General features: G+C 53.5%; 1 protein-coding gene and 1 pseudogene across 8 annotated transcripts; both read right to left on the minus strand.

Moving 5' to 3' along the window:
* Positions 1–17,578: 17,578 nt before the first annotated feature.
* Positions 17,579–41,772, minus strand: A4GALT (alpha 1,4-galactosyltransferase (P blood group)). Of its 8 annotated transcripts, none has more exons than XM_042993435.1 (5): positions 38,324–38,957; positions 37,224–37,461; positions 36,259–36,869; positions 21,157–21,298; positions 17,579–19,545 (listed from the first exon to the last, which is right to left on the minus strand). In XM_042993435.1, exon 5 carries the CDS (start codon positions 19,497–19,499, stop codon positions 18,438–18,440), a length of 1,062 nt encoding a protein of 353 aa, XP_042849369.1. In that variant the 5' UTR covers positions 19,500–19,545; positions 21,157–21,298; positions 36,259–36,869; positions 37,224–37,461; positions 38,324–38,957; the 3' UTR covers positions 17,579–18,437. The 8 variants fall into 8 exon arrangements, with proteins under 8 accessions (XP_042849369.1, XP_042849370.1, XP_042849375.1 ...); XM_042993436.1 differs by having other exon boundaries at positions 37,224–37,464; XM_042993441.1 differs by lacking the exons at positions 36,259–36,869; positions 37,224–37,461; positions 38,324–38,957 and adding an exon at positions 41,754–41,772.
* On the minus strand, positions 33,275–33,446 carry LOC122240596 (annotated as a pseudogene).
* Positions 41,773–70,262: the final 28,490 nt, after the last annotated feature.

Raw genomic sequence — 70,262 nt, forward strand, 5'->3', positions numbered from 1 at the left:
GCCGTCTTGGTCCCCCGCGCAGCCTCGAGGCGGTGGCACCCGGCCACCAGCCCTCGAGATGAAATTCCCCTCCATCCCACCCATCTCCTTCCCTGGCCATCCCCTCCTCGGCTTATTCCCCCGCCGTGCTCAGCACTTCTAGCCCTGCCCCTAGTTCTCCGGGGCCCCGGGGGCTCCCGGCATCGGCAGGATGAAACTCTAGAACTGGGGTCCGGATGGCATCCGCGGGGGCGCGCACGCAGGGCCCATCCCCTAGGCGTCCCCACCTGATGGGTTCAAGGAGGTCCAGCGGTCAGTGGTGAGGACAGAGCCTGGCGCAAAGAAGGTGCTTAATAAACGTTAGCGCTTGGTAATAGCTGTCTTCCCCCAAACCTCCCATAGGTGCCCATTAACTCCTCCAAATTTCACACTCTGGAACTTTCTTCTGTCCCTTTCCACCTACCTCCTTTCAAAACAGACTCTGCTGCCTTTTACTAAAAATCAGGAAAGACACCTTAGCCCCACCCTGGCTGTCTTCTACCCGATTGTTAAGACTTCCTAAAGTCTCCCCTCTGGGTAGCATTTCTATTTTATGAGAAAGTTCCGGCTACACAGCAACTTAAACCCAAAGGAAGGGATTATGATGGATTTTCAGGCACAGCGCCAGGCCCTCTAACCCAGCCAAGGGAGGATGGGGTCCTGGGGTGTTCTGGTCCAGACCCCGTCTCCTTCCACCCAGTGGGACACACGTGCTGAGCCCAGAGGGAGAGCCAATATTTCCCAGGGGACTTTCTGCCCAGCCCTGAGCAGGTGAGGCCTGAGCAGGGGAGCCTGGAGGAGGCAGGCTACTGTGGTACCTACACCACCTTGGGCCACCTGTCCTCTGGGGCCACCTGTGCCCTGTGTGAAATCCTGCAGAATTCAAAACGGGGGGTATTACTAAGGGCAGAGGTGAGGCCTAGGGCAGAGAGGTCTAGGCCTGGACCTGGCTTTGACATTGACTTTGACCCTAAGCCCATTACTCAGCTCCCTTGAGCCTCAGTTTTATAGTCTGTAAAATGAGAATAATTGCACCCATTCTGTCTCTGGCAAACGTTTTAATGCTCCGAGCTTCAATTTTCTCATCTGTAAAATGGGGCTAATTATAGCCTCTTCTGTCTACCTTATAGCGTTGTAATTAAATCCGTCCATCTGTTCATCGAATAATAATAAGGAAAGGAGGGTGCTTGTTGTATGCTATAAGGGACATTATAGACACACTGTAACACGTCCATTCCTCCCGACCGGTCTGGGCTGTCGGCTGTATTACCACCATTCCAGAGAAAACACGTCACTGACTCGCTTCCCAGCATCACGTAGCTGGGATCCAGGCAGTCTGGCCTGGCAGGTGCCTCTCTGGACACAGTCCCCAGGGACTGCTGTACGGCCAAGTCAAATAGTGGTGGGGTGAAGGGCACCGCCCAAGTGCCCTTCAGAGAGAGGAGCCAGCCCAGCTATTCTGACACGCTTTAGTCAGACTAGGATCTGGGGTCCACACTGCAGCCTGCACACGGACACAGATGAGCATTGCGGGGTTTTGCGCTGTAACAAGCAAGGATGGGATTTGTCATATATTTTTATCCCCATCTGAGATCTGGGTCCCCTGGGTAGTCACAGGGCAGGGGCTCTGAGCGAAAGCCTGGGACTGTCTGGTGTGGTTGACCGAGCATGAGTTCTGTCCTCTGAGAGACAGTGATTCAAGCCTGGACCTCTCTGAGGCCTCAAGAGCCCCATCTCTAAAATGGGAATCTTTAGGGGCACCTGGGTGGCTCAGTCAGTTGAGCATCTGACTCTTGATCTCAGCTCAGGTCTTGATCTCAGGGTCGTGAGTTCAAGCCCTGTATTGGGCTCCACACTGGATGTGGAGCCTACTTAAAATGAAATGGGAATCTTTATTACAACTTAGTAAGGTGGTTGTGTGAAATAAACAAGAAAGCTAGGCGAGAAATCCTGCAACGTGAAATGAAACAGACCATTTTCTCTGGGGAATAATGCTGTGGCTGTTGCGGCAGGACCCTCCCCCCCCCCCAAAAAAAAAATTAACTTTGCCTGGAAAATAACTTCTTCTCCTTCTTTTTTAATGTTTATTTATTTTGGAGAGAGTACAAGTGGGGGAGGGGCAGAGAGCGAGGAAGACAGAATCCGAAGCAGGCTCCAGGCTCTGAGCTGCGGGCACAGAGCTGGACGCGGGGCTCCAACTCACGAAGTGTGAGATCGTGACCTGAGCCGAAGTCGGACCCTAAACTGACTGAGCCGCCCCCCCCCAGGCGCCCCCCCTTAGACACCTTTCCTATGTTCTACAACAGCTGGGCTAAGTGCTGTGGTATAAAGACTAAAATTAAAGCCAGTATTGCGTACCGCCTTGACTTCTGGTGAAATCAGAAGGCCCTCAAATGGCCTAACGGCAAGTGCCCCTAACCTCAGCTCTGCTCCTGTGGTTGGATAAGGAACCCTAGCCAGACAACCCTCCTTATCACCTGCACCAGGTACAGTTCCCACTTACGTGTGCGTAGCGGGTTTCAGTTCCCTGGCAGCCCCAGGGAGCTACGCGAACAAGCCCATCACATCCTCCCGTGGGAGCCAGGGGCACCGCACCCTCTCGATAGTACAAAGCTTGCCTCCCACCGCCCCTGGTTGTCGCGCCGTGCCCGGGTCCAGCCCCCAAGTGGCCCTGCCTGGCCTGCGGTGACTCATACGCTGCTGTCTGTCCCACCTGTCCGGTGTGGGGTGTCGTGTTTTCAGCCATCCCGTAATCCCCCGTCTCACCCATGAGATGAACGGGAGGAGATTAAAACCAGTGTCTCTGCTTGTAGGCAACTTGGGTTACATCACCGGGGTCCCATTTTCCTCAGCAGCCACCTGCAAGCTCCTCACTGTGCTTGCACAAGACCCTTCGTATCGTCTGGTCCCCAAACAAATACCACACGTATAAAATGCTTATTTCAGGGAGAGGCACCTGGGTGGCTCCGTTGGTGAAGCATCTGACTTCGGCTCAGGTCATGATCTCGTGGTTCGTGAGTTCGAACCCCGTGTTAAAGCTGACAGCTCGGAGCCTGGAACCTGCTTTGGATTCTGTGTCTCCCTCGCCCTCTGCCCCTCCCCCGCTCACACTCTGTCCGTCTGTCTCTCTCTCTCTCCTCTCTCTCAGAGATAAATAAACATGTTTAAAAAATGTTTATTTCAACAGCATCCTACTTCTACATACGGGCTGTCTGCTGGTCACCCGTTGCTTCGTAACCCATCCCCTTCAAATTTAGTAGCTTGGAACAAAGATCCTTTATTTATTTGCGCACACCTTGCAATTCCGTGGGGTCGGCAGGATCACGTCTCAGCTCCACTGGGCATCAACTGGGATAGTTGACCGCCTGGAAGATCCATTTCCCTGATGGCTTATTCGCACGGCCGGGAGCCTCGTTCTTGCCTGTGGGCCTGTCCCTGCACCTGCTTGGGCTTCCTCACCGCCTGGCGTGCGGGTTCCGAGAGGGAGGGAGTGGGAGCTGCCTGTTCTCTTAAAGGTCAGGCCCAGAGTGGCACACTATCCCTTCTGCCGCCGCCCTCCGCCCAGCCCAGACTCAAGGGGTGACCAGTAAGCTCCCCATCCTGGTAGGACATGTGGTGTGTGTGCCTTGAGTGGGAGAGACTGTTTGGAGCCATCTTTGGAGACTAGCCATCACACCCGTGAGTTAAAAAAAATTTTTTTTAATGTTTTATTTTATTTTATTTTGAGAGAGAGAGAGAGAGACAGATTGCGAATAAGGGAGAGGCAGAGACACAGAATCCGAAGCCGGCTCCAGGCTCCGAGCTGTCAGCACAGAGCCCGATGAGGGGCTCGAACCTACCAACGAGAGATCACGACCTGAGCCGAAGTCGGACACTTAACCGGCTGAGCCACCCAGGCGCCCCGCACACCCATGATTTTATAGATGAGCAAAGTGAGACTGAGCAGTGGGACTGGAGGCTAAAGGGGCGGGGGGAGTAACAATGAAATAACAGTGTTTCCCGACCTTTTCCTACATGCCCAATACTGTGCCGGCCATGCACTCTCACAATCATACGAGGCAGGAACAATTACTATCCCCATTTTACAGATGAGAAAACGGAGTAACAAGCAGGTAAGGAAGTTGCCCGAGCCGTCTGGTTTACAGGAAGAAGGCCCAGAATCACACCTGAGTAGTTAAACCAGAGTCAAACTCCAGAACTCATCCTTGGAGCCAGTAGCAGAGTCCAAAAAACATTACATTTTTATCTTGGGACACGGTTTTGGCATTAACAACAAAGTGGGACTGTGCCCAAGATGCTAGCAAGTTCCAAAGAAAACAAACTTTGACATTCGTCATGCTTTAGCGTGGTGCATTCTGGAAAACTGTGCCATAAAACGATCTGTATTTTCCCACAGGAACCCTCTGCGGCAGAAATGGCCAGTTTCTCCCAAATGACTATTTCCCTGTTTAATGTATAACAATAGACTTTTTAGTTGGGCACCTGGCACCCCGTCTAACAACTGTTTTTCCCAGCTCCCCTTGCAACTAACGGGAGTAGGGTGTAGCCAATGGGAGAGAGCAGAAGTGATGGGAACAAGCTCTGGGTTGAGTCTGCTGGCTGAGTGTGGGTGCAATGGCAGGAGCTAGAGCAGCTGCTTTGGACCATGAGATGAAAGCTGGATATGGAGGGACAGAGCAGGGTGGCAGGAGCCTGGGTGTTTGGATGACTTTGAGAAGCAGCTAAATCCTTGAGCCCTGACTGTCGCCTTTGGCTTCTCACTTTTAGAAATAAAATGCTACTTTCTCTAAGCCATTGTCCATTTCAGTGTTTGTTTCTGCATTTGGAACCATATCAAAACTTACAGGCTATCTTCAAATGGAAGGGTGAGTGTTTGTCCAGGGATGTCACCCCTGGGCCTGTGGGTCTGTGGTCCCTCACAGTCCTGGAATTCTGTGGCTTTGTGATGGGAAAGGGCTGAGTTGGGTTGAGGACTTCCAGTAGTTTCTAGGCTCTGGACAAGATGCTGATCTTTTCCTCCTTTTCTTCATGTGAACTATTTTCCCGCAACCTTGCTTTGGCCTTCTGCGGTCGAACGGACACGTTGGACTACATTTAAAGCCCAGTGGAGGGGCGCCTGGGTGGCTCAGTCGGTTAAGCGTCCGACTTCGGCTCAGGTCATGATCTCACAGTCCGTGAGTTCGAGCCCCGCGTCGGGCTCTGTGCTGACAGCTCAGAGCCGGGAGCCTGCTTCGGATTCTGTGTCTCTCTCTCTCTCTGCCCCTGCCCCGTTCATGCTCTGCCTCTCTCTGTCTCAAAAATAAATAAACGTTAAAAAAAAAATTAAAAAAATAAATAAATAAAGCCCAGTGGAAAGTAAGAAGCTGTTTGAGATAAATTTTCCTTTCAGGCTCTTTGGGAGGTTGAGACAATTTATGATCATTTTGCAATGGCCAGAAATCTACTTGTAAAATGCTGTGTGTGTGTGTGTGTGTGTGTGTGTGTCTTTTTGCTCTATGAAAACATCATGGAGTCATTTGGGACTTTTTTTTTTTCCTTTTACTCTGATTAGGAAAAAAAAAAAAAAGCTTTGTTTCCCCACCATGGCTAGGATGTGGAGCTTTCTGGTGAAGAAATATTCAGTTGATTTGGCCTCTCTGGGCATGTGGGGACTTTCCTGGGACAGGGAACAGGACGAGGAGGCTCAGTAGTGGGGGGAGACAAAAGCGGCCCTGAGAAGGGGGAGGGGTTGCCAGGGGGTAAGGCCTGGAGCCCCAGCCACAGGGAGAGGCTCGGGCAGAAACACAGATGAAGGAGAGGGGAACAGGGCAGCGCTGGTGACGACAGAGGCCTGAGGGCAGGGAGCCAGGTAGCTGGTTCCAGGGGCATAGTCCCCCCATGTCTTGGGCCTCTCTTGGAAGACGTGCTTCTGTCCAAGGGGACGAGCCTCATGTGTCTCACCAGAGGAGTCAGGAGTCAGACTGGCCCAACATGGGAGATGTAGCAATTCGTGAAAGGCCAACCTCAGAATGACCTTGACCACAAATGGCTCATCTTAACCCAGAAGAGGCTTCGAGATCTTGTAAAGTGGGTCCATATGCCCCTTCTTCAAAGGGTGAGTGTGAGGGTAAGTGAGTTACACATGTAACAGCTGGCTGACAGCAAGGGCTGGAAAACTGTCAGTGGCCACCCCCACCACCATCACCATCATCATCATTTCCCCTCTTAAATAGATAGTCGCTGGAGTCCGCTGTGGCCTTTCATGACCAAGAAAGGCTTTGTCGTAACCAAGTTTCATGTTGCTATTAAAACAGTGGGTTGCTAAAGGCAAATAAGGAAGCCACTTCAATTTCCCCGAGATTTGAGGAATTTTAGGTTTGGGGTTTTTGTCTCGTAAGCACAGTCAGCACTGACACATGTCTGTTGGATGGGTTTCAAGTTCAAGGCTTTGCCGTAGTGCTTCCTGATCTCATTGCATACTTTCCTATTGATTTTTTTAAAAAACTGTTTATTTATTTATTTTGCAGGGAAGAGGGGGAGAGAGAGGGAGAGAGCGAATCCCAAGCAGGCTTTGCACGGTCAGAGTGGAGCCCAACTCTGGGCTCAGACTGATGAACCGTGAGATCATGACCTGAGCCACCCGGGGGGGGGGGGGGGGCATCCCTGTTGGGCATCTTTTTGTGTGCTTATTGGCCATTTGCATATCTTCTTTGGAGAAATGCCTTCATGATCCATTGCCCATTTTTTTAATTGGGTTGTCTTTTTATTTTTGAGTTGTAACAGTCCTTTATATATTCCAGATATGCAAATATTTTCTGCCATTCTGTGGGTCCTCTTTTCACTTTCCCAATTGGGTGTCCTTTGAAACATCAACATTCTAGGGATGCCCCCCTGGCTTAGGCGGTGGAGCATGTGACTCTTGGTCTCGGGGTTGTGAATTTGAGCCCCACGTTGGGTGTAGAGACCACTTAAAAGCTTTTTAAAAGGTGGGGAGGGCATCTGGGTGGCTCAGTCAGTTGAGTGTCCGACTCTGATCAGCTCAGATGGTGATCTCACAGTTTTGTGAGCTCAAGCCCTGACTGGGCGCTGACAGCACAGAGCCTGCTTGGGATTCTCTGTCTCCCTCTCTCCGCCCCTCCCCCACTCACACTCTCTCTGTCTCTGTCAAAGTAAATAAACTTACCAAAAAATAATTTAAAAAATTCTTTTTAAAAAATTAATTAATTAATTATTAATTATGTAAAATGTGCATCCAAGTTAGTTAGCGTATAGTGTGCAACAATGAGTTCAGGAGTAGATTCCTTAGTGCCCTTTCCCCATTTAGCCCATCCCCCCGTCCGACAAACCCTCCAGCAACCCTCTGTTTGTTCTCCATATTTAAGAATCTCTGATATTTTGTCCCCCTCCTTGTTTTTATATTATTTTTGCTTCCCTTCCCTTATGTTCATCTGTTTTGTCTCTTAAAGTCCTCATAGGAGTGAAGTCATATTTGTCTTTCTCTGACTGACTCATTTCACTTAGCATAATACCCTCCAGTTCCATCCACGTAGTTGCAAATGGCAAGATTTCATTCTTTTTGATCGCCGAGTAATACTCCATTGTGTATATATGCCACATTTTCTTTATCCATTCATCCATCGATGGACATTTGGGCTCTTTCCATACTTTGGCAATTGTCGATAGTGCTGCTGTAAACATGGGGGTGCATGTGTCCCTTTGAAACAGCACACCCGTGTCCCTTGGATAAATGCCTCGTAGTGCAATTGCTGGGTCGTAGGGTAGTTCTGTTTTTAGTTTTTTGGGGAACCTCCATACTGTTTTCCAGAGTGGCTGCACCAGTTTGCATTCCCACCAACAGTGCAAAAGAGATCCTCTTTCTCCACATCCTCCCCAACATCTGTTGTTGCCTGAGTTGTTGATGTTAGCCATTCTGACGGGTGTGAGGCGGTACCTCATTGTGGTTTTCATTTGTATTTCCCTGATGATGAGTGATGTGGAGCATTTTTTCATGTGTCAGCTGGCCATCTGGATGTCTTCTTTGGAGAAGTGTCTACTCATGTCTTTTGCCCATTTCTTCACTGAATTATTTGTGTTTTGGGTGTTGAGTTTGATAAGCTCTTTATAGATTTTGGATACTAACCCTTTATCTGACATGTCGTTTGCAAATACTTTCTCCCATTCTGTCGGTTGCCTTTTAGTTTTGCTGATTGTTTCCTTCGCTGTGCAGAAGCTTTTTATTTTGATGAGGTCCCAGTAGTTCATTTTGCCTAAAAAAAAATTCTTAAAAAAAATATATCAACATTAATTTATTTTTTTAAGTTTTTTTTTTAATGGTTATTTATTTTCAGAGAGAGAGACACAGCGTGAGCAGGGGAGGGGCAGAGAGAGAGGGAGACACAGAATCCGAAGCAGGCTCCAGGCTCTGAGCCGTCGGCACAGAGCCCGACGCGGGGCTCGAACTCACAGACCATGAGATCACGACCTGAGTGAGCCACCCAGGCGCCCCCCACTCAACGTCCTAATTTTGATGAAGTCCTATGTGACTGTTTTTTCTTTTGTCGTATGTGTTTGTAGTGTCATATTTAAGAAACGGTTGCCTAATCCCAAATCAGAAACATCAATACTTAATGTGTTCATCTAAGAGTTTTATAGTTTTAGCTCCTTGATCCATTGTGAACTGATTTTTGTATGCGGTGTGAGGAAGGGAATCCAACTTCATTCGCTTGCCTGTGGATATCTGGTTTCCCAGCACCATTTCCCCCCCCCCCCCCCCCCCACTGACTTGTCCTGGTACCGTTGCAAAAAAATAAATAATAATAATCATTGACCCAAACCGTAAGGGTTTATCTCTGGCCTCTTCAGGTAGCAGTGGTGCCGAGTCCAGTTTTAAGTTCTTCTCCATACTCTGAGGACGGGCGGGGTCCCACCTCCTCAGAGAGGCACCAGCTGACTGGGGTCCTGTCCTCAGAGGCCCGGGGCTGCTGGGTGGGACCCGTCCCCCAAGCTCCTGAGGCAGCAGTTGTAGGTGAGCAGTGTCTCCTTGAAGGTGGACTTCCAGTACCGGGGGCACCTCCTCCACGCCTCTAGGTACCAGCCGCTGCCCCACCCTTTCCACGTGTCCCCCAGCTCTAGAGGCGGTGGCCGCTTCCGGGGGCTGGCCCTGTTTACCTCCGGGCTCCCCTTATGGCCTCTCAATCCCTGTGAAGCCAATTCCCAATATAAATTATAAAAAAAAAAATTTAATGTTTATTTATTTTTGAGAGAGAGAGAGAGAGAGAGAGAGAGAGAGAGAACGAGTGGAGGCGGGGCAGAGAGAGAGGGAGACACAGAATCCGAAGCAGGCTCCAGGCTCCGAGCTGTCAGTGCAGAGCCCAAGGTGGGGCTCGAAACCATGAACTGGGAGATCATGACCTGAGCCGAAGTGGAGTGCTCAACCGACTGAGCCACCCAGGTGCCCCCCAATATAACATTTTTTATGGGTAAAATAACTGCTAAGATTTCCGTTTTCCTGACTTGACCCTCGCAGATACATGCTTCCGTTCATTCATTCTTCATTCATTCATTCATTCTCTCACTCAGTTCACACTTCTGTGATGGGGCCCAGGCAGGGCAAAGCTGGGGGCTCACGGATAAATCAGACGTGGTTTGGGGTGCCTGGGTGGCTTAGTTGGTTGAGCGTCTGACTTCGGCTTGGGTCATGATCTCTCATAGCTCATGGGTTCGAACCCTGCATCGGGCTCTGCGCTGACAGCTCAGAGCTTGAAACCTGCTTCGGATTCTGTGTCTCCCTCTCTCTCTCTCTCTGCCCCTCCCTGCTTGTTCTCTCTCTCTCTCTCAAAAATAAATAAACATTAAAAAAAATAAATCAGACATGGTTCTACCCTTGAGGAGCTCACAGGCCGACAGGAGAGGCATTCACGGACACAGAGCGAGTCCCGAGACCAGCTGCCAAGGAACACCAGGACCACAACTTGAAGACCCATGTAAGCCTTTCATGCTTCCTGCCTCCTCCTTGTCCAGTCCTGGGAGACTTCTGGGGGTGGGGGCTCTCACCCCTGGGAGCTGCTGGGGGAGTAGGGACAGATGTGAGTTGCATCAGCCCGGCTGGGGTCCCCCGGGGGCTGCTGAGGTTCAAGCCAGCCCACGGCAGGCTAATGGGACCCAGATGCCACAGCAGGTTCCGGCACATGCAGAGTCGGGCCTGAGGCCTCTCAGAGGAGCCGGGGTGGGGGGGTGAGCAGTGGCTGCCCACAGGGGAGGAAGCGCCTGGATTCCCCCATCAGAGATTCGGTCTCTTGGCACAGAAAGGCCTGAGCCTTACCTGATGGGATGGACCGGACAGTGGGCTGGGTCTGAGGGTGGTCCTGTGACCCTCTCTGCACGCCCCCCACCCCAATAATGAGTGGGTCCTTCTTGGGTTTCCCTAGAGGACGGCCGAGCGGCATATTCCTGGGCTTGGGATCAGACTGACCTTCATCACGTCTGGCTCTGCCTCCCACCAGCTGTGGACTTTGGGCCCGGGCTTCTCAAGGCATGGGTGTCTCCACAGTGAAGTAGGGCTCATACCTGCCTCACAGGAAGACGGGGCACTTTGTGAAACGTCAAATCCTGCACCCATGCAAAGGGTCGTGTGATGACCTTGTCCTTGAAGCTCTCAGAGCCTGCAGGTGAAATGAAAGTTCTGAGTGTGGGAACTGCCGGGAGGGACAGGGGGCAGAGAGGGGCCAGGGGGCCAGGCTGTGCTCCAGATGGACCTGTTCCGGGTGGCAGGAACCAGCTGGGAATCCCTGGCCCCCTGTGGTGCCCATCTCCGGGCAAAATGACGATCGTGATACCCGCCCAGAGAGTTGGGTGAGGTGACATAAGGCAGACACTTTCCTGCAATCTGGGGACACGTTGTCTCAGGCCTTCGTTGCCTCTGGGCTTTGAGGTGTGAGATCTCCGGGCGTGGATGCCCTATAATGGCTCTGCAGGCTGTATCCAGAAACTTCCTCCCAGGTGCTGCTACAGGTACTCCCAGGGCAGCTGGGTCAGAGCCCCCTGTCCCATCCAGGCCTCACAAAGGTCCTGTGGCCACATCCCAACTCTAGCCCCTGAGGCCCCCTTGAAGTTTTTCATCCATTTGGGGATTTTATTTATTTATTTATTTATTTATTTATTTTTGAGAGAGGGCACAGTGAGCGAGGGGCAGAGAGAGAGGGAGAGAGAATCCCACAAGGGGCATAGAGGGAGAGAGAAAGAGGGAGGAAGAGAGAGAAGCGGGGTTCACCTGAAGCGGGACTCAAGCTCACCCAAAGTGGGGCTCGAACTCACGAACCGTGAGAGCATGACCTGAGCTGAAGTCCAACGCTTAACCGACTGAGCCACCCGGGCGCCCCTGTTTGGGGATTTTAGAGCCAGAAACTGCTTAAGGGCTCCTTAGTACCTTGTCCCCACTTTGCAGATGAAGAAACTGAGGCCCAGAGAGGATGTGACTTTCTTCAGTCCCACGGGAGGTTTGTTGGCCCATGGAACACATTTCTTCCCACTACCCTGCAAGGCAGCCTTCCAAGGGGTCTTTATCAAGTATGCTTTGCACACCGCTGACTCTTTCGACTTCCTAAGGTAACATTTGGGCTGAATATCCCAAAGGCCCCGAATCCCAGGGCCCAGCCTAGCCCTCCCCCTCCTGGCTACGCTGGAGTCCTAGCCCAGCCCGGCTCTGTCCTCCATACCATGCGGCCCGGGCCGCTTCTGGCCCAGACTGCTTTGGCCCCCTGCTCATCCTCTGCTCCGAGAGCATGGGCTGGGCTGGCAAAGAGGGGCCAAGTCCCCGTCAGCCCTGCCAGTGCCTCCTCCGCCTGGGATCCCTGCAAGGCCTCCCTGATTACTGCCGACCCTCTTCCTAAATGCTCACTGCCCGTGCCTGGAGGGAGAGAGCCTGGAACTACTGGCCTGGGGGCTCAGAGGCCCCAGCTGTTAGCACCAGGGGCCTCTCTGAGCCCCAGAAGGACTGACCCCCCTTCCCCACCCCGGCTCACTTCCGGGACTCTGCTGGCTTCTGGCCTCGCTCCGCCTCCTCCAGCTGCTTCTCCAGGACTCACTCTCCGAGGGGTAGGCATCCCCCTCCAGCGGGTCTTTGGCCTCCAGGGGCCTTCTTTGACACTCTTGCCTGGGGCCAGCTCGTCCTTTCTAAGCCATCCCTGGCCAGGGCCTTGGGTGAGCTCAGTCTGGGCTGTCGTGGAGCCCGAGCCGCATCTCCAGGGGCCGCTCACGTTCAAGTCTCGTCTGAGTTTCTGGTCTGCTCACGCTCCCACCAGGCCAGCGGGCAGGCCGTACCCCAGGTCCCCGCGTCGTCCTGCGCTGCGGCATAACAGCCTCCCCAGCCCTCTCCCTCCGCCCTCAGAGCCTCCGTCCTGTTAGTCCAGCGAAGCACATAATCCGTAGATGTAAGACCAGCGGATTTTCACAACGGGACCCTTCTACGTAGCCGGCACCAGATCAAGAAATGGTAACCGGACACCATGGATTATCTTGCCTGTCTTTGAGCATCGCATGAGTAGAATCTCATAGTATTGGGGTGGGTGCTGTGATGAGCTGCCCAGGTTCCCCTCCTGGAATGGAGAACTTAACTTGCTTCTGGGAGGGCAGCTGGAACATGGTCGTCGGTTCTTGGCCCTTTGGGGGCTACAAAAGCTGCCTTGCCCAAGGTCATGTCTTCTAGGGACTGCCTACATCCAGTGACTCGTCAGCATGGGCTGTAAAGACCCAGCCCCTTGCCCTAACTCGGGACAATCCTGCAGGGTCGTCCAGCCCCATGGGTGCTGAGGCTGTAAAGGGAGGGCATCACGGTTCAACTCCTCCTTTGCAGCTAAGTTGTCCTATGACTTAAGTTCTGGCAAATGATGTGAGGTGTAACTATCACATGCCACTTTGGGGGACTCCCTCTAAGGGGCAGAGAGGGCCCTGCTTCAGTCCTTCCTTATTCCTTCTGGCTGGAATGCATACGTGATGCTGGCGCTTGAGCAGCCATCTTGGACTGAAAGGTGGAAGCCGTGTGCTGAGGGTGGTGCAACCCACAAGCCGATGGGAACCTGGCTCACTGACATTGTGGTGACCAGCCCTGGGCTGCCCTCCTTGGGCTTCTTCACAAGCGAAGAAAGTAACTTTTTTTGTTTTTTTTTTAAGTTTATTTATTTTGAGAGAGAGAGAAAATACAGAATCCCAAGCAGGCTCCGCACCATCAGCGCAGAGCCCGATGCGGGGCCCGAACTCACGACCCATGAGATCGTGACCCGAGCCAAAGTGGGATGCTCAACTGACTGAGCCACCCAGGCGCCCCGTAAGAAAGTGACTTCTAACCTGTTTAAGCCACTCTTACCTTGTTGTTGCTATTTACCATTGAGATGAATCCTGACAGATTCGTTTCATTCGTGATTAATGAACCCTCAAATGGTCTCAACACCAACAAGTCATGGACAAGTGAGAGGCCAAAAAGAGTAAAATTGTGCACTGCATCTAATGAAAACAGATACCTCCCCCAAAAAACGATTTTGCAAGGAGCCTTAGGGTACTATTAAAATGTGCCTTCAGTTTTGATGTAGAATAAAACCCATGTCTCTGCAAAAATACTCTGCCATTCCTTCTCTCTCTGCCCGTCCTCTACTTGGGCTCTATCTCTCTAAAATGAATAAATGTTAAAAAAAAAAAAATACTCCGCCATTTACATCAGCATGGAATATTGCTTAAGACCTGATTTTGCCGGTCATAGAACTAAGAGGTTTCCGTCACCGGACTTCTGCCGGGGCCTCCCACAGTGGGAAGGGCCTGGCTCTTGAGTTCGACAGACCTGGGCCTCTTCCAGGCGTTGACTGTGTGGCCCCAGGCAAGTCGCCTAACCTCTCTGAGTCTCCATTTCCTCACACGTGAAATGCAGCCGGTGTCGAGTGGGGCGAATGAAATCACGTGCAGCAAAGTGTCTATTGCCGGGCTTGGGGCAGAGCAGGTGGGCAGGAAATGCCAGTTCCCAGGGAAGCTCCTTACCCACACCCACACCGACCCTTCTTCTTTCTTGCTAAGGGAACCCTGATTGTGTTCAGCCCTCAGGTGGTCTAATGCTGAAAAGGAAGTGGGGCACCCTTCCCAGGCCCGGGGGGTGTAAATCTCAATTGGTCTAAGCCAGCCTTTGTCATTCTACTCCCTTTGCTAGTAATTGGGGTAGGGAAAGGGCTCTGCAGCGACAGTGGGGAGCCTACCTGGGATTCTCGCTCTCTCCCTCTCTCTCTGGAGACTTTTGGATGCCCCATCCAGGCCCACGGGCCTTGCAGTGCTCAACGTAGGGCCATGATGTGAAAGAGGAACAATTTCTTGCCTTGTTTAAGCAACCCTACTTTTGGAGTCTTTTCATGACAGCAGCTTCCTGAGTACCTTATGGAGACACCCTCAGTTGTTGAGTCTCTGATCTTGGTTCTCTCCTTGGAAGGTGGTGGGGATTGGGGCGGGGTTCTGATTCGTGTGGGTGGTGGACCATGGCTGTGACGAATGTCTTCCTGTTTGGGGACCTCCCCCCACACGGTTCAGTCTCACCCACCACCTTGGTTCCCCCCTGCTGTGGCCCTTGGCCAGGAAAGTGGGTTCCCCTCCGCCACAGCCCAGATCACCCCTGAGTCCACGGGCGTCCCAAGCCCCGACCTCACGGCGGAATTCCCAGCATGCCTTGCACCGGGCTGGGCCACGTCAGGACTAGCAGAGGTTGAGGGATAAGTGAACCATGAAACCAGACTTCCAGGAACACACTTCTTAGTTAACTTACTCATCCTCCGCCTCTGTTAGGCACTTGGATGGAGAACGTCCCAATTTAATATTTAAACAAGAAGTCGAATTTTGATACAGGGGCGAGGGGACTTGTTCCCCTAGCCCAGAGCTGCTGGAAAAGTTACTGTCCTGCTTGCCTGGGCTTGGCCAGCCAGGAAGGTTCATTAAATTACAGACAATACACCTGCCTCAGGCCCTGCTGGGCCCCTCTTGACCCCCGGTAAAGGGCTGGATCCTCATTTTCCTCAAGTCCCAAACAAAAGCATCTGCAAACAGCCAGAAACCAACCGCAGGGTTCCAAGGATCTGATTACTGTCCCCAGGGCAGCCTTCCATGGGAGCCCGCCCCTCCCTTCCCCTTTCCGAGAACTGGAGAACTCAGTTGCCCAGCAAATGTTCCAGCTCCTATTAAGAAGGGGGGGGTTAGCCCAAGGCTGTGAGCTTGGGACCGGGTTGAGCGAAGCACCAAGGGGCGGGGGAATCAGGTGGAGGCAGAGGAGCCCTCAGGGGGTGGGTGGGGAGGCGGGAGCTCTGCTCTGTGGGTGTTGCACTGGGAGGTCAGGAAGAGCCCTCTCCAAAAAAAAGGGAAGAGCCCGCTCCAGCGTCCCCAGCCTACCTCCTCCCTGCTTGGAGCTCAGGCCTCAGGCCAGCCCAGGGCTGGGTTCGAATCTCGGTATTGCTGCCCACGTGCTAAGCCTCAGTTTCCCCGGGGAGCATTTTGGGGGAGAGGTGTAACATAGAAACATACTCCGTGCCAGGCGCCACACTGGCCCATTTGATCGTCACAACCATGCAAGAACAGAGCACCAGGGAGGGTGGAGGAGGCTGGGGTCCTCCAGGCTGGGTGGCCAGGGTGGCATCTTCCGGCCTCACGGCCAGGGGATGAATCAGCCTTTTCCCCTTACCTCTGCCTGCCCACACCCATCCTCTTGGCCTCTTTTCTCCAGGCCACTGCTGTTATTTCTGGCCAGCTGGATCCCGACTGGTTTATATCTGCCGCATTAAGAGGCTGGGCGTGGGGCAGGCTCAGTGAGGTGCAGTCCCCCAACTGTCAGGCTGATGGATGGAGGGTCCTTTGAAGAATGCAGAAGAGGAAAAATCGCCTGTGTGCCCCCTCCGCCTTCCCCTGCCCACTTTCTCAGAGAAAGGACGCCAGGAGCATCTGAGAGTTCTCCCGTTCTTGGCCCCGCCTGGCATGATGTGAGGAGAGTCGAAGCCAAGGCTGCCTCCTGGGCCCCATTTCCAGAATGGGGTCCTCTTAGGAGGTCTCTGAACATTTGGCCAGGCTGTGCTCCTGCAGAACTGGCTTCAGCTGCTCTGGCCTGGCCTGGCGGATTAGAAGGTGGCAAGGGTGGCCGAGGCCCCGACGATCTTACTCCCCGGGGAGAGGGGATCCAGAGCTGGTCCCTCAGCTCTGCATGGACTTCTGGGAACCTCTTGAGGCACCCCCGTGCCCACCCCCGCCGAAAATTACATGGATGTGCCTCACTGGGAGCCTGAGCCCAAACCCAGCGATAGCCCTGAGAGGCTTGGACAAGCCGCTGCCCTTCAAGATCTTTGGGGACGGGCCAAGAATCCAATAGTAGTCAAAGATGCCTGGGAGCTGCGGGGCCGCAGGAAGGGCAGTCAGAGAAGGCTTCCCGGAGGGGACATCAACCTTGTGGGAAGGAACATGAGGAGTCTGTTGGTGAAGATGGATGGGAAGGGCAATACAGGCACAGAGTGGCCAATAGAGGGGGAGGGGAGTCAAGCATATGCAGTTTGGCTGGAGTGGAGGGCCACGGTGAAGGCTGCAGAGGGAGGCAGGACCAGCGATCAGTAATGCTGGGCCCGAGTTAGGCTTTGTTCCATAAACAGGGAACCACAGAGGCGTTGAGGGTGAGCAAGTGACATCGTCTGTTCACCTCTGCGTGCTGGTACCCAGTAGGCGTTCGCACACGACGGCTAAAAGGCTGATTAACCGATGCTTGATCCTAGGAGGGCACCTTACCTGCCTAAGTATATACAGTTATAGAATTTCCATTATTGAAGCAAAACCTGCTCGTTCTAAAAAAAAAAAAAAATTAAAAGATAGGTGAATGATGTTGTGGTTGGAGAAATTACTTACATAGAATCCATTGTTTTCACCAAAATATCTCCTGTTCTTGAGGACCCCTAGAGCCAGGGAGCTCACTTCCTAATAAGGCTGCCCGAGAGGGTCTGCAGGCAGAACCCAGGGGTCTCTAAACACCTGCCCCTTGGCTGCCAGGGTGCAGCCTGCCGAGCCCGAGTCCCTGGCAGCATTGTGGCCCTGCAGGGGGAGTGCTTCTCCAGGCCGACCGGAATGCCCAGCTCTCAGAGACGGCTTCCTCAACACCAACCAGCTGGGGCCTCACCTGGCAGAGAGCATTTTCCTCTGGCCCAGCCCTGGGGCTGCCAGCAGGGCACCTCTGGTCTCTCCCGGGATCTTGGCCAGGCATCCAAGGTGAGGCAGGAGGGACCCCACAGGCCGGGGGCAGCATGGCCCTACTCTGGTAATGGGCTCTTGGGGGCATCTCATTTGGCCTCATTTAGGTTATGCACGGGGGGGGGGGGTGAAGGGTAGGAACGCAGGCTTCCCATGCCAACCCCACCCCCGGGCTGTCAGCTTATTGGCTGCTGGGTCCCTAGACTCTGCTCTCTGGGCAGGCTGAGTGACCTCAAGCTTGTCACCAACCCCCTCCAGCCCCAGATGCTTCCCCATCTGCAGGATGGGGCTAATGTGGGCTGTGTGAGCGGGTTCGTTTCATCGACCCCCAAGCACTTGGTGTCAGAGCATCACTTTTATTATATTTATTATTATCATGTGTTGATCGTGGGGGGGGGTGTTTTCCTTAAAATGCTTTTCCTGAGCCAAAAGAACTCCACGCCCCCATGCCCTGGAGTGGCCAGCTGGCACATCTCACCCTTGCAACAACTCTGGAAACAAGAAAGAATGGGGTGGGCAGGCAGGCCTCCCCCAAAGGGCTCCCCAGGCCAGCTCTGCATGTCTCAGTGCTGCTGAGAAAGAAACCAAAGGCAGAAAAGAGCCAGGCACCTACCTGGGTTCACGAGGCTGGGTTTGCACCCCCGGCTCTCCTACAGGCTGCCTCCCCCTGCTCCTCAGGAGCTCCCTCTCCTTCCTATCCCCTTTTCTTGGGTTTTTCCACGCCCCCGTGGTGGGCACCTCAGCCCCCACCAGCCTGGCTTCCCTGTGATGCCCTGGAAGACGATTTGATGTTCACGACGGCTCTGGTGTGCCGTCCAGATGACCCAGATGTTCACCCGGCTCACTCCAGCTGATTCTGGCTGCCGCTACCCCTCCCCGCCCCCGGGGACCGGCTGCCTCCACCCTGAGATAGCACACTGGCCTGGGGGTGTCCCACCAGCCTCACACTGAAGGGAGTGTATCCAGGGGCCTACAGCATGGCCTCCAAGAACACCTCCTGGGCCAACAGTTCCCCGCCCTCCCCCCAGCCTGCCCCAAATCCTGGCCTGCAGCAACTCGGGCCTCCCTCTCCCAGGCCGCACCACCACCACCCCACCCCCCCCGCCCCGTCTCGCCTCCCCCGGGGAAAGGTGACCGGGTGCCCCTCTCCATCAGGACGCCCGGGTGGGGCGCAGGGTTGGGGGGGGGGCCCGGCAGGGCCCTCACAAGTACATCTTCATGGCCTCGTGTGTCGTGGGGCAGTAGCGGGCATGGAGCTGGGCCAGCAGTGCCCTGGACGTGGCCTTGAAGCGGGTGCCCTGGCTCTTCCTGTTCCACACGTGGACGGCGTAGGTGGCGTTGAGCAGCCGGCGCAGCTCCTGGGGGCTGATGTCCTCGAAGTACTTCTTCCAGTGCTGCCAGGGGATGGGGTAGAAGGCCTCACAGGGCAGGGCGGTGACCCCGCGGCAGGCGTGGCTGTCACCCAGGCTGCGGACGGAGCACCACTTCTTGAAGACCCGCGTGAGCAGCTGCGGGCCCTGGTGGCCCCAGATCCAGCCGTTGTAGTGGGCCACGAAGTCTCGCATGCACAGCGCCATGAACTCGTGGTGGCGCTCGAAGGCCAGGAAGGCCCCGTTGAGGACGTAGCGGGACTGAGTGCCCAGCGTGTTGGTCAGATTCCGCAGGCTCTTGAGGACGATGAAGTCCGTGTCCAGGTAGATGCCCCCGAACTTCCACATGAGCGCGATCCTGGAGGCGTCGGAGAGCACGGGCAGCAGGTAAGGCTCCCACCGGCGTCGCCTGGCCGCGTACCAGGCCGCCAGCGGCGTGTCCCGGAACAGCCCTTCCAGGTCCAGCGGGAGCACGTGGACGTTGGGGAAGCAGCCCAGAAGCGAGAGCCCCAGGTGCCGGGGCAGGGAGGCGTTCCCGCCGGGCAGCCCCTTCATCAGGACCACCACCCGGGACTCGGGGTGAGCCCTGGCCGCCGACTCCACGGAGCACATGAATAGGAAGTTGGGGCTGGTCCGGTCTGAGGTCTCCAGGAAGAAGATGTTGCCCGGAGGCGGGGTGCTGGAGATCGGCGTAGGGGGCACCAGCCGGGGGCAGGGGACGTCGGCAGGCAGGTTAGAGAACTCCCTCTGGCCGCCGGGCTCTCCCGCGATGTGCCAGTAGATCATGACGGAGACGAAAAACGTGAACTTGAAGCCGATGATAAACAGGGTGCAGACCCGCTGCCTCGGGGCTCCCCGGAGCAGCCGCAGCAGGCAGTCAGGGGGCCTGGACATGTTCTCCCCAGATGACACCAGGAGCCTCCAGCGGGAACTGGCTGGTCTGCAAGAGACGAGCGGCACATCAGGGCAGGCTGCCACCTCCCTAAGCCCGAGAAAGCGCTTCCCACAGACACCGGCCACGGCCGATGCTGGCTTCCGAAGCCCTGGGGGCCCGCTGGCCGCAGAGTCCCATCTCCTTCCTCACCTGGGAAAACTGGAAAAGCAGGCCACGGGGCCGAGGTCTGGGCAGAGTCCCTTTCGCTCTCTGTGACACACCTGCGAGCTTCCCAAGGACGCAGCCAGTGCTATCTACGACACGTGGCCATCGCGGGCCCAGGCCGGGGTTCCGGCAGCCACGAGGGTTGTCAGAGGTGATGCTCCTGCAAGCGGCACACAGGCCCCTTTGCCGGGTGAGGCCGGTCCCCCTCGGGCCGCTGGCAGCCTGTGATTCGAAGCCTAGCGCTTTACCCCTCAGCCCCATTCAGCTCCACAGACCGGCTGGAACTGCGCCGAGGAGGCAGACGGCCAAGCAGCCTCGGGGACTTTCTGCAGAGAAGCCTGGGGCTCAGGCGGCCTGGGCGCTGGCTGCTAAGGGGCTGGCTGGCAAGCTTGCGGGACGGGTGGGCTCCAGACACATGGGGATGCGTGCTGGGTCCTAAAGCCCTTGCCTCAGACGCAGTGGGGTCTCCTGGGCACCTGGCTTCCCCAGCCCCTGCCCTGGGCTGTGCAACTTACAGACGCAAGTCTGGAGGGACAGGGGCGGGGAGGTTGTGCCGTAGCCGGTAACCTTGCCCAGGACTATTGCCCTTGGACCCTCACCCTCTCCTGGTGATGTCCACTTGGCCAGCAGCTAAGAACATCCTGAGGGCCCAGCAGGTGGCTGGGGGAACAAAATAGGCTTGGGCTCTGTCCCCAAGGGTAGGACTATAGGAGCATCTGGGAGGCACGGGACCTGACGTGTACCTGAACCAGCTAAGACCTGGGGCAATGCGCTCAGCTCAGATTTGCCACCTTCAGGACGGGAACACTGGAACCCACTAAAGGGTTGGCCGTCACCACACACGTGCCAGGTGACCTGCTCAGCACTTCACACATAGTCAACTTCTTAAACCCTCACAACCACCCTTTGCAGAGGCGATCATCGCCCCCATCTTACAGGTGAAGAAACCGAGGCACTGAGAAGTCTGGTAAGCTCACATACAGTCCCACGGTAGGCAAGTGGCAGGGCAGGGGTTGGAAGCCAGGCCATCTGGCTCCAGAGTGCACTCTCTCACCCCTGCACCACCCGGCCCGGGAGAGAACCGGCAGAGGGGACGTGGGAGCGTGCCTGGCACTTTGAGGACTCCGTGCACATTCGCCGGGGCTGTTCTCGCTATTCGCAGGATCCTGGCCGCCGTGTACTCAGTGCCTTCTAAATTCTTGGTGCCCCACGCACACCCCCTCTGGCTCTCAGTAACCCCAGGGGTGGTTGTATCATTTCTCCTTCAGCGGCCAGGAAACTTGGACACAGAGGGGCGGGGGGACTGGGTGCGGCCCGCAGGCTAAGGGGAGCTGGAGTCACCCCTTCCCCAGGACAGACGGATCTCCTGGCCTGAGAGAGAGACCGAGCAACCGGCCGGCCCTCCTGGTGGAGGGCCGGGAACCGCGATGACGTCACTGGCTGGTAACTGACCAGCCTGGGCGGCCCATGGTGGCGAGGTGGGGATCTGGGCCGCCGGGCAGCCCTCCTGGAGACACGCCCTGGCTCAGCAGCCAACCTTCTCTGCCAACAGGAACACGGCCCTTCCACAAGCTCTCCGCGTCCACAAATCCATCTGTAAGACACAGCGAGACACAGAGTGAGGGGGGTGGCGGGCTCACGGAGTCAGCCCCCAGCCGCACAGGGGGGATGTTCATTGATTTGTTGACTGTCTCGGCCCCACAGGGAATGTACTTGGGAGAAAGGGAGAGCTGGGTGCGGCTCTGCCCTGGGGGAGCTCTCAGCGTGTGGGGGGACCATCTGGAAATGCACTAGTCACAGTTGAAATGGAGCAAAGGGCCCAGCGGGGCCAGGGAAGGTGGCTTCTGGAGAGGTCACACTGATGGAGGGGCCTTAGCCAGCTGGGCCTCCATACCGCCAAGGGTGCCTGCACACCTGCCCTCCCCAGAGCCCAGCTCAGTCCTTGGTGCATAGTAGGGACACACAACCTGATTCATCCTCTCGTGGACCCGCTCGCTCACTGACTCACTCCCCTGGCAGCCAGAGGGACACTTCAAAAACACAAGCCAGGTCACGTCATTCCTCTGTTCAGACCCTCAGTGATGTGGGAGGCCCCGGTCGCCCAGGTGCCCCCGTCCCTGACCTCACACCCCACTTGCCCTACCCCAGCCACGCCTGGCCTCCTCACTCCTTCTCAACCCCACCGCCCACCCCCGTGCTGCCATCTCAGGGCCTGCACACTTGCTGTTCCCTCGGCTTGGAATGCTCTTCCCATAGTGTTTACCTGGCTCGTTCCCTCACCTCCCTCTCGTCCTCAAAAATCATGCCTCCCCAGCCCTTCCATAGTCCCCTGCGGAGCTCGCGGCACCTAATCGAGCATCCTGGACATTTGGTACTCGTTTGTTTGGGTTACTTATTTGGAGCATAACCCCACGAGGACAGGTATTTTTTGCCTTTTGTTCAGCATCTAGAAGAGATGACTCTTGGAAGGTAGTGAACAAATACCAAGGGAGGGAGTGACTCAGCGGGTGGGTGAATGAAGGTGGGAGCGAGTGAGTGAAGGAGAAGATCAGTGAATGATCAGCGAGTGAATGAACGAATGAGCGAATGAATGAGTGAATAAGTCAGCGAGCCAGCAAATCAGCACGTGACCGAATAAAGCAGTTGAGCGCCTGTGTGAGGGACCTGGGGGTCGGCGGCTGGGTCAGGAGTGGCGGGGCCGATATACAAGAACCTTGTGTTCCCCCGCCCTGGTTTTCGCCTGCGAGGAGAGGCTATTTTGGTCTTGAGTATTTTTAACCCAGTGTGAACCACACCGAGCAGGGGACAGACGGTTGGATCGAGCAAGGTCCTGGCTGCTCGGGGGTCCCGAGGCGTTGGGGTGATCTGGGCCTTCTGTGGGGTGGGGTGGGGTCTGGGCCTGTTGGGGAGACGGGATTTGCCACCTGAGCCCGCGCCGACCTCAGGGGACACTACCGGCCCCGAGCAACACCGTATTTGGTGATAGAGCCCAAGACCCAGGAATAGAAACGACGCGCGGGGCCAAGTTGGCCACAGCCAAATACCCGTGTGACCTCAGGCCCGAAGCATGCTCCTGGCCCCCCTGCATGGGCCTCGCAGCTGTGGCTCAAGTCCTGACCCTTGTCAGTGGCACACTGCGCCTCCTCCTGCCTCCCTGCCTCCCGCTTTCGGCCCTGCACCGGGGAGAGACTCCCAGTTAGCTGGTCAACTGTGGTCCCTTCCCTGCCCTGAGCTCTTCTGTGGCTCCCCATCCTCAGGGACCCTCCCAGCCCCCCATGATCCATCTCAGGCAGGTCGTGAGGGCGAGAAGCACACAGCCGGCAGGCCAAAGGGCCAAAGGCCTGACCGCTCCCTGTGGGCTTGGCCCTTGCATTAGTTTTCGGGGCCCCACATCAGGAGCGTCAGCATCAGGGACCAGCCCAGGGCCTTGGAATGGCCCCACTACCTGAAGATTGTCATTCATTCACGGCCCACAGTAGGGGCATCTCCCTCTGCCCTTCCCTCGGCTCCCAGGTCCAGCCCAGCTCAGCCCAGTGCTGGCTGACCACGACCCAGACAGAACAGGGTCGCGGCGATGGTCAGACACAGTCCACACTTCCTGAACGACTTACTACCAGGAAAGGTGCTCACTGTCCCTGGGGTTCCAGAGCTAGGCCCTTGGAGAGTCTGATATCCCAAGGGGGACACAGAGGCCCAGAGACGGTAAGGGATTTGGCCAGGGTCTCGCAGCAGCAGAGAGTGGAACTGACACCCTTAGGGAGCTCTTCCTACCCCTCTGCAAGAAACGTCCCCTCCCCGAGCCTTCCTCGAGCTGCTGCAGGAGGCTGACAGCCCAGCAGAAGTCTCAAACCACAAAACCAAGGAGATGTGCGAGACTCTGATCAGCATCCTGTATCGGCTTCCTGTGGCTGCGGAAACTGATGACCACAGCTCTGAGGCTGAACGCAGACGCGGATCTTCTCACAGCTCTGCAGAGTGGAGGTCCAAATCCAAGGTGTCAGCGGGACCACGCCCCTTCTCGGGCTCCGGGGGAGAAGCTTCTCCCCGTTTCTGGTGGCTCCAGGCATTCCTGGGCTTGTGGCCGCTTCCTCCAATCTCTGCCTCTGTCTTCACGCGGTCTTCCCCTCTGTCTCTTGTAAGGACACTTGTCATTGTACTTATGGCCCACCTCACTAACACGGGATCATTTCCTTAACTCGAGATCCTTAACTTAGTAACGCCTGCAAAGACCCTTTTCCCAAAGGAGGTCACATTCACGTGTTGCAGGGTTAGGACGCGACAATCTTCTCTGAGGCCACGACACCTCCTTTCTGTGTCTCTCTGTCCTGGAGACTCAGAGCCCCTCTCAGGTCACACACTGCCTGGAACATCCCTGAAACAGCAGCTCCATGGAGAATGTGCCTGGGGGGGCCTCTCTGCGTGGCAGGACAGCACTGGGGAGTCCCAGTGGACATGGCGTGGCAGGCTTTGCCTGCCCAGCATCCGTCCCCCCTCTGCTGATAAAAGTATCCTGATTGCCTTTGAGGGACCACCTCTGCCCCACAGACCCCACTCTCTAGCTCTTGGGGGCGGCACACGTTCAGATCTGCCTAATGTCACGTTCTCCAGCCACAGTGAGTAGCTGGGGGCAGGGCCTGTAACCCAGTGCGGGCCAAGCAGAGTCAGGAGCTTTCCAGTGGGGTCTCTAAGATGAGGCCCGAGCCGGAGGGGAGAGCCTGACTGAGGCTGAAGCCGGCCCAGAGGCAACAGAGCCAAGAGACGGAGAGAGAGAGGCACGATGACATCATCTTTACATCTGGATCCCGCTGTGTTTGAAACTGGTACATCCTGCACTTTTTCAGAACGGAGGTTATAAAGTGTTCCTCCTCCAGAGCCTATAAGATGTTCTAAAGCCAGGGAGGTAGGGAGGTAGAGACTTCTTTTTCCAATAGGAATAAGGCAGATTCTTGGTTCTGGATCTTTCCCCCCCTGCTGATGTCATAAAGAGCAACACAGGAAAGAGAAAATAAGCCACAACTTACAGCTTTAGTAAAACCCGGGGCATGAAAAACCCATAAACTCTAACTCGCAAGGCTGGACCTGAGTCCAGCAGATACAGCGGTGAGGTGGGGAGGAACGGGGGGGTGGGGGGGCCCGGAAGTGGAAGATCGTAGAGATCGCCACTTCTAAAACGAAGACGAGTAAGTCAGAAGAGAGATGTAGCCTGGATGAACCAGGAGAGTTCGAGGATGGAGGCCGGTGTCCCCTTGAACCCGGTTGGGTTCTGTGAGGCAAAACAGCACTGGGTCCTGAGAAGGGTTGTATTTTAAAGAACAATCCATTTCCATAAAAGCAGAGGAGGGAGTCTTTCAACAGAGAAACTTAGAGAACTTGCCTGGCCTGTCTCCCAATTTCTACCAAAACCTCCTGTTAAATGCTGATCCAGGAAAATTCAACCGATTTGAATATAAAAAACAATGGTTAAAGGAATAAACACAGTGTCCATATAAGGAAGCTACAAGAATGAAAAGGGGAAGGAACACTAATGTTCTCCTATGTAGAGAAACTATTCACTATGGTTTAAACATTCACTATAGTTGGGGGCGCCTCGGTGGCTCAGTCAATTAAGCGGCCGACTTCAGCTCAGGTCACAGTCTCACAGTTTGTGAGTTCGAGCCCTGCTTCAGGCTCTGGGCTGACAGCTGGGAGCCTGAAGTCTGCTTCGGATTCTGTGTCTCCCTCTCTCTCTGCCCCTCCCCCACTAGCACTCTGTCTCTCTCTTTCTCAAAAAAAAATAAACTTTAAAAAGAAATTCACTATAGTTAAGAAAATTCACTACAGTTAAGAACATTCACTGTGAAAATATCACCACATGGGGCACCTGGGTGGCTCAGTCAGTTGATGATGATCTGGCTCAGCTCATGAACTCACGGTTGGTGAGATCGAGCCCCGTGTTGGCCTCTGCACTGACCGTGGAGCCTGCTTGGGATTTCTCTCTCCCTCTCTCTCTCTCTCTCTCTCTCTGCCCCTCCCCAGCTTGCTCTCTCTCGAAAAATAAATACACATTTTTTTTTAAAAAATCACCACAAAACAAATAAAAATTCTAATACAAAATTACAGCATGAATTTAAAACAATGAGAACAACAACAACTTTAAAAAGTAATTCTAGGGGCGCCTGGGTGGCTCAGTCGGTTAAGCGTCCGACTTCGGCTCAGGTCATGATCTCGCGGTCTGTGAGTTCGAGCCCCGTGTCGGGCCCTGTGCTGACAGCTCAGAGCCTGGAGCCTGTTTCAGATTCTGTGTCTCCCTCTCTCTCTGCCCCTCCCCCGTTCATGCTCTGTCTCTCTCTGTCTCAAAAATAAATAAACGTTAAAAAAAAAAAATTAAAAAAAAAATAAAATAAAAAAAATAAAAAGTAATTCTAGCCATGAAGACAGACCAAAAAGCAGAAGGTACAAGAGCTGGAGAAGAAACAATTAGGCAAAGTGACAGCAAGAGAAGAGGATGATGTGTGAGGACTGACAGACTTCAGGAAAGAATTAGAAGGCGATACAAAAACACTTCGGAAATGAAAACCAAACGGCCAGAGACACACGGGAGCACGGGCTCCATACAAAGTATCGAAAGAGATCCAAACAGGAAAGGGAGATGAAGTCAAGAAAATCCAACAGAAATCATCAAGGAGATGTTAGAACTGAAGACACAGAGGTGGAACAGGCAGCAGAGGGGAGCCAACAAACGTGCGGCCAGGGCTCCTGAGGAAGAAAACGACGCCAATGGCTAGAAGAAATATTTGCGATTATAATTCAGGAGAACTTACCTGAAATAGGGGGAGACTTGATCCCATAGATGGAAAGGCACACCGTGCGTTAGACAGCGGTGACCCGGAACCGTGAATCCCGAGACGTGTAATAGTGAAATCTCTGGACTTTAATTTTTTTTAAAAATGTTTTATTTTGTTTTCGAGAGACAGAGACAGAACACGAACAGGGGAGGGGCAGAGAGAGAGAGCGAGACACAGAATCGGAAGCAGGCTCCAGACATTGAGCGTGTCTCCACAGAGCCCGATGCGGGGCTCGAACCCACGAACCGTGAGATCGTGACTGAGCCGAAGTCGGACGTTCAACCAACTGAGCCACCCAGGTGCCCCCAAATCTCTGGACTTTAAAGGTACTTTAAAGGACTTTAAAGACCCCTCTGAGGCTTTAGAACTGACAGAAGATATGCCTTAATCACTCAGTACAGTATCAGCTGAAATGGGGCAGCCACAAGAGAAAGGGAAACCCGTTAAGTTTATTGTTGTTCATAGAAGAGAAACAACAGAGACTCTCTAAAGAAAAAAGAAACTAGGAGTATTTTATATAAGGGTGTCAATATAAATGTAGCCACTAGAACAAAAATACAAGCTTTCCCGAATATCAGAGGGATTTTTTTAAACACAGTGAAAGAATAAAGAATATAGCCCTCCCACATGTGCAAAGACATATACATACATACACAACATGATGGAAAGAACACCAGACACCTGTAGCATCAATATATATAAACAGGCTTGCCTCGCTTACCTTTACTAAGAGAAAGATTTTTTTATTTAGATCCCAAACAAAACCCAACTCTATCCTGTATTTAAGAGATATACATCAAAATGATTTAGAATGGTTAAAAGCAAAAGAAAGAGCAAAAATATAAAAACAAGTACAAACAAAAAGAAAGCTGGGGCCGTAATCTTAATATCAGACTGAGAATTCAAGCAACCATCAGTAAGTGAGCCAAAGAAGGGCCAATAATAATGCTAAAAGGTATAATTCACAACATACCAAATAATACTGCAGCAATTTTCAGGAATTAGAAATTACAGAATGCTACGATAAATAGATTGAAACACACTAATAAGAGATTTTAATTCCCCACTCTTTTTAAAAAATGTTTTAAATGTTTATTTAATTTTGAGAGAGAGACAGAGACAGAGCAGGAGTGGGGGAGAGGCAGAGAGAGAGGGAGATACAGAATCTGAGGCAGGTTGTAGGCTCCGAGCTGTCAGCACAGAGCCCGACACGGGGCTCGAACCCATGAAGTGTGAGATCATGACCTGAGCCGAAGTCGGACGCTTAACCAACAGAGCTACCCAGGCACCCCTTAAGTCACCACTCTTAACCCAAGAAATAAATATAAATAAGAATTCAGAAGATGTAAATAAATGATCAGTGAGGTTCTACACTGTATCAAACTCTATCTTCATAATAGGCAACACACTTTATTCTCAAGAGTTGACGAAGCATTCGCTAAAATTGAAAACAAAACTGGCAAACCTTTAGCTGGATTCATTGAGAAAAAGAGAGAGAGGACTCAAATAAACAAAACCGGAAATGAAAGAGAAGAAATAGCAACCAACACCACAGAAACACAAAGGATTATACGAAAATACTATGGAAAATGACCTACCAACAAATTGGACAACCTGGAAGAAACGGATACATTCCTAGAAACATATAACCTTCCAAAACTGAATCAGGAAGAAATGCAAAATCTGAAAAGACTGATTACCAGCAATGAAACTGAATCAGTAATAAAAATAAATAAATAAATAAATAAATAAAAAACAAAAACCCAACAAACAAAAGTCCAGGACTGGATGGCTTCACAGGCAAAGTCTACCAAAGGTTTGAGAAAGAGTTCATACCTATTCTTTAAATAGTTAACTATTCCAAAAAATAGAAGAGGGAGGAAAGTTTCCAAATTCATTTTATGAGGCCAGCCTTACCCTGATATCAAAATCAGATAAAGATACTACAAAAAAAAAAAAAAAAAAGAAAACTATAGGCCAATATTTCTGATGAACATAGATGCAAAAATTGCCAACAAAATATTACCAAGCTGAATCCAACAATATATTTAAAAAATCCTTGGGAGGGGCAGGGGAAAAAAGCATTCAGCATGATCAACTGGGATTTATTCCTGGGATGCCAGGGTGGCTCAATATCCAAAAATCAATCAACATGACACATCCTATTAACAAGGGAAAGGATGAAAACCATACAATCATCTCAACAGATACAGAAAAAGCACTTGAGAAAGTACAACATCCATTCATGATAAAAACCCTCAAGAAAACAGGTTTAGAGGGAGCATATCTCAACATAATAAAGGCCATATATGAAAAACCCACAGCTAACATCACAGTCAATGGTAAAAAACAGCTTTTCTTCTAAGGTCAGTAACAAGACAAGAACGTTCACTCTCACCACTTTTATTCAACACAGTACTGGAAGTCCTAGCCAAAGCAATCAGACAAGAAAAAAGATATAAAAGGCATCCAAATTGGTAAGGAAGAAGAAAAACTCTCACTATTTGCACATGACACGATACTATAAAGAGAAAACCTAAAGTTTCAAAAACAAAAACAAAACAAAAAACTATTAGAACTAATCAACGAATTCAGTGAAGTCATAAGACATACAGAAATTAATATACAGAAATCTCTGTTGCGTTTCCACACACAAATAATGAAGTAGCAGAAAGCGAAAGTAAGAAATCAAGCCCATTTACAATTGTACCAAAAGGAATAAAATACCTAGTAATAAACTTACCCAAGGATGTGAAAGATCGATACTCTGAGAACTATAAAACACTGACGACAAAAGTCAAAGATGACACAAAGAAATGGAAAGGTATTCTATGCTCATGGATCAAAAGAACCAATATTGTTGAAATGTCCACACTACCCAAAGCAATTTACAGATTTAATGCAATCCTTATCAGAATCCCAACAGCATTTTTCACAGAACTAGAACAAATAATGCTAAAATTTGTATGGAACCACAAAAGACCCCGAGTAGCCAAAGCAATCTTCAGAAAGAAGACCAAAGGTGGTGGTTTCCCAATCCCAGATGTCAAGATGCACTACAAAGCTGTCGTCATCAAAACAGTATGGCACTGGCACAAAAACAGACGCATAGATCAATGCAACAGAATAGTGAGCCCAGAAATAACCCCCCGCTTGTATGTCCACTTAATCTTCGACAAAGGAAGCAAGAATACGTGACGGGGAAAAGACAGTCTCTTCAAGAAATGGCGTTGGGAAAACTGGACAGCCACATGCCAAAGCATGAAACTGGGCCTCTTTCTTCACGCACACAAATAAACTCAAAATGTATGAACGACCTAGATGTGAGACACAAAACCATAAAATTCCTAGAAGAGAGCACAGGCAGTAATTTCTTTGATCTCAGCTGTTGAAACCCTTTTCTAGATACCTCTCCACAAGCAAGGGAAACAAAACCAAAGATACATGTGTGAGTCTGGAATTTACAAATTGAGTCTGAAGTTCATATACCAAAATAAACAAGCCAAGACCCATAGGAAAACTCTGAGAAGGAGATAAAAAAAGGAAGGGCTGGAGTGCTTTAGATATTAAAACACACTATAAAGTTTCTTTTTTTTTTTTCATGTTTATTTATTAAAACACACTATAAAGTTTCTTTTTTTTTTCATGTTTATTTATTTTGAGAGAGAGAGAGCGAGTACAAGTGTGCATGTGTGAACTGGGGAGGGACAGAGAGAGAGAGAGAGAGAGAGAATCCTAAGCAGACTCTGCTATCAGCACAGAGCCCCATGAGGGGCTTGATTTCATGAACTGTGAGATCATGACCTGAGCCAAATCAAGAGTCAGACGTGACTGTGCCCATGTGCTCCTATAAATTTTCAATAATTAAAACAATGCAGTCTTTGAAAAAAAATTAAGTTTATGTATTTATTTTGAGAGAGAGAGAGAGAGAGAGAGAAGGAGAGGGCAGAGAGAAAGAGAGAGAGAGAGAGAGAGAGAGAAAATCCCAAGCAGACTCCAGACTGTCAGCACAGGGCCCTATGCGGGGTTCGAATTCACAAACCATGAGATGATGACCTGAGCTGAAACCAAGAGTCAGATGCTCAACAGACTAAGCCACCCAGGCACCCCTAAAACAATGCAGTCTTAAACACACACACACACACACACACACACACACACACACACACACACACACCAGAAAACAAAAACAGTGCAGTCTTAACATACGAACAAACAGGACAATGAAACAAAACCTATCACAGCAATAATGAAGTGCTCGCACATCCAGTAAAGGCAGTATCTCCAATCAGCAAAGTAAAATGGGTCTTCTAAGGTGTTGGGCAGGTGGAGTTCACCTCTCAGAACATGCCCCAGGATAAACTCCAAATGGAAAATAATAAACCCCATAAACATGCAGAACAAAACATGGGTGAATTCCTTTGTAACTTCAGAGTTGGGAACGTTTTCTTAATTATGTAGGAAATCCATCCAGAAGCCATAAAAGAACAGATGAATAAACTTGACTCCTTGAAAATGCCAACTGATCCGTGTCCTCCTCCAAAACACCATCAGGGAAGTCAAAGTAGAAGGAACTACTTGGGATAACTTTTGTGCCCCTCGGATCCCAAAGGTCCACTTTTCCTAACCTCTAAAGAGCTCCCAGAAGTCAAGGAGAAAACGACCAACAACACAGAGAAGAAAAAGAGGCCAAGGGCAGCTTGCACAGGCAAAACATGACCCTTAATCTGTCGGCGAGAGGGAGGGTCTTTTTGTAAGTAAAAGAAATGCAAATCGAAACGCTCAGATAGCATCTCTCACCTGTCAGATTGGCAAAAATCCAAAACTTCGACAACCCGTTCTTCTGGCCAGGCTGTGAGCAAACAGGCATCTCGCACATGGCCGGGAGGCATGCCAGATGGTACCAGTCCAGGGGTGGAGGGCAACTGAATGACATCCAGCGAAACCCTTTCGCCACGCCATCCCAGTCTGTGAATTTATCCGTAGATAAGTGCCATTTGTACAGGTCACAGGTTGGTTCTCGATTGCAAACGATGAAAAACAACCCAAGGTCTTTCTCGAAGGCACTGATTACACATTGATGCCATGAAAACCAATGTCAGCTCCCAGAGGGCAGGGACCAAGTCTGCTGTGACTCATTGTTGCGTCCCCGTCGTGGCCAGCACGGACGCTAGCACAAAGCGGGGGCTCGATATATAGGTAGATAGATGTAGATAGATAAATACGTATATTCTGAACGAGTGAGTAAATGATCCCTAAATGGCCCACAAAGCCAAGATCAGATACGGTAACTGACCAGGGAAATGCCTTTTGCAAACCGTAAGCCATGTGTGGATGCAGATTACAGCTGGTAGAAAGTGTAATTGACACGTCCTGCCTCACCATCTGTGGGTACAAATTAAGGTCACACGCCTTTGACTTTTCATATTAAAGTACCTGAGTGTTCACGGGTCCCGAGAGAGGAAAGGCCACCTTCCCAAAGCCTGGGAGACACGATTTCCACCTAGGGAGATCTGCCCCCAAGTCTTAGACCTCTCCTCTCTTCCCGAGGCCATCCCTCCCTGCCAGGGTCACTGCCCCTCTGCACTGGAGGCTGGACTGATGATCGGGCTGCCTGGGGTTGGCTTCTCAGGAGCATAGGGTGAAGTCACCGTCCCCAAGCTTTCTGCTCAGTTCAGGCAACACAAGCCACCACGAGTCTGGATTCCTACACCTTTGCTGTCTTGGCACGTCCACACATGCACCTGCCAGGACCCCCTGCAGTGCCCCGGTGGCAGGGCGTGGTGAGCTTTCTGCGTCGGTCGCTCGCTCTGCCCCGAGATCACAGAGGAACAGGTAGCGGAAAACTCTTCATCGGATAAAATCATGCCCGGCTTTAAGCAAAACTGGTGCCTTTAGCACTTAGGTTTAGGCTACATTCTCGGTTAATTTCTGTGTGTGGTATGAGGGAAGACTGCGGCTCATTGTTTTCCGTAGGGATAGTTAGTTTTTCCAGCGCTAGTCCGGAAATGTCTGCTCCCACACTGAATTACCTTGGCACTCTGGTCAAAAATCAATCTGCTGTTTAAGCGGGAGTCTGATTCTGGACTCCATATTCTGCTAATTGAACGACAGGTCGACCCTTATGCTAAGACCACACGGACTTCATAACTGCAGCTTTATGATAAGTCTCGAAATCAGGTATCCCTCCCACCCTTTGTCCTTTTTTTAAGAATTGTTTTGGCCACGATAGGTCCTTCATACTTCTGTGTCAATTTTAGAACCAGCTGATCAATCTCTACCAAAAACTGCTGGGATTTTGATGGGGATTGCACTGAATCCGTATGCCAATTTGGGGAGAATTGTTATCTTAACAATATTAAATCTTCCACTCTGTGAAAAAAAAAAAAAAATCACGCCTGCAAATGCAATGCCCATGGAAAAGGCATTTAGAAACTCTGGCCTGGGGGGCTCAGTTAGTTAAGCATCTGGCTCTTGATCTCGGCTCAGGTCCTGATCTCACGGTTTGTGGGATCGAGCCCCACATGGGGCTCTGTGCTGTTGGCGGAGAGTCTGTTTGGGATTCTCTCTCCCTCTCTCTCTGCTCCTCTCTCGCTCACACATACTCTCTCTCTCCTAGAGTAAATACATAAACTTAAAAAAAAAAGAAAAAGAAAAAGAAAAGAAAGAAAGAAACGCTGGCCTGAGTTAAGAGTCCAGAGTTCACCCTACTTGGAAGAAAGTTTCCATGTTGCTTGACTTTTTCCTCTTTTACTGTATTCAAGATTAAAACTAATTGGCAGCAAAAGACAGTGCCCACCCTGCCCCACGCGGTTTGCACACACACACAGCACTGCCCACACTCGGTATTCTTTCAATTAGCAATAATCGGGCCTCGGATAAACCTCATTGGCTACGATACTGCCACTGAGCAAAGCTCACACTCGATATTCTTAACTGTCTTTGCTAACTGCATATTACCTGAGCAAGGGACCTGGTTTCTATCTTCTACACACTTGCTCTGTGATCTTGGGGTACGGCCTCCCCCACCATTTCTGAGCCTCAATTTCTCCAGCTGTAAAATAAAGAGCTTGGAAAAGACCATCTCTAAGGACCCTTCTAGAAAGACCTTCCAAATCTGGTTTCTCCAGCACCAGTTCTGTTCATGGCCAGCATCGGCCTCTCTAGACAGAGTATTTCAGGGCCACCTGCCCCTTGGTGTCAGGCCAAGAGCACAGGCAGATAATAAGGCCAAGGGGCTGATAATTCACAGATAAGAGAGTTCCTGCTCGAGCTGATACCAAAAAGTCTTCCTGGAAAGAAACCCAGCCAGCCCTCGGCATCACACAGAGCACCCTGGTCCTTCATTCAACAAATGCTTGAACACCTACTATGTGCCACCCCCCACTCCAAGGTCTGGAAACACAGACAGCAGTGAACAAAGCAGCTACTCTTCAGCTTCATGGAGCTGAAATCCTAGCAGAGAAAATTAACGGATAAAGAAATACAGTAAGCGATAACATGTGCTGGGTTGAGAAATACAGCAGGAACACTGGACTGGAGGACCGGGGCAGGGGTGCTACTTTACATAGACCAGCAAGGGATGGCCTCTCTGAAAAGCCGACAGAGACCTGAAGGAAGTGAGGGGGCAAGCCTTAGGGCTACCTTGGGTGGGGGGGCGGGTAGTGTGTCCAGGGAGGGAAATCAGTGAGTGCAAAGGCCCTGGGGCATGTGTGCCCGAGGTATTGGTGGAATAGCAGAGTAAGCAAGGTGGGAGGAAGGACAGGAAGTCAGAGAGATAATGAGGAGGCAGGGTCATGGGGGGCCTTGAGGGCCACTGGAAGGATTTGTCTCTCTGATTGGGAGACCTGCCTTTGGGAGATTTTGAGGAGGAAGGGGCTACAATGTACCTTATGCTTTAAAGAGATCTTTAGGATCTGGATGCTTTTTGAGACTAAACCAAGGGAGACGTGTGGCAACAAGAAAGCAGTTACGAGGCTCTTGGGGATAATCCAGAGGAGAGGGAGGCACAGGGCTGGGACACAGGGGGACAGCCGCTCTTGCAACACCTTTCTGACACATCTCTCCTGCCCACCTTCAGCCCTGTGACCACAGTCCAGCTCAGGACTCTGTCCTCTGCCTTGAACCCCAGCAGGTCTCCACACCCCACCCCACCCCACCCCGCAACACCCGTGCCTTGTGGGCACTTCCCCAGCACCCCCTGCCCCTCTCCAGGCCCACAACCTCCAGACCAGCCAAGCTGACCTCTGCCACATTGCTCAAGCCAACAGGCTCTGGGAATTCCGGATTTCTGCAATACGCTCCCTCCTTTCCCTAAACGCCCCTCCGTGCTCCCCTGTCCAGGGACCTCTTAACCGAAATATGTGGGAAGAGCTGCCATTTGCCAAGAATGTGCCATGTGTGAGGCGTCCTGCCAAGCACCGTTCACCCTTTACCGCGTCCTCGTATCTACCACCACGGCCCCATTTTACACATGAGAAAACGGAGAGACCGACAGGAAAGGTGACCCACCCAATGCCGCAGGGCTAGTAAGCACGGGAGGGAGGATCTGCACCCAGGTTATTATATCTGCCCCAAATTCTCAGACAGCCCTTCCTCCCTGAGTCTCTCCCGACCTAGACGAGCAGGGCAGACCACCTCCAGGAAGCTGCCTGGATTTTGGCACAGCTCCCACCGTGGGCCGTGGGCTGGGGCCCCCGCGCCGCACACAGTAGGCCCTCGTGGCTCCCTTCCAAATGAGCAGCACTCACCCCAAGGCCTGGCCTCGCCCACAGCCTGGATCCCGGGCAGACCCTCAGGGCCCCGGGGGAGTCCCGCTGGGAATGGCCAGGGTGATTTGGCCTTGCGGCCTTCGGGGCACTGAGCCAGATGCCGCGCTCCCGAGGCTGTCGGTGACCCTAACGAACTTAGGGAGGGCCTGGCGACAGCAGGTGGACCATAAACTTGTGATGACCGAGGGATAAAGGAAAACCATCCTGATGCTCCAGGAGCCCTTGAAAATGACGGTAAAAACTTGAGAGGAAAATCAACTCCATTGCTCAAACCCGCCAGGCTCTGGGAACTCCGAGTTTCTGTAAAACGTGCCTCCTGCTTCCCAGAATGCCACCCCCCCATCCCCTCCCCTGCCCCAGCAGCCTCCAGCCACAGTAGGTAAGATGAGCTGCCGTTTGCTAAGAGTCCCAAGTGCCATGCCTGGCGGCGAGGGTGACGGGCGACGTTAGCTGTGTCTTCGTGCCTGCGGCTACTGTCCCCGTGTGTCCACAGAGAGGGGGACGTGTCCAGTCACCACCCTGCAGCGACACCTCCTGCTTTGCTCTCTCTTGCGGACAGTAGTGTGACGTCACTAAAGGCCTGAGGCGAAAGCACGTGCCACGGTCAGCCTTCCGGTGACCTTGGCACCTCGAGTGCCCGCGTCAGCGTTCCAGTGGAGCCTTTTCGGTCCCGCACACAGGGCTGCCTTGGACAGACAGAGCCGCATACGCCGGAAGGAGACCCTATTCCCCGTGCTGTTCTACACCTTGTTTTATTTTTCACCCAGAGACACGCCGGGCCCCTGTATTTTCAAACCAGATAGTGGCGGTGCATACGCGGCGATACCCACATCCTGAAACTCATCGAGCCACGCGAACGGTTCTGGAACAAACCCGCCTGAGAGCACACGTGCCCTCTGCCCTCCTATCACGCCCACAAACGCAGACCCGCACCCTCAGTTCCCAGGGTCGCGCGTCACCTCGCGTGGTGAGTCGCATTCTTCGTCCCGCCTGCTTCCCGTCCGGGCTGCTGGAAGTGTGGTTTCCATCCTTCTGCTTTCACGGGCGACACCGCGGTGACTGTCTTAGCACTCCCGTCTTTGAGCACATCCTTAATTGCTTCGGGAGGACTGGTTCCTCGAAACGAGCCGCTTGGGCCAAAGGAAACGTAATTTGCACTTACAGATGCGGCCCACTAAGTGGCCTCCAGAAAGGCTTTCCAGAGCTCACGCTGTCACCCCCTCAGCATGGGGAGGGGTGAGCGCGCTTGAGTTGACGTTCGTGACTGGCTCCCTCGTGACAGGCGCGGAGCTACGTGGTCACTGTCCATTTCCTGAGGACTTCCTGTGCGCAGCCATGGGGCAGAGTGGCTTTCACACGGTAACTCATTTAAGCCTCCCGCCAGCCCTCTTCGTATCCACCAGTGTCGAGAGTTGAGGGAACCGCCGGGGTTCAAACCCCCTCCCCTAGGTGAAAGGGGTCTGCCTGTGGCCAAGTTCACCTGGGAGTGCTGTGGCCCCGGAGCCTCAAACGTCCCCCACGCCCCACAATAAAGAAAAGGCGCGTAACTCTCGAGTCTTAGTTTCTTCACCTGTAAAATGGGCAGAATGGCACAGGGTGACCGAGGGGGTTAAATAAGGTCGGGTAACAGTGTCTGGCACCGGGTAAGGGCTCAATCGTGGAAGCCCGCCCCCCCAAATCAGGAGGTTGCCTTGGAGACCCAATGGAAGGTGCAAATGAGGACTGCAGACGACCCCGGAGAGGTGGGGGCGGGGGGGGGGGCGGCCGTGGGGACCTTTCTGGGCTCTGTGTCTACACCCGGGACAACAGATTCTGCTCTTCCAAACCGAGTCTCTTGGGTGAACGTGAAGATCACTTCTCCCGCTTCGCCCTCACGTGCCTGCCTCTTCACCCAGCGCCCCCCCACCCGTCTGTCCATTCAGACCTGGCGCTGGTGGGACTTCCAGGAAGTGCTGTGTGTCCTGCTGAATGGAGTCAGCTCCCGGTGGGTGCGGGTGTGGGCACGGGGGAGAGTGTGCAGGCACTAAGCAGAAGGGGAGGGGTTCTTCTAGTCCCGTGGCCAGCTCAGCTTCCACGGGGATCCGTCCAGAGGGAAAGCAAACAGGCAGACAGGAGAGGAGAGGACGCTCGCTCGGACTAAGATGGGTACGGCTTCCTGACACCTACTAGAAATGGAGGCACCAAGAGGAGAGCGGTTCTCAAGGGCGCGCAGTTAATGTTGGAGGGCCAACGCTGAACCCATCCCTGCCGCTCATCAGCGGACTGAACCAGAACAAGGCACCTTCCCTCCCCCCAGTCTGTAAGTGGGGGGTGATAACACCTGCTACCTCCCAGGGAAGCAGGGAGGACCCCAGGGGATGAGGCTGGCAAACAGCATTGGGAGCTGGGACCTCAGGACCAGAATCTCTTCTCTCCACTGAGCTTTTCCCCCTCTCTCTACAAGAAGATCAAAGCCGGTCCCTAAGGTGCCACACCAGTGGCAGCAAAAGTAAAAGCCAAATGATAACCTGGGAGGAGGTCTTTGCCACCAAGAGACCAGACGAGGGGCAAAGACCTCACGGATGAGCTCCAACAAATGAATAAGAAACACGCATATGGTGATAACCATTTCGCAATTCACGCATGCCAGATCGTGCTGTATACCTTCAACATACACAGTCCTGCCTGTCATTTATATCTCAATAAAACCGGGGTGGAGGGGGCGCCTGGGTGGCTCGGTCGGTTGGGCATCCGACTTTGGCTCAGGTCATGATCTCACAGTCCGGGAGTTCGAGCCCCGCATCGGGCTCTGTGCTGACAGCTCAGAGCCTGGAGCCTGCTTCCGATTCTGTGTCTCCCTCTCTCTCTCTGCCCCTCCCCGACTCCCGCTGTCTCTCAGAAATAAATAAACATTAAAAAAAAAATTTACAAAAAAAAAAAAAAAAAAAAACTGGGGGAAAAAAACCACACAAAGATCCCGGACATTCATACTCTTTGACTCAGAGTAATTTCACCTCTAGGAAATAACAAGAAATGCATACTCACAGCCTGAGGAGGTATGAATGGTATAGGCCCTCTACAGAGCCAGCTGGCTCTAGGTAGAGCCCTTCTAGAACTTCCTATACATCAGATGCAGTGACTACCAGGTAATTCTCTTTCCAGGAAAGATCTGGCAATGTATAAACGCGAAAGTTCCACGTGACGTCATCCCAAAGAGCCAAATATTGAAAAGCACCTAAATTTCAAATAACGTCTATTAACTAACATGATGTAACGTATCCAAGTGCTGAAAAATATTTTAAAAAGTGTTTGCGAGAGGTGAGGCATTTGAAGTTTTCATACAGACGAGGTATATTCGACTACGTTAAAAAAGTATTTTTGAAAGTTTGGCGAAATGGTGAATGTGAACGATTAGGTATCTCCAGGTGATGCAAATATGGAATCTTCCCCTATTTCTCACAGTTAATGCACTCAAGCAACATTTAGTGAGCACCTACTACGTGCTGGGCTGGGCACTGGGTTTCGGGCGAGGTTCCGTCCCTCCAGAAGTTTCCAATCTGGAAGAGGAGGGGAACAATGAAAATACGGGGGGGGGGGTGTTTAGCAGGAGCTGTGAGCTCACCTAGGGGGTAACGTTTGGGAAGAAATGCATTCGGGAGAGCACAGCAGGCGCAGACCTTGGTGGAGGCCAGGAGACTCATACCCCACCCACCCGCCCGCCCTTGGGGAGGGAGAGGCGGGAGAGGGAGAGGAGGGAGAGCCGGGAGGGGCAGCAGCCCGCGGGGAGGGAGAGATAGGGGAGGAAAGAGCTGTTTCCACATTTCAAGCTTCCCTTTCTCATCTGCCCTTTCTTCCAGTCTGGTCGCAAACGTCCCCGGCGGCCAGTTGGTCTTACTCTGCCCTCGTTCCAATTTGGACCTTTCACCTAGACTTTTCTAGGCAGCTGAAAGGGCTTCGGTTGGTACAAGGAAAGGAGGTGCATTTTTTAAGAATTTCTGTTTTGGAGTTTGTCCTCCAATATAGAGCTGTCCTGGCCGACCAGCAGGGACGTGCATTCGAGACACTAGGAACAAGCTTGGGAGGAAGATGAACCCCGAGAAGATTCCACCTTTCAGCTCCTCCCTTTCTTTCCTTTTGTATTGGGACCTGGCTGGGGGACACCCCTAGGGGATCCCTGTGGGAACAGGGTGTGCAGGCCTAGGTATGCAGGGTGTAGTCCTGGCCAACGTGGGCCCTGCTTTTGGGGACCCCCAAGTGGCCAGCTGGAGCAGACAATCACTGAGGACCTGGGGGAGACGGAAACGGTGTCCTCCAGAGAGAGGGGTGGGTGCGGGGGGGGGGGGAGATGGCTTTTAACCCTCTCGGTGCCAGGGGCTCGGCTGAGTCTGTCAAGGAGGTGGGAACTTCTGTTCCGCGGTGTCAGGTGAGGAAACTGAGGCAAGGGGGCTCCGCGAGCAGCGGAGGGGACTGGATCTCCCCGCCAGAGCCTCTCCCGAGCACAGAGCAGATCCCACTCAGCGTTTCCCGTCTGGAGAAGAGGGAGGGGGCGAAGCAAGCCGGAAAGACGGTTCGTCGCCGGGTCCGGATCCCCGGGGAAGAAGCGCTCGGGCCCTTCTCTCCACCTGCAGGGCCCTCCCCCCACCTGGGCGCTTCCGAAGCCTCAGCATCCTCCCCCCACCCCGCGCTCCCCGGGCCCCGGGCCGACGCCTCCCGCCCCGGGCGGTCTCCCCTCCAGCCGGCCGCTCCCGCCCCGCTCCCAGCCGCACCCCCTCCGGGGCCAGGGGCGAGCCCCGCCCGGCGGCGAGGCCTCCCGAGGGGATGCCGCGCCCCGCGCCCCAGGTCGCCGCGCAGCGGGGCTCGGCCCCGGGCCTCCCGCCCCCTCGGCCCCTCTCGGCGGGCGCAGGGCCCGGGCGGCGCTGCTCCGAGGGCTCCGGGCGCGGCGCGCCCTCGCCTCGCCGGCCAGGCTCCCGGTCCCGCCGCCGCGCTCAACTTCGGGGCGCAGTTGGCCGGGGACCGCCGCGCCCAGTCGGCGCGCACCCTGGCGTCCCTCCGGAACAGGTGGCCCGGGCGGCGGCCCGGCCCTCCCCGCCCCTCCGCAGCCCCCCCTCCCCCCTCCCCCCCGCGGCGCCCCCGCCCGCCGCCCCCTGCGCGCGGCCCCGGGTACCTCCGGCTCCCGCGGCGGCGGCGGGCGAGCTGGCCCCGCGGGGCGGCGGCGGGAGGCAGTGCCCGGAGTCCGGCGGCCGGAGCGCCGCCCCTCCGGCCCGGGCGTGGTCAGCGCCGCCCCGCCCGCCGCCCCTGCTGGGTCCCGGCTCCCCGGGCCGCGCGTCCCCGCTGCTCCCGGCGCCGCGGCCGGACCGCCGGCCGACGGGTACGGGGAGCTCCCGGGCCTCCCGGCCGCCCGCCCTGGGGCTTTATAATCCGATTGCCCCATTTAACAGATGAGGAAGCCGAGGCTCACACGGTTGTCCCTTGAAGGTCATGCAGCCGAGGCGGGGCAGCGCCAGGACTGGAACCCGGGCCTGGAACATCTGCATTAACCTCCCCAGCCGCCCCCCCCCCCCCCGTCCCCAACTGTGACCCGAGCTAAACGCCGTGCAGGCATTTCAGTGACGTGCTTGAACCTTCACAACTTCCGAGGGTCCTCGCGGCTGCTGCGCCCTGGCCCCCACCCCCCACCACCGGGCCCTCCTGCGGGTCCACCCCCCGCTCGCCCTGTCGTCCCCCCTCCTCTGGGCCCAGCCTCCCCGTCAGCCCGTGACTGGCCCCCGGGCCACCACCTTGAGACACGGGAAACTCTCCACCCCGGCCCCGGGACGGTCTGGCACTTAGTAGGTGCCTTTGAATGAATGAATCAGAAGGACATTCCTCGAGGCTGCCGCCACCCATCGCAGTCTCCGCCGACCTGGCACTTAGACGCCGCCTTTCCTCCCAGGACCCGCTGACCCCCTACGCCCCCTCCCCTCGTCCGCAGGCTCCCACCCTTCGCGCCAGCACTGACTCAGCAACTCTGCCCTCTCTCTCGGTCCACCTGCCGGTACTTCTATCATAAAACCAAAACAAGACGAGGAAAACCCTTCCAGGCCCCCCGGAAACCGCCCCCACGGCTGCCTCACATTCGTGCTTCCCTTTCCAGAAAAAGTTCTCTCCTCCGGTCTCCAGTCTGTCTCCTCCTTTGTCCCTTATGCCCCGCCCCCCACCAGCCCACTAAAGCCATCCTTTTGGGTCCCCAGCGACCTCGTGGGTGTCACTAGAGCCACACGGAGGCTGGTCCTTGTCTCTCGGTCCCTCCAGCAATTCCCGTCAGTGCTGCGGGCTTCCTGTTCTCTGAAGCACCTTCCTCTTTTGGCCTCCCGTCTAGACCCACACTTGACTGGGTCTTCTCCTCCTTTGCAGACTCCCTTTTCTCCCCAGCCTCTAGAAGTTCCCACGGGCTGCGCTCAGCTCTTGATCTTCTGCTCCTTTCCCCACTCTTTACCTCGATGCTGTCGTCCAGGCTCGTGGCTTCCGGAGACATCTATCTGCTGATGACGCCCAGATGTGGCCCGCAGCCCAGACCTCTCCCCGCACGCACGTACCTAACTGCTCCCTTGCAAGGCTCCAGCCGGCGGCCTGATCTCTGCTCTGCCCATGCTGCCCTGCGACTTCCCCATCTCAGCTGAGGACGGTTCCATTTTCCAAATACTTGGGCCCCAAACCTTGACTCCTCTGTGCCCACCGCACACTTTCCCCACGCTCACTCCAACAGCAAGTCCTGATCCGATCTGCCCTGAAAATATGTCCAGAATCTGACACTCCTCATCCCCCACCCCCCCACCCCCCGGTCCAAGCCACTAGCCCCCTCCTCCCCGCCCCCACCTCCTCTAGCTGGTATTCCTGCCTCCCCCACTCCCCTGTCCAAAGAGCAGCCTGAGGGATGATGGTAGAAGGTCAGAACAGTTCCCTCCCCTCCGCCCCTCCCCCCCCAACCCCTCCAGTAGCTCCTCACAGAAGTCAGAGGGAAAGCCCCCCTCCCCCCACCCTCCGCTCCTGCCTCACCCAGACCCCATCCCTTCCATGGGGACCCTGCCCAGCCATGCTGGCCTCCTTGCTGGCACTCACCGCCTCCGGGGCCTTTGCTCTCACAGCTCGTCTGCTTGCAACAGCCTTGCAGGGATCTCCGTGGCTCTCTCCTCCTTCACGCTCAAGCTTCGATGTCAGCTTCTCACTGAGGCTTCCCTGACGTCCCTATCTCAAACCAGACCCACACATCCTGCACTCGCCTCGGCCTTCTCTCCTTGATTTTCCCCCAGACACTTGCCACCATGCTTTATGTTTCACTCACGCATTTCTTTCTTTTTTCATTTTTAATGCTTTACATTTTATTTTTGAGAGAGAGAGAGAGAGCACGAGCAGGGGAGGGATAGAGAGAGGGGGATAGAGTATCCCAAGCGGGCCCTGCAACTGAAAGCAGGGAGTCCAGTGCGGGGCTCGGACTCATGAACCATGAGATCATGACCGGAGCCGGAGTCGGACGCTCAGCTGCTCAACCGACTGAGCCACCCAGTCGCCCCACGTATGTATTTATTTCAAAGCCAGTCCTGTGCTCTGGAATGTGAGTTCCACAGAGCAGGGGGTCCTGCTGACTTGATCACTGCTATGTCTCCCTCCTGGAACAGTGTCTGGAACAGAGTAAGTGGACACTCAGCAAACGTGTGTAGAATGAATGAACCTGTACGATTTCACCACTGGTAATACAATCCTTTTTCTTTCTTTCTTTTTTTTTTAATTGTTTTTTCATGGTAGTTTATTTATTTTGAGAGAAAGAGATAGAGCACGAGCAGGGGAGGGGCAGACAGAGAGGGAGAGAGAGATTCTTAAGCAGGTTTCACGCTGCCAAGCCCCCCACCCCTCATGTGGGGCTTGAACTCACAAACCGAGAGCCATCCCCACCCCCCTTCCCCCAGCAGCTGGTTTAACCTCACGACCCTCTGAGATCATGCTGCCACCAACTCCCTTTTACAGATGAGGAAACTGAGGCTGAGATGGAACTCGCCCAGCTCACAGAGCATGTCAAGGTGGACAGAGATTGGAACTTGAGTTTGCCTCACCGTAAGCCCTGGGCAGACTCTGAGGTCAAACCCCTCTCGTCTGCCCTGGCCTGGCTGTTGGGGGCACTGAGGGCAAGGCATGGAGGAAGTGGGTGGGGATGGAAGAGCCCGTATGGCAGCCCTGCTCTGGCCTCAGTTTACCCATCTGTAAAGTGCCGCCGGGGAGCGCAGGGCATCACTGGAGCCTCTCTGTCCCCTCCACCCCCACCTGACCCTCTTGACCCGCAGGCTTCCCCATTGTATAGTTTGGTGTAACCAGATCAGCTAGATTCTTTTTTCCTTGTACGTAGAAGAATCCTAATTGGTTCAGCTTTCACTACGGACACCCGCTCCACCCAGAAGCAAACTGGAGGCGCCCCCATCATCACAAAAAGGACAAGAAATCAAAAAGCAAAGCGACCCCCGCCTCCGTGACCTCCAATTCTCTCCTACCTCCAGCCTGGTTTCTCAAAAGACTCATCTCCGCCCTGTTGTGACCCTTCCCTTCCTGGTCCCCCTCTTATCGGCCCCCCTCCCGCCCCGTGCCTGTTCTCAGCTGCTTCCTGTCCCCATCTGTGGATGGGGGCTCTCGTCAGTGTCACAGTTACTTGTCAATACAGGATCAACAACAATACTGCTAACCTTCGTTAATAAAACCACAGACTGGAAGGATTTACTGTATGACCTTAAAAATATAGAAGTATCGGGGTGCCTGGGTGGCTCAGTCGGTTGGGCGTCCGACATCGGCTCAGGTCATGATCTCACAGTCCGTGGGTTCGAGCCCCGCATCGGGTTCTGTGCTGACAGCTCAGAGCCCGGAGCCCGCTTCGGATTCTGTGTCTCCCTTTCTCTTACTGTCCCTCCCCAACTTGTACTCTGACTCTCTCTCAAAAATAAATAAACATTAAAAATATATATACATAGAAGTATTTCCTGTTTGGTTTTTGACCAGAGTGCCCTAAAAGCCACAGGAGCCTCTGACCACCATCCCCACATCTCAAGGACACCTCAGTGCACAGACTTTGACCTCGAAGACCTTCTCCACTAAAGGAAACCAGGATTCTTTGGAACGTAAAAAGAAAATGAGAATGGCCCAGGATGCCCTGTTGTGGCCAGAAAGGAAAGCCACCCTCAGAAGTATTCGGGGAGCCGAGGAAAGACAATGGAACGATCCAGTCTCCCCCAACACGAGCCAAGCTGTAATAATACGACCTTCAAAAATTATTAATTGAAATAATTACAGTCAGCTTGAAAAAATTCACTCTGTGAAAGGTCAGGGCTATAATGATACCCAGAAGAGAAAGGTCGAGATAAGCATTCCAAGAGAATTGGAAAGATGGCTGCCCTGTGACTTGTTTGGATTTTTTATTGAGCTTAGTAAGTTGGGATGTGTTGGTCTGTGCACCCTCTGTCTCTCTTTCTCTCTCTCTCTTTCTCCCTCTCTCTCTCTCTGCCCTTCTCATGCGTGCATGCATGTGGTTTCTCTCTCTCTCTCTCTCTCTCTCTCTCTCTCAAAATAAAGAAATAAACTTTAAAAAAAAAAAAAAAAGAATAAACTTTTTCTGGCCCTGGGGAGCCCCGGGGACCACCCAGAACCGCCGGGGTGGAAGAGGTTTCTTCAGGTGCACTGCACGGGGTCACCGTCAGTTGTCCAGGAGAAGGGGGCATCACAGAGCGTGTCCACAGTGGTCAATTAGCCAAGTCTCATCCCAGGAGAGGCAGCTAAGGCCCGTGTCCCCACCGAGGACACAGTTAAACATCCAGATCCAGTGACCTCAGCTTGTCCTGCAAGATTGTCACAAACATGAGATGGTAGCCAAATTTCATCACCAAAGCCCCAAGAAGAAACAAAACCAAGGATGGAAATGATCCCTATGGCCTTGACATTTTAGAAGTTTTTAAGGATAAATGTTATGGCAGAGTTGTTCTCGGACCTCGCCTCGGGACGTCTGTAATTGCGGCTCACACAGTTGACAGGGATTGAATCAAGTTTGTAATCAAGGATGGAATACTCCAGAAGAATTGGATTTCTAAGTCTCGTTTATCATAGAGATGAGCTTTAGGGAAGGAAGTCCGCATAGCTGTGGCCGTCCCCTCCGGGGACTGAGGTCTCCTGACAGTTCCATCAGCAAAATTCGGTGGGCGGTTTCCAGGCCGCCTTTCTGACTTTCTGGTGCCATCTGGCTGTTGACCATAAACTCTCTGTGCTTCTTAGCCTCCTGCCCTCTGACTGTCATCCTCGGGAGGACTCTACGTTCCCCACCTGTCCCGTCCATTCTAGAGTCCCTGGCCCTTTTCCAGGCCCCCCTCAGGCATCTCATGCGCATGTGGCCTGGCCTCCGGGTACCCTGGCCTTCTTCCAAAGCTGAGCCCTCATCCGGCCCACAAAGGGGCTGCAGGACCCAGAGACACCATCTACCTGCTCACCCTCTGGAAACGGCAGCGTCAACCCTCCCGGGCCCTCACCTTCCCCTCCACCACCTCCTTACACAGTCAACCACCAGGTCTGGCCCATCTCCCACCCCCCCACCCCACCCCAAGTCTCTCAAATACGCCTGCTCCTTCCACCCCCTACAGCAGCCCTTGGCCAGCCATCCATCCAACCCTCGGTCCTTTCTGAGCACCCACAATGTTTGAGGTCCTAGAAATGCAAGATGGACGAAGGGCTGCCATGATGGGACTTAAGCCAGCACTGCTCGAGCTCTACCTCGCGCACCGTTCCCGGGGGACTGGTTACGGCGCAGGCTCTCGTGCTGCGGGCCTGGGCTGGAGCCCGTGAGTCTGCTGCTCTAAGAGGCTCCCGGTGCCACTGTTGCTGCTGGTGGCCCCAGACCCCCTCTTTGAGTAGTGAGGTCCCAGATTACACAGGGGTTTTGGGTCTTGCCAAACAGGATTAGCAGACAGCATAGGGGGCTCAGAAGAAGGGTCCTTTGATGAAACTCAAGTTTAGGCTCCCCCCCCCCCGCCCTTCCTGGCAAGTGCAATAGACCCTGGTTTCTTTCATCAAAGCCTCTTCCCCAAGATGGGCCCTCCCCCTACTCTTGGCTGCATCAGGAAATCTCCCATGATGCTTAATGAGCCTCTCGCCTCCTGAGCTTGATAACCAAGATCCCCAAGGCTGTCAACCCATCTCTGGGGAAGAAAACAAACGCCCCTGCCCCAACCCCCTCCTCTGTCATTACATCCAGCCCCAGACTCCAAAAGGGTTTTTCCCCAGCCAGCTGCATGCCCACTCCCAGCAGCCCTTGATGGGTCTCCTGCTTTTAGGAAACCTGGCCCAACTTTTCCTTCTGAACTTCCCAAAGCTCCCGGGGCTGAGGACGAGGTCCAGCCCTGTTAGATGGCGCTCCAAAGCCCACCTTCCTGGACCTCCCCTCTGCCTTCGAACCCTGGATTTATAGCTCCTCCAACCAAGGGCACACGTCCTTTTTCCTTCCTGCTTCTCCTTTCGCCCCTGCTGGTCCTCAGCCTTAGATTGGACTTCCCCTCTCCTTGACTGACCCCTGAGCTTCTTAACAGGATTTTACAGTGTTTACATCTATTTAATATCTCTGCACGCTTAGGGAGAACATATGATTTTGACCATTTTAGAGATGACAAATCAGGGGCACTGGGGTGGCTCAGTCGGTTGAGCATCCAACCCTTGATTTTGGCTCAGGGCATGATCCCGGGGTCGTGGGATTGATCCCCTCGTGGGCTCCACACTGAGCGTGGATCCTGCTTAAGATTCTCTCTCTCTCTCTCTCTCTCTCTCTCTCTCTCCCTCTCTGCTTCTCTCCCCTGCTTGCATTCTCTCTAAAATAATAAATAAATAAATAAATAAATAAATAAATAAATAAGGCACCTGGGTGGCTCAGTCGGTTGAGCATCTGGCTCTATTTCGGCTCAAGTCATGATCCCAGGGTCATGGGATCAAGCCCCATGTCAGGCTCTAAGCTAAGTGTAGAGCTTAAGATTCTCTCTCTCTCTCTCTCTCTCTCTCTCTCTCTCTGCACCTCTCCCCTGCATGTGCTCTCTCTCTCCCTCTAAAATTTTAACTAAGTAAATGTATAGATGACCAATCAGAGGCTTACCGAGGCTGGGTCACTTAGTTCAGGTCACACCGGTGGGCCATCTAACCTAGCTATCCTAGCTTTGGGACGCAGGAGAAACGGTTTAGAGTTTATCCTGCACACACCTGGGGGCCTGGGGGCAGGCAGGGGTGGGACACAAGTGAATGTTTTAGGGGAATATCTCTCTTGTAGCAGTGGGAAGCTTGGAGGGTGCTGATGGGCTGATAAGGAGGCCACTGAGACAACCCAGAGGAGAGACACTGAGGCCACTCTAAGGCATCTCCCCCGGGACTGGGGGCTGGGGGGCCGGCCAGCTGCAAAATCCACAGGAGCCGGGGGCTGACAGGCTACGTGGGGCAAGAGGAGGCAGGCATCTGGAAGGAAGCTTAGGTTTCTGGCTTGGGCCCCTGGATGCCTGTCGTTTGTGATAGGAAGCCTGGGCTGTGGCTGGCTTTGGGGGGAATCGGGATGAATTCAAATTGGGGGTGTGCTTGAGATGCATCGAGGCACCTGTGACATCCAGGCGGGAGGTCAAGGGCAGATGGACATTGGAGCTAGAGCTCCAAGGACAGATCTGGGCTGGAGACGTACAGTCGGAGTGCAGGGATGATGGGTGCCTGGACGGAGCCTTGAGCGGCACCAGGGTTCAAAGGACAAAAGAGCGTTGCCAAATATTTACCTTCAGAGTGGTGGGTTGGGTTTTTTTTCCCCTCTTAAAGAAAATGAGAATGTTCAATTTCCGGCACAGCCCGTAGAGAGCTGGGAGGTCATCACTCCCGTCCTCACAACAAGAAAAAGGTGAGCAAACTGAAAATCAACAAGCTTTCTCAGATCCATTAGAGAACTGGGGTCACAGGGCAAACCGGGGCCCAAAGACTGGAGAGAAAGGCAGGTCCGGGGAATCACAGCTGCTTCGGAGCAAAAGCCCCCAGCTGGAGCTGATAGTGGTAGGAACACTTCAATGGCAATTGCCACTGGCCAGAGGCTCCGAGTAGGCAAACTCGAGAGAGAAAAGCTGAAGGAGACCCCCACACTGTCATGCAGAGCTTTGGGCAGAGAAAGGGGCGAACCAACTACAGTAAAACCTTGGATGGCGAGTAACTTGTTCTGCGAGGGTTCCCCAAGACGAGCAAACGTTTCTAATAAATTTTAACTTGATAAACGAGCCATGCCTTGCAATCCGAATAGTATGGGATGCCGAACGTCACGTGATCGCAACTGAGCCAGTGGTTTTCTCTCTCTGTGTCTGTGTCTCTGTGGGTGATGGTCCCCCACGCTCGGATGCTTGGTCTCAGGCCGTGATGTTTGGCAGAAATCAGTGATTTTTCAGAACGTTGAAAGGTCCCCACAACTGACTCCAGTGTATTTTTTGTCACTTCCAAGCACCTACGGACAGTCCTGTGCTTTTCCACCCAAGAGTAAACTTAGGAATGCTTTGCTTCATTCTAGGTCAGGCTGCCTGCGAATATAGACCCTTTCCTCTGCTCCCTTATTGCCAGTTACATTAAATATAGTACATGACAAAAGTTTAGTAACGGTACGTTATATTACAGTATTGGAGTCATTTTTATACGAATAGTTTTTGGGTTGCGGAACGAATCATCAGTTTCCATTATTTCTTATGGGGAAATTCGCTTTGATATACAAGTGCTTTGGATTATAAGCATGTTTCCAGAACGAATTACGCTCGCAAACCAAGGTTTTACTGTATTTTGAAATATATCACAAGGGTTTTGTTCTTCTTTCTGCTTTCTGGTGCCCAGGTAGTAAAAGTTTTCCTCTACCCTCTTCGGGTTTCCAGCTGAGACTGACATAAAACAGATTAACAGCAGAAAAGCACATTATATTTACATGTACTTGGATGCCCTCACAAGACAAATGAAGACCCCAAGAACGATAAGGCCCAAGCGCTCAGATACTAGGTTGAAGACAGAGTAGTGATTGTGGAAAAGTAACTAAAATACGTGGGGAGACTAAAGGAAGGTTAAGAGTTATCCAAACAATGTGTGTTTGTGCAAATTTCTCTTGACCTTAACTTCCTGTCTCGTGATAGGAGTGTTTCTTCCTCCTGGTACAGAGAAGGCACTTTTCACATGGGCATTTTATCTCCTGGAACTAAAAAAGGGAAAAGGGAAGGTCACAGTGTACCCTGTGTGCATGCACTGTTTTTCAAGTGCCTTTAATTCAACGTAATCAATATGCCAAAGCAGCACATTTGGGAGGAAGGAGGGGGGTGCTTTGAACTCCTTTAGTAGCAAAGCCAGCCCTTAAAGGATGGGACTTTACCAGAAACTTATCCCACCTGGGAAAGGGAAGTTAGCCAACTCCACTTGCTCTGACCTTCCAGTCTTATATATGATAAGGAAAAAAAACAACAACAACAAAGAAACTCTTCTGAAGGTCATAGTCCAGGGACAGGACTCTGGCCTGCCAACAACAACAAAAACCAGGCAGATTTAACTATAAGATTATAGAACACTTCTCCCCATAACCTTCCCAAACAGAAAGCACCAGGCCCGGATGGTCTCACTGGTGAATTCTACCAAACATTTGAAAAAGGGACACCAATGATCTATGATCCCTTCCAGAGAACAGAAGCAAAAGAAACACTTCCTAACATTCTATGAGGCCAGCGTTACCCTAAAACCAAAACCAGACAAAGACGTTACAAGAAAGGGAAACAATAGGTCGATATCTCTCATGAACATAGATGCAAAAATCCTCAGCAGAATATTGGCAAATTCGATACAACAGTGCATGAAAAGAATTATACACCAGGACCAAGTGGGATTTATTCCAGGTATGCAAGGCTGGTCCAACATTTGAGAATCAATTAATGTATTCCATTACATCAACAGGCTAAAGAAAAAATCATATGACCATATCAATAGTTGCCTAGAAAGCATTTCACAAAACCCGACACCTACTCAGCAAACTAGCAGAGCAGGGAACCTCCTCAGCTTGACTGAGAACATCTACAATCTGCCCAAACTTCTGCAAATTTAACCTGCCCTAAAACATAAAGTCTGTTAATTTGAAAAATACTATAAAAAACAAGAGGCACCAGACTGGCTCTGTCAGTTGAGCATGTGATCTCAGGGTTGTGAGTTCAAACCTCACATTGGGTGTAGAGATGACTTAAAAATAAAACCTTAAAAATTTACCATAGGGGCGCCTTGTAGAACATGTGACTGTTGATCTTGGAGTTGTGGGTTTGGGCCCCGCATTAGGTGTAGAGATGGGTTAAAAATTTTTTTAAGAATCTTTAAAAAAACTATAAAAAAATTAAAAAAAACTACACACACACACACACACACACACACACACACACACACAGAGTAGTATTTTGGATGTACGGTTCTGCATCTTGCTTTTTCTCCTAACAACACACCTTGGAGGTTTTTCGTGGCAGGACAATCAGCCAAGTTCTCAACCAGGTTCCCTGAGAGATCTACAGAAAATGATTTGGAGGTCTATTTTCTCAACTGACCCAGCGATGGGACACAGCTGATACCTTCCTAGATGCATAGGAGAAAAGTGAATTCATGATTCTAGTTCCTTCTCTTTCTTCCTTTCTCCACTTCTTCTCTCCTTGTGTCCTGCCCTTCCTTCCCTCCTTCCCTCCCTCCCTCCTTCCCACCTTCCCTCCCTCCCTCCTTCCCACCTTCCTTCCCTCCCTCCTTCCTTCCTTCCTTCCCTCCTTCCTTCCTTCCTTCCTTCCTTCCTTCCCTCCTTCCTTCCTTCCCTCCCTCCCTCCTTTCTTCCTTTCCTCCTTCCTTCCTTCCCTCCCTCCATCCTTCCTTCTCTCCTTCCTTCCTCCCTCTTCCTTTCTTCCTTTCTCTCTTCTTTCTCTCTTTCTTCTTTTTCTTTCTTCCCCTCCACCCTCTTTTTTTTTTTTTTTTTTTTCAAGAAACGGGTGGTTACTACAAACAGTGCTGCAACTTAGACATGTCTGTTCTGGGGCATGTTCAATAACCTCTCTGGGCCGTGATAGATTTTCATTCTTTCTTTCTTGTTTGTTAACATAAATAGGTCCTGTCCTTTAATACGTCGAGACCACTGCTCTATTCCTTATCCCAAAGGTTCTGACATGTGCTTTTATTACAGACTTTTTCTAAATGTTCTGCAGTTTGGATTTTGATTTCCTCCCCACCCCCACCCAAGTGTTATTTAAGAGGCTTTGACATTTGCTGGATGGTAGGACCTTTGCCGGGAAGCGGGGTTGTTTCTTTTATAGTCTGGGCTGAATTGTGTCCCCCTCAAAATTCATGGGTTGAAGTCTTAATCCCCAGGACCTCAGAATGTGACTGTATTTGGAGATGGGGCCTTTGCAGAGGTAAGTAAGATAAAATGAGGTCATATGGGTGCACCCTAATCCAACCGACTGGTGTCTTTATATAAAGAGATTGAGACAGAGGCACCTGGGTGGCTCAGTCTGTTAAGCGTCCAACTTCGGCTCTGGTCATGATCTCGTGGTTCGTGAGTTCGAGCCCCGCATTGGGCTCCGTGCTGAGAGCTCGGAGCCTGGAGCGAGGGCATTTGTCAAGTCTTCCTTTGTTATCTGCCAGTGCGTATGGTAGGTTTTTGCGAATGTCCCGCTGGTGCCTGAAAGGAAGTGTGTTCCGTTTTCAGAGTCTAGAATTTAATCATCTCAATCTTTGTTAAGTTTATTTATTTATTTAAGTAATCTCTACACCCAGTGGGGGGTGCTCAAACTCACCACCCCGAGACCAAGAGTCGCACGTTCCTCTGACAGAGCCAGCCGGGCGCCCCTCAATAAGCTCGGTGACATCACCCTTCTTGATCAAGTCATTTCTGTCTTCCATATCGTTACTCATTTAGTTTTATTTCTGATTTTGCTACTGGACCTGTCATGGGAGGTAATTAGTCCGAAGGCTAAGAGACAAGCGTCTGACTTCGGAACTTGCAGTGTACAAGAGTATGCGGCGAACAAGATCCTCATTCAGAGGGGAAGGGAATGAGGCGTGGCCCGGGATCCCTGGCCAGCTCCTGCTGGACAGGAGTGACAAGGGTCCTTGCTTTGGCAAAGGGCTAAGCTTCTTCCTTACCCAATATGGCGGCCGATGTGGAGGCCCAGCCTCCCTTTCCCCGCCTACCCAACCTGTTCTCCGCTCTACTGGTCAGAGGCTTCTGCCTGGCCTCTTCACTTACTGTCCTGTATGACTTCAGAAATCTACAGATCTCAGGGGGAGGCAGGGGTCCTTCCTGTCGGACTCCATTCTTGCCTTCCCTTCCCTCTGGGATCCTGGCTGTCAAGGCGCTAAAATTTGCTGCCGAGCTTCCCAAGATGGTCAATAGCTCTGCTGCCTTGTCTCCAGAACTTCTGCCCCGGGCCGTACCCCCGGCTTCCCGCCCCACTCTCGGGTGAGCAGACGCTTTCGTGGTTTGGCTCGGGTCGCCTGCGTGTGCACTCCACCTGGCTTTCCCAGCTCTCGGCGGATCCTCACTCCGAGGCAAACCTTCTCCCGCAGAGCTGGAAGCACAAATCCCCATCTACCCCCTTTCCAAGCACCATCACCCCTGCTTTCTGAGCGGAATCCTACTGGATTCTGAAGCTCCTGGGCTTGGCCACCACAACAGCCTGGCATTCATCTTTTTTGGGGTCTGTTAGATGAGTTAGGCTCCTTCTCTGCCTTCCAGCTTCCAAAGTGTAACCACCGTCTCCTTCCCTGTTAGTTCTGCCCTCGAGGTGTCGTGCCTTTGTTTGCTTTTAATGTTTATTTTTTGAGAGAGACAGAGACAGAGAGTACGAGTGAGGGTGGGATGTAGAGAGAGGGGGACAGAGGATCTGAAGCAGGCTCCGTGCTGAGAGCAGCTAGCCGATCATGGGGCTGAAACTCCCGAACCCGTGAGATCGTGAGATCGTGACCCGAGCTGAAGTCAGCAGCTTAACCGACTGAGCCACCCAGATGCCCCGAGGTGTTGTGCCTTTAAAAGCGTCCTTTTTGCGTCACTTTGGTTAAGCTTTGGAAGAAAGGAGAAGTGGCACTTCCATATATGATCTCAATCTCCCTGCCAGCTCCTGGGGAGGGATGATCATCCTGCTTTACAGATAAAGAAACTGAACCCCGGAAAGGTCCCTCGACCCGCCCAAGGTCACTATGCCAGATGTGGGACGTGGCCCCAAATCTGTCTGCCCTCCTCCTTCTTTCACTCGGCAGCCTCTGGTTGTGACTCACTGGTTGACCAATCCAGGGGCACAGAGAGCTGCTTTCCCGCCCGGAGCACTTGGAGAAGAGACACGAAACGGAAGAAGCAGGCAGGAGAAGACCTTTGGCAGCCTGGCCAGGGCTATGTACGGGCTGGTTCCCGCCCAGAGTTTGGGCTGACGGTTAAAGCTCGGGCTTCCTGGGCACAGCAACCTGATTCGAGTGCTGATCCTGCCCTGGGCTAACCTATGACGTTGTCCCACCTCGGGGGTCACTCTGGGCCTGCTGCATGGATCGTTGGAGCACCCAGCCCACACCGGACACCTGTTACCGTCCCCTTGGACGGTTTTCGGGACTCCAGGACAGTGGCTTTTGAACCCTCAGGTTCCTGGAACCCGCGGATAGCCGGGCCCCATCCCTGGAGTTTCTGATTCAGTAGGTCTGGGGCGGGACTTTGATCGGCTGCCTTTCCAGCAGTTTCCAGGGGCTGCTGCTGCTGCTCGACCGGAAACCCCACTCTGAGAAACGAAATCCTATTCTGCCCTAACCCCCAAGGCCCTGCAGCTTCCTGCACAATCCTGCCAGGGGTGTCCCTGGCCCCGGGAGGTGAATGGCAGTGTCCAACTGTTCGGGGGAAGGCCCTGCCCGGACTTGGCAGGCAAGAGGAAACTCGGGGTTGTGTTCCAGTTCTGCCTCCCAATGTGGGGACAGCAATGGGTCGGCCTCCATGTAGGCCCTGCCTCACCTCTCCCTGCCCCCATCCCGGCCTTGCTGACACAGCAGAGACATGGTCTGCTTTCTTCTCTCTCGGTCCCGCTGGCCAAGGGCTTCTGGAGGGAGGGCCTGGAAGATACTGGATACCTGGCAGTGTTGAATGAATGAATGAATGAACTGAGGCTTTTCCCGAAAAGTCAGCTCAAAGTGCCTTTCTACCTATAAGTTCTTTGGCTTCAATCCCCCTGCTGGTGTCTCGGAAGGACAACGCTAACCACAAACCCCACTCGAAATGGTGACCTCCGGGCCAGCCCGGGGAGGCAGGTGAGTTGGAGGTTACTGTCCCTGTTCTGCAAATGAAGACACGGGCGCTGGAGGGCGGGGGGTGAAGCCACCCGCTCAGGTGCTGGCAGGAACCAGCACCCCTCTGGGCGCCTGGTCTTCCAGCCTGGACGGAGGCATCGTCAGAGGTGACTGATGTCAGCGATGCTGAAATCCAATCAGCTACAGGGGGGCAGTGACCCTCTCTGCTCTGGAGCTGAGTCAGGAAGCATGAAAGGCCTCTCATTCACAGGTCGGTGTGGCGAGGGCGTCCCTGGCAGGGGGCACAGCCCGTACAAAGGGGCAGTGGCAGGAGAAGCTGCTCCGGGAAGGACCGTGAGTTCAGTTTTGTCGTGTTGCATCTGAGGTGTGACTTCTCTGGGGGACAGCCCAGGGGCACCTGTGCCCCTGGATGTCAGGGGAGCCGGCTGGGCTGGTGGGGCGGGGATTTGGTGGCTCTGATTGTCCTGGGAGTGGTGAGAACGACGAGAAGAAATAAGAGGGCTGGAAGGAGCCCCGCAACAGTCCGGGACTGGCCAGCGTGGAGGGAGAACGCCCTCGGGTGACCGAAGCGGGGCCAGGGGAGAGGCCTTGGGGAGGGAGGGTGTCGAGGCCTCAGACCCTGCAGGGGTCCACGAAGACAAGGGCTGACATCCCTGCAGTGTGGGACTCTGGGAGGAGAGGCCAGAGGGACCGGGGGGGGGGGGGGACAGCAAACATATATACCATTCTCTCAGGAAGTTTGAATGCAGAAAGGAGACAAGGGATGGTCAGGAGCCAGAGGGCGAGGAACAAGGTTTTCGTTTTTTTAGTGATTTAGTGATTCAACAACTCTACACATTACTCAGTGCTCCTAATGACAAGTGTCCCGTTCACCCCCTTCACCTGTTTCCCCCACCCCCCCACCCCCCAACCTCCCCTCTGGTAACCATCAGTGTGTTCTCCGTAGCCAAGAGTCTGTATCTGGATTTGTCTCTCTCTTTTTTTCCTTTGCTCGTTTGTTCTGTTTATTAAATTCCACATATGAGTGAGATCACATGGTGTTTGTCCTTCTCTGACTGCCTCATTTCACTTAGCACAATACTCTCTAGCTCTATCCATGTCGTTGCAAATGGCAAGATTTCATTCTTTTTTATGGCTGAGTAATATTCCATATATATATACATCCATCTTTTTTTTTCCAAAAATTTTTTAACATTTATTTATTTTTGAGAGACAGCGAGAGGCAGAGCAGGAGTGGGGGAGGGGCAGAGAGAGAGAGGGAGACACAGAACCCGAAGCAGGCTCCAGGCTCCAAGCTGTCAGCACAAAGCCCGACACGGGGCTCGAACTCACGGACCGCGAGATCATGACCTGGGCCGAAGTCGGACGCTCAACCGACTGAGCCACCCAGGCGCCCCTGTACCACATCTTCTTTATCCATTCATCAGTTGATGGACACTTGGGTTGCTTACATATTTTGGTTATTATAAATTAATGTGACTATAAACATCAGGGAAATGTATCCCTTTGAATTTTTTGTATCCTTTGGGTAAATTTCCAGTAGTGCAATTACTGGGTCGTAAAGTGGCCCTATTTTTAATTTTTTGCAGAACCCCCATATTGTTTTCCACAGTGGCTGCACCAGTTTGCATTCCCACCAACGGTGCACGAGGGTTCCTTTTCCTCCACATCCTCGCCAACACCTGTGGTTTCTTGTGTTGTTGATTTTAGCCATTCTGACAGGTGTGAGGTGATAGCTATCTCATTGTGGCTTTGATTTGCATCCCTGATAACGAGTGATGGGGAGCATCTTTTCATGTGTCTGTTGGCCATCTGGCTGTCTTCTTTGGAGAAATGTCTGTTCGTGTCTTCTGCCCATTTTTTTAATTGGATCATTTGGGTTTGCGGTGTTGAATTGTATATGTTCTTTATATATTATGGATACTAACCCTTTATCCGAGATGTCATTTGCAAATACCTTCTCCCATCCGGGAGGTTGCCTTTTAGTTTTGTTAATTGTTTCCTTTGCTGCGCCCAGGTTTTCGCGTTGATATATTTCTAGCAAGGTTTTTTATTTGCTTCTTTTGTTTTAGGGTAGGGAGGCCTTGAGTCAGCAACCCAACTCATTCACTTAGACACAAAGGGGATTCAGTGGCCGGGAGCGTCTGTGAAGGACTCCAAACTGTTGGGGAGGGAAAACTTCCTGCTCCCCTCAGATTCTGCGGTTGGCCTAAGAATTAGCTGACTTGAGGCAGGTTAGCAGGAGAGAAACGTACAAGTTTATATAATGTTTCTGTCTGTACACAGGAGTCTTTGGAAGAAACAGAAGGATCTAAGAGGCCCTTGGGCCCCAGAGCTTGGGGCAGTAGCTTGTGGGACAGTCACTAGGAAAAATATGGGGAGACACAGAGCCTTGTTTTAGTAGCTTTGTACACATCCGACTCCGCACCGACCCCCAGCCTCTGGTGATAAGAACGTTCTTTTCCTGCTGCAGGGAGGGCACCTTTCTCTCTGGGGAAATGTTAGGACTGGCTTTTGGGTAGAAAGGGGGAGGGCAGAGGGCTTTGTTCTGTCTGCTGCTTCTCAAGCACCTTTGAAAGAGAGCTCCGGTGGCGGCTGGTGGCTCAGTCAGTTGAGCCTCTGACTCTCGATTTTGGCTCAGGTCACAATCCTGAGGTCTTGGGATCGAGCCCTGCATCGGGCTCGGCGCTGACAGTGCAGAGCCTGCTTGGGAGTCTCTCTCACCCTCTTTCTCTGTCCTTCCCCCTGCCCTATGCCGTACTATCTATCTAAAAAAAATTTTTTTTAATTTCAAAGAAAAAGAGAGGGTTGCCTGAGTGGCTCAGTCAGTTGAGCGTCTGGCTTCCGCTCGGGTCATGATCTCTCGGTTCGTGAGTTCAAGCCCGCGTCGGGCTCTGTGCTGACAGCTCGGAGCCTGGAGCCCGCTTCGGATTCTGTGTCTCCTCTCTCTCTGCCCCTCCCCCACTTACACTCTGTCTCTCAAAGATTGAATAAACGTTAAAAAAATTTTCTTAAAAATCTCCAAAAAAACCCCAAAAAACAAAAAACAAAAGAAGGCTTCACCTACCTCCATTTTCACCTCAAACTTTCCAGTTGATTGAGTTCTTCTTTCCAGTGTATCACTTAACTTGGGCCAAAGGCTGGCGGGTAAAGCATCTGCGACAAAAACGAAAGTCCCCCCTCAAGCAGTAGGGACCGCCTGAGCCAGCATGTGACTGACCCCGTGGCAGTGACCGACCTGACCTGTCCAGCCCACCTGCACGCACCCACTGAGCTTTATCCCACACTCTCCCTCTATAAACCTGGAAGTAGGTTCAGCTCCTTAGAGCCAGTCTTTGGGACGTTAGTCCTCTGTCTTCCGGTGTCAGCCTCACTGAAAAACACTCCTTTCTTGTTTTCCCACGGTCTGTTTCTCGGCCTTTGGATTTCGTCAGCAGCGGTGGCCGAACCTGGCCTGTTGGGGACCCCAGAGCCAGGCGCTCTCACGCCCCCTGCCCCGGCTACACCTTCAGCTCAGAAGAAGCCATATGCGAAGCGGTGTATTTGGGGATGGTATATTCTGAACTCCTTCAAAACCAAATCTTGGGGCAGGTGGAAACCACCCCCGAGCGTGGGGCCTTGACTGCCCCCCGGTCAGGATAAAACAGAGCTCCTGTGTCTTTTCTCTCCCTGGGTGACATTATCTCACGTGGGGTCCGGCTTCTTCTACGTGGTCAGAAAGACACTGCCAGAGGCTTCCAGGTTCCACCAGTGACGTTCTCCGCCACCGGGAAAAATTAAAATCTCGTCCCCAGCTTCGTGTGCACAGCCCTGGGTCTGTCTGGGCTCTGATCGGCCTGCAGCTGGGATGCGGTTCCCGTGAGACCAAGGTGCTTCGCGGGGCCCTGAGGCCGGTTCCCCGTCTGCGCCTCTGGGCCAGCGCACCCGTGATCTGGACACTCTGGGGCCTCTCCGAACAGCCTCCTCTCCCGCTGGGAAGGCCCTGCGGGCCCAGGCGTGGTCACTTGGTGTGGCAGGACGCCCAGCGTCTGTGAGGGTCTGGGGCGGGGATGCTCAGACTGAGGGGTGGGGGGCAGAGTGTCCTCTGTCCTGGGCTGCCCTGCTGACTCTCGTATCACCCTCCAGGGGCTTTCACCCCTGCCCCCCGACCCTATTCTTCTCCCCTGGACATCTGTTCCCCAGGGAACAGAGAGGACATCTGGGGCCCCATTGAAGTACGTCCTCCCTGGGGCTTGGGGCAGGAAGCCCCTGATGGGGGCGGGGGGGGGGCGGGGTTTGGAGCCAGGCTCAGGCTCAGGCTCAGCCCTGGGGACGCCCTGGCAGGGGGCCTGCTTGGCCTCCCCCTCTTGGGACCTCTGTTCTTTCCATTGTTTGGCCTCTGTTTGCCCCCAGTTTCCTAGGAAATTTGCTTTAGGGGAGATTCCAGCTGGTCTCAGCTGAACCGAGAGATCCACACTCCCATCTGTGCATCTCTCGGGCCTGGGGGGGTGGGGCGGGGGGGGGTGTGCTGGGAGCATCCCTAGAGGCTGGGTGGGGCCCTGGCTGGTTCCGGAGAGCACAGGGGAGCCAGGAGGGGGAGAGGGGGCCGGGCAGTGTGAGAGATGGAATGAGTGGGAGAGAGACAGGAGGCGGGAAGAAATGCCGATAAAGAGACACAGAGGCCCAGAGATGGGGGGAGAAGTGAGGGTGCACAGGGAAAGGGTCAGATGCCAGGCCCACAGGGAAGGGGCCCCAGAGACGGTCTCGGCCCCCCAGTCTACCCCCAGGTAAGGGCAGGCTGAAGACTTTCGCTGTTTGGGCCGGACCCTGAAGATCCGTGGGTGCCTCTCCTGGCCCCCAGAGCCCAGAAGGAAGGGAGGTTGAGAGTGGTAACTCGGGTTCAGGCCTCCTGGGATAGACACGTGTGGGAGCCACGCTCCCAGGGCGTTGCCACCTGATGGGAACACACGAGTTCCTGGACAGAGCCAGGCTGCACATCACATGGGCCATGACCACAGCACTCCCAGGCATTGGCTACTGGCTCCGGGGCTCCCTCAGGGTGACAGGGCACTCAGGAGCTGCTGAAGGGAGGGTTGGGGCCACCGGACGAGGCATTCGGTGGGTAGCAGCACAGGGTACGATCATTAGCAGACTCACGCATTCATTCAGCAAATCCTCTGAGCAGGCCCTGTACCGCCTCTTGGGGACCAGGCACACCAGAGTGAGGGGGACAGGCCAATCAACAGACAGGGGCGGCGGGGTGTGTCCAGGGGACACAGAAGACCAGAGGAGATGGCTGATCCAGCGAGGCATGTTGGGGAAGGCTTTCTGGTGAGAAGAGGAAAAGTGGCTGGAAAATGCGATCCGGGCAAAGGCCCAGAGGCGGGAAACAGCAAAGTACGTGCGGGAAACAATTGCCGGTCGGAATTCTCAAGTTAGGAGAGGAGCCAAGGCCAGAGCCAGGCACGGAACAGGATACAGTGGAGAGTGAGTGCGGAGGGACGGGGGAGAACACCTGGGAGAAACCTTGGGCCTTGAGCCACAGGGTGTGAAAGAAGCAAGGCGGCCCCATCCCCCACAGGAAGCGCAGATCTTCCAAGGGCTCTAGACTCCCAAGTTAGTAAGGACCCAGGCTCCTGGCCCCTGGCAGAAACAAGAGCAAACTTTCTCTGCGGGAAAGCAAGCCTGGTGTGGGCCCCTCTGGATTCCCAGATTAAGTTCAACAACATAGGAGTTTACAAAACACGCACACGCACGCGCGCAGAAGGCATTACGAATGAGAGCCAGTGGAAGTAAAACAGACTGGGAATTTGGACATAACTCTCCGCCCCCACCAAGGACTACAGATAAGGCGACATCAGATACAGAATATAAAACAACCAAGTTCCAGACAGAAGTAGAAAAGATGAAATAAAATGGTGATCAGGGAACAAGGGACCGGGGTGGTTTAAAATTAAGCCAAATAGGGGGCGCCTGGGTGGCTCAGTGGGTCGAGCGTGCGACTTCGGCTCGGGTCATGATCTCACGGTTCGTAAGTTCGAGCCCCGCGTGGGGCTCTGTGCTGACAGCTCGGAGCCTGGAGCCTGCTTCGGATTCTGTGTCTCCCTCTCTCTCTGCCCCTCCCTCGCTTGCACTCTGTCTCTCGTTCTCAAAAATAAATAAACATTAAAAAATTTTAAGTTAAATTAAACCAAATAGAACTGGTAGGTATTAAAAATATAATTTTTAAAATGAAATTCTCAGCGGAGAGGGTCTCCACGGCCACCAGAACGCGATGAAGAATGGGCTGAAAGGCAGAGATGAACAAACACGGGGAGAAGGAGATCGAATGAGTAAAGGAGGCTGAGACACCGAGAAGAGTAAGGTGTAGCAGAGGCCAGCCCGAGTCCCAGAAGGCAGGGTTGGAAGAGGGGTGGCAAATGAGGAGATAATGGCTGAGAATTTTCTAGAAATGGTGCAAGTCATGAATCTACAAATAAAGGACTCACGACATATATTGAGCAGAGTAACTAAGAATTGTCTAAAGCTGCATATGTTTTCACAAAGCCGGGAGGGTCAGAGCTCTGCTCTGGGCTCCCGTGGCCCTGTGCATCCACATGCAGCTCCCTTGGTCGTGGCCAGCTCCCGTGGCTTCAGAGCCTGGCAGCATGCAGGGATAGGGACCCGCAGGGACCACTCTGGTGCCCCCCACCCCATCCTCTCCTGAGACCTGCCTGTGTGACCTCCCCAGCCCTGTGGGCGGGCCCCATGGCCTGCTGGGCCCACTCTGTCCTCAACCCCAGGGGGCTTGGGTCCAAGTCCTGCTCCTGCTCCTGTGTGGTCCTGGCCAAGCCCACTGCCTTCTCTGGACCTTAGCTTTCTCCTCTTGAGGATACAGTTTGGCTCCCCGGCTTCCTGTCTGCTGGAAAGGCCGTGGGGAGGATGAACCTGGGACAGTCGTGGGGTTCCGCCCAGCCCGGAGGGAGGTTGGGATTCTTTGATGGAGAAGGAGGGAGGAGCTTGGAGCGCTGACCTTGAGCCCTCCCTTAGAGTTTAAAATGAGTCCTTCCAGCCCCTGGGGTCTCAGGTCAGCTGGGGCGGCACAAGGGAGAGGAATGTTCTGCCCGGGCTCTTCCCACGGGGCCGGCCCTCCACCGTGGGACCTCGGCCGTCCCTTCACCTCTGCAAGCAGAAATAAGATCAGCGGCTGCCACCCAGCACGTTCTGCGTGTGCGGGAGGCTCCTGGCCTGGGGTAGGAGCTCAGTACGCGAAGCTGGCGCCCGGCTTCCTCACGGTAGGGCCTCCGAGGCCTCCTAGTGCCGCTCTTCAGATCAAATGGGAGCTCCTCGCAAAGTTCAGGTGCGGTGGCGTTGGGCCGTGGGGGCTGCAGGAGCGTCCGCAAGGTCACGGTCTCGGGGCCCCGGGACGGAGGTGGCATGGGCTCGAGAGCACTGAGTGTCCTGAGCACCGACGCTCCTGCCCGCGCACCATCCAGCCCCCTCCTCTCTCTTTGGAATGACGGTGTCTCCCCCAGCATGTCCGTCACGCTGGGTGGTCTCTCCAGGTGCCTGGCTGCCTCTGTCCAAGGCCGGGCGCAGACCCAGCCAGGCCTCTTGTGGGTGAAAGCACCCAGCCGGCCAATGACCTACGGCCTCCGCCTGGCGCCCGGAGAGCTGGTCCATCATCACTATAAACTATAATGTCATGAGTCCGGCTCTCCCGTCGGCCAGGGCTCTGGCTCCCGCCGTTCATTTATGGCTCTCGGCCAGGGAGCATCCGCTGGGGGGCTGGCTTGGCTCCAGTGCCTTCTGGGCATCTGTTCATCAAAAGGATGACTCTCCGGGAGGGGAAACCATGAACACACACGGGAGGGAGCGTGACAGCCAGGTCGCTTTGCCCCTCGCCACAGGCTTGCAAGGTGCGACGGGACAACTGTCCCTTTCGCAGATGAGGGACAGAGACCCAGGCTGCAGCCAACGAGGGACCAGGCTCCAGGACCTCAGGGCTCAGTGAGAAAGCCATAGGGCCAGGCTTTTTTTCTCAACGCTGGGTTTGCGCAGGTGCGCCCGGACCCAGCAGGAAGCAGCAGGAGCCCCCCCACGCCCCTCCCATGGCCAACATTTTACATTAGGATATTCCTCCCAGGAAGTAGAGGCCTCCTCCACCCCAAAACAAGGGGGAAGGCCAGGGTGAGTGGAGAGTGGGGGGCCTGCCGGCCACGCCCACCAACCCCCATCAGTCCCCCTCAGCAGGGCTGTGGCCATCTCCCACCAACTGGCAGAGTGAAGCCGGCCCCCTGGGTGGTATGTGACTTTCTCCCGGAAGGCCCCAGTCCAAGCTGCTTTGACCTTGTATGTGAAACAAAACAAAACAATCAGGAGATAGGAATGTCCCCTAATCAACTTAAGAATTGTTCCCCAGGAAAGGAGGACAAAGGACAACCCTGCCCAGGGTGCATCAGTTATTTGGGAACCAAATTGTTTCCTGAGTCACGGACACACGTGGGAGGGGGTGACAGGCACCTCCCATATGCTGTCAGGCAGCATTGAGAGACTAACTCCCGGGACTTGACTCTGTCCCTGGGTCTCCTCCTGGGGGACAGGGAGAGACAGGAGGGGCAGAAACGCCAGGGCCCCTCAGTCCCTCTAGGCTGGAGGAGGAAGTAGGGGGGAAGGAGCTGGAGGCCAGACTCCCCACCCCCCACCCCATGGTCTTCCCCGCCTTGGGTATGCCTGGCTGCTCGTCCTCCAGGAGACAACGGCCATTCCCAGCCTCAGTTTCCTCATCCGAGAACCAGGAAGGATGCCCATCCTTCCTTTGCAGGCTCGGCGTGCAGCGCTGGTTACCGGGGGGGCCTGTCCAGGGGGCACCATGGAGGCGGACAGGGAGACCCCGTCAGCCACGAGGACTTGTGGTTCCGTAGCCGGTGGCCTCCCTCCCTGGGCCCTCCCAGGACACCTGTCAGGCTGTCTGTCTGCACAGCTTCGGCCCTAACCGAATTATCTGGGCATCTGGCTCCAGTTCTGGCAGATTCCCTTGCTGCTCTGCCCCTCTCCAAACGGATAAGACAAGCAGATTAAATACCAATTATGTCCCCGTGACCCATGGCTGGGTTTTCCTGGCCCGAGGTGGGATTTTTCTAAGTGGGAGGATGAAATCGAAGAGGCAGACTCCTGCCGTTTCCAAAGTGCCTTCGGTGTTCTGGGCGACCACGTTCCAGGAAGACTCATCCCGCAAGCCCCGTCCACGCCTCCTCCAGGAGACCCCCGGGATGTCACAGCTTCAATCACCGGGAGCGTGTGCCCTACTCCGGTGGGTCCGCCTCCCCCTTTGGGCCCTGAGCTCCAATCTTCTTGGCCAGGGCCAGCCAGGCCCGGCGCACCAGAGCCACAGGGGACTTTCTGGACGCCGAGTGCTCTGAGAACTGCCACCTCCCCCCAAAGGCACAGGCTCATCATCATCATTCTCCTTCACAGCCGCCCCGGAGCTGCCGAGTCCTGGCTGTGCGCCTTGGGCAAGTGGACGGACTTCTGAGGCTCAGTCTTCCTCCCCTGCAGAATGGGGATGGTGACGGACAGCAGGCAGGGCGAGCTGTTAACGGGAAGGTGAGTGCAACGGGCTCGGCAGAGGGCTGGTCTCAGTGGTATCAGCTGCCCTGCTTGTCAATCCAGGGCACTGTGGCCCTTCAGTGGTAAGCCAAAAAAAAAAACAATTTTTTTTTTTGAGAGAGAGAGAGTGCACGCATCCACAGGGGAGAGGGGGTCAGGGGCAGAGGGCGAGAGAGAGAGAAGGAGGGACAGTCTTAAGCAGGCTCCATGTTCAGCCTGGAGCCCGACACTGGGCTCAATCCCACGACCCCGGGATCGTGACCTGAGCCCAAATCACCAGCGGCACGCTCAACTGACAGAGCCACCCAGGCGCCCCGGTGTCAAGTAAGTTTTTAAGAAGACTCACGATTGTTGAGATAAAAGAAATAAAGTGTAAGGGTTCAAAAACAAACGATAGCAACAGTAACACATATGTTTAATAAATGGTGTTGAGTCAATGGGATAAGCCGTAGGGACAGAAGTGAGTTTCGACACGCGTCCCCACACCATACGTAAAAATTAATCCCCAGTGGATTGAGAATCAACCCAAATGAGAAAGGTGGGGGCGCCTGGGTGGCCCCGTCGGTTGAGAGTCCGACTTCGGCTCAGGTCGTGATCTCGCGGTCCGTGAGTTCGAGCCCCGCGTCGGGCTCTGTGCTGACGGCTCGGAGCCTGGAGCCTGCTTCGGATTCTGTGTCTCCTTCTCTCTCTGCCCCTCCCCTGCTCACGCTCTGTCTCTCTCTCTCAAAAGTAAATAAAAATGTGTAAAAAATTTTCTAAAAATAAAATAAACTAAAAGCACCACACTCGGGTCATAGTGCCACACAACCACCAGCTGGGTTCAGGAGGAGAACAGCCCCCGTGGACCGTTGTGAGTGTGGGGAGCGACGGCAACACCCACACACTGCTGGTGAGCACGCACGGGTTACTTCTGGAAGATTCACCAAAGACACACACCGGCTGCCCTAGCCTATCCCGCTCCGGGGTACGTGCGACAGAAAGCGCACTGGCGTTGCCCCCCAGTCTCGGACCTGATAGTTCACAGCAGCTTCATTCCTAACGACCCCGAATCGGAAACACCCAAAATGGGTGCACAAATTGTGGTCCGTTCACACCACGGAACCACGAACAACACTGAGGAGGAGCAAGCCACAGTGACCCAGCAACGGCGCGGACAAACAAAACAGTGAGAAAAGCCAGGCACACGAGAAGGGCAAAGCAGACAGTGCTGATGGGGGTCTGAGGGACCCACGGGGGGAGATGGTGACCGAGGGGCCCATGGGGGGGGGGCTCCTGGCGCCGCTCACGGGGCAGTTGTGAAAATTCATCCTGTGGCTGTTGTTGTAGTCACGGAATACTTTAATTCAAAAACTTACTTTAAAAGAGGAACGGTGGGGCGCCCGGGCGGCTCAGCCAGTGAAGCGTCCGACTTTGGCTCAGGTGTTCAAGCCCCGCATCGGGCTCTCTGCTGTCAGCACAGAGCCCGCTTCAGATCTTCTGTCCCCGTCTCTCTCTGCCCCTTCCTCGCTTGCACTCTCTGTGTCTCTCAAAATAAATAAATAAAGTTAAAAAAATAAAAAATACGATTAACAGTAATCATTTGGAAAACAACTCCAACTCCTTGTCCCCCGGTGAGGTGGGGAGGTGGGGGCGGGGAGCTGACGGGGTGGACAGTCTTGTCCGAAATGCATCTGTATCGTCTCTAGGCTGCATGTTAAGTCTTACTTAGATCATATTATTCCCGGAATCTTGGAAAATCCCCCTAACCTGGAAAATCCCATAGGCCCTTGGGGTTGACTTGTGACCTGTGATGGTCAGTTTTACATCAACGTGGCAGGACTATCGTCCCAGTTATTTAATTAAACACTAATGCACCTGTTGCTGGGAAGGTAGTTTGTAGATGTGATTAACGCCAGCTATCAGTTGGCTTTATGTAAAGGAGATTATCCTGGATGAAGTGGGGATTCTTGATTCTATCAACTGAGAGGTCTTTTTTTTTTAATTTTTTAAAAAATCTTTATTCATTTTTGAGAGACAGAGCATGAGCGGGGAAGGGGCAGAGAGAGAGGGAGACACAGAATCCGAAGCAGGCTCCAGGCTCCGAGCTGTTGGCACACAGCCCGACGCGGGGCTCGAACTCACAAACGGCGAGATCATGACCTGAGCGGAAGTCAGATGCTTAACCGACTGAGCCACCCAGGCGCCCCTCAACTGAGAGGATTTAAGAGCCAAAGTAAGGTTCCAGAAGGAAGAAGAAACCAGCCCACGAGGGCTCCTGCTCGCCCTTCCTGGGGGCCTGCCCTATGGGTTCCAGACCTTGACTCACACGGGGCCCTCTGGGGGTTCGGGTCACATCTGGGCTCAGAAGCTGGGGACGGTTCCCCGGGAGACTGCCTGCGGTGTGGCCCCAGATGCTATACTGACCACATGTCGCCCGCCTGACCTGTGGGTGTTTCGGGCCAGCAGACTCCTAAGGCTCTCTGGTGGGTTTCTTCACGCTCTGCCCCAGTATTTAGATATAGCTAATAATTTGCATGGTTGATGTAATCCTCGGCCTGGTAAACAAAACGCAGGGTAGCGGTCATGTGGCCAGAAGTAGAGGGCCGGTGCTTCTGGAGTCCCGACTTCACAGCCGTGTGACTGTGGGCAAGTCACTTGACCTCATCTGGGACTCTGGATAAAACGCCACCCCGAACACTCATTCTAAACATCCCACGAGTCTGAACATATAAGGCGCTTAAAATAATGCACGACACACAGGAACCGAGTCCCTGCCAAACGCTAGCGAAAATCATCATGATTTTGGTTGGATTGTAACAGATTATTCGGGAAAGAGCCAGACTGTCAGCGACCGAGCCGTTCCTGCCACACTTCTACCTTCGAGACGTCTCCATCGCTGGTCTTTCCGTGAAAATGGCGACACTTGGCCACAAAACAGACCCGTGCAAAACGAAATACTATCAAGACACGCCATGCTCTCAAATCAGTTGGCGTCAGGGAAGTGGCTTTTTACTGGAATTAACTGTGTCGGGAAGAAAAAAAAGAAAACGGATCCCACCCCAAGTTCCCAGAGTTCCCGAGTGTGGCTCACACCTGCCTGTGGAAATCCAGTCTATAACGGGCGCCATTTTAGCCTGCTAAAAAGACGCAACATGGCCGGCTACCGTTTGGTTCCTTGTCTTTCGCCACCTCCCTCCCCACCGAAGCAAGGGGAGGAGGGCACCGTTGAGCCCCCAGAGGCCTCTGCGAGTAATGGAAACACGGAAAGACATTTGTGCACAACCTCTCATTCCACGTGTGTTTGGTGCTTCCTCAAAGCTGGTGTTAATGAGGCTTTTACACACACACACACACACACACACACACCCCATCTCTTTTCCTGAGCCTCGGTTCTCAGTGACGCACAGAAGCACCAAGCACTTCTCACTCATCTACAAACTGTCGGACAAAGGCCGAGAGTGGAGACGTCGGTGGTTTTGCCCAAACGACAAAAATGTCTACTAGTCCCCTCGCGTGGTCTTTCTTATCATCCCCCCCAGGATGTAGCTGATATCCTGTGACCTCCAACCATGTGTCTGGATCAGGAAATTCGTTCTTGCAGAACGGAATACCTGAGTCTGTCTTGGGTAGGGTACTTGTGTCCTGGGGCCGCTGTGACAGCACCACAGGCTGGGCACTTAAGCACCAGAAATGTATGCTCTTCCGGTTCTGGAGGCCAGAAGCCCGACATCAAGGTAGGTTTCTTCTGACGGCTTTGGCTTGTAGACGGCCATCTTCTCCCTGACCTCTGTGTGTGTCTGTGCCCTGATGTCTTCTAACGTCCCCAGTCATACTGATTAAGGCCCGCTCCCCACTGACCTTGTTTTAACGTGATTGCCTCTTTGAAGACCCTGTCTCCAAATACAATCGCCTTCTGAGGATTCCAACTTGTGAATCTGGGTGGAGGGGTCACAATTTAGCCCCAAGGTTTTCCTACCCTCTCAGAGCTGTTTCTGGTGGAATGCTGGAACGTTCGATGGTGTCTCTATAGTTTGGATACCTCTTCTGCTTTTAGCCATCAAAATTGATCCGTTCTGAAGTGGAAAGAATGATTTTTTTGCTAGTTCCAGAAATAGCACCAGGGGTGTACCTGGAGAAGCCATGGTGTCGTCTTCAAAAAATGAGCTGCCACCCGTCCTGGCAAAGCTTCATCAGCCACTGTGCTGGGAGGCAGGACCGGATGCGTCCAAGAAAATTGGCATCTACTCCCCATTGTCAGCCCATCAGCCTCTGCCTTTTCCAGCTGCTTTGTGGAAGCATCACACCTGCGGATTTGCTGCCCAGAACACGCAGACGACTGGGTTTGCACGGTTCTGGTCCCGTGTTTACGGTTACCTCATCATTCGGAGTTCTAAAATTTATATGTCTCGTTGCACCTCGGGCTTAGGCCCGAGTGAGTCACTTTGAGCCGTGGATTCCAACTCTGAGTTGGAGGGATATAATGCAATACTATAGTAATAAAGAAAATGCAAACTTAACACATGTAAACTCTAACAGGCAAATAATATGCAAATACATCAGGCTGAGGTGAACGGGCCAGGACAGTCCTTGTCGCTCACCTGCAGCCTTTAGGACAATGATTTTTTTTTTTTTTAACGTTTTATTTATTTTTGAGACAGGGAAAGACAGAGCATGAACAGGGGAGGGGCAGAGAGAGAGGGAGACACAGAATTTGAAACAGGCTCCAGGCTCTGAGCTGTCAGCACAGAGCCCGACTCGGGGATCGAACTCACGGACTACGAGATCGTGACCTGAGCCGAAGTCGGCCGCTTAACCGACTGAGCCACCCAGGCGCCCCGAGGACAATGATTATTAAGAGCACCGGGGAGATTTCTGCGAAATCATCATTATCAACCTTGCATCACACATTGGTGAAATTTATGTCACCAAATGTGTCTTGTTCTTTTCTCTACGGGCGCAAACTCCTCGGGGTCTCAGACAGACAACTGGGGATCTGCCCAGACTCACCTTGCAGAAACGCCTTGCTCTGGGGATGGGAGAAGCCATCCGGTGTGGTCTCCGCCTGCGAGGCCTTACCATCTCGCAAAAAGGCTTGCGGCTCTGCACAAGAGAGTTTGTAAAGACGAAGGAGCGGCGCCACAGGGCCAGCCAGGCTTTGGCAGGCGGGGACCGGGGCTCTGATCCCGGCTCCACCATTTACCGGCTATGCCATCCCACACCCGGTGCAAGCCTTGGTTTCTGCATCTGCGAATTCACGGTGAGAATATTTTATGGGGGTTAAAGTCTCTGCACAAAGTAGACGCTCAGGCAATGTGCCCCCTCCCTCAGGAGGGCACCCCCCCCAATCTGCTGCCCCGAACCCTCCCCCTTCTTCCCAAGGCACCCCTACCCACCCAACTGTGTGGTTCCCACAGCGCCCCAGTCCTTATAGTACACCACCCTCCGGCCACTCCTGATTGGTCGGGGGGCGGGTCCTGGCTGGAGCAAAGCCAATCAGAGCCCTTTCTTGGCAGTCTGCCGGTAGGGCTCCTGGCCGAGGCGGAGGCCGGAAGTCACGTCCAAGAGCCGCTGGCCGTACTGCTCTTGCCGCTGCGGGCAACAGTCTGCAGTGAGGGAACCAGGCCGGGCGCCCTTGGTGGCGCTCCTGCTTCCCACCGTCTCTGAGGCCAGGTGCGTCTCCGTCCTCCGCCAGCATCGGATTCACTCCCCAACCCCTCCATCGGGTCCGCTGGAACCCCCACGGCAGCCTCTGTTCTCATGCACCTCCACCTCCCAGGCCACCCTCGGCACCTGTCACAGTCTTCCTCCCCGAAGCTTTGCTGAAGAATGGTTTTCCAGATTTCACCAGGTGAGGTGCCTCCCGTGCACGGTCTCCCGTTTGCTCTTCCTTGTCTGTTCCAGACCCTACCCCTGCCCCTGCCCACACACACCCGGGCTCTCCCCCCACCACGTCTAGACCCTCCTCTTTTTAAATTTTATTTTATTTTAGAGAGAGCGAGTGCGCACCACTGGGGAGAGGGGCAGAGAGAGACAGGGAGAGAGAGAGAGAGAGAGAGAGAGAGATCCTAAGCAGGCTCCATGTCGTGCAGAGCCCGACATAGGGCTGGATCCC

This window comes from Panthera tigris, chromosome B4, assembly GCF_018350195.1.
Source record: "Panthera tigris isolate Pti1 chromosome B4, P.tigris_Pti1_mat1.1, whole genome shotgun sequence".
NCBI classification, from domain to species: Eukaryota; Metazoa; Chordata; class Mammalia; order Carnivora; family Felidae; genus Panthera; species Panthera tigris.

Coding starts and splice junctions, on each gene's coding strand:
- A4GALT (XM_042993441.1), bottom strand. CDS start 19,499: ATGTCCAGGCCCCCTGACTGCCTGCTGCGGCTGCTCCGGGGAGCCCCG.